The following is a 71,515-nucleotide window of genomic DNA, read 5'->3' as shown; positions in this document are numbered from 1 at the left end:
AAAATCCCACGACGAGGTTGGTGCTCTCCTCGTCCACAATTGCTTGAAAGAAGTCAGGTCAAGGGACACCCCCGACGACCGCACCCGAACGGTGCTGGCACGCCCGTGCAGAAAAGAGACTGTTGACCAGCTGCAGCAAAATTGGAGCCAAACACCTACAGTTGAACCATGTAGGACTGCCACATGGTATGCCGCCTCAATCAAAACTCCCCACGTGGATTTTTATACAACTCATATCATGGTAAATTATCCCTGCATTTAACCAACAGTAAACAAAAAAGATGTGAAAAAAAAAAAAAATCGTTGTGTTCGTTAGCTACTGCCGTTATCCAGTTTTATGTTCTTCTCATTTATCAGATCACCAAAGAAACCCTAGTTAAGGAATAAAATTCCAATACTATCGTTTCTCTCATCACCCAAAGTGTTCACTGCTAATTCATCTTCTCATTCGTCTACAAAGATTGCAGTTTCTCTCTCCAACAATGAATGGAGATGGAGCCAAAAATCATAATCAAGATAAACAAAGCCTTCAATTAAGTTATTTTAAGTCTGATATGATTACATCGATCATGTGCGTACTTATCATTAGAATTCCAGAATAACCTCATTACTGTATATTATGAGTGAGGAAGTTAGGTGCTTCTGGGAAATTGAAGAACGAGATTATTAAGGGTGGTTTTGACCAAAGTTGTGAAACGAGGGAAGCAATTGGATTGTAGCGACATAGTGGTGGTGGGTCACAAGAGAGGTTTAGTGGGTGTGATTTGGACCGGGGAAGGCTGAGTAGTTTACTGTTGGTTAAATGCAGGGCTAATTTACCATGATATGAGTTGTAAAAAAATCTACGTGGGGAGTTTTGATTTGGGCGGCATACCATGTGGCAGTCCTACATGGTTCTACCGTAGGATAGAATAATTCCTCCTATAAACTCTACCAACTTTTTATACACGACGTCAATGACAGGGTCAGTGCGTATACCATTATCTATATAATCAAGGGTAGAATAGAGTTTTTACCTAGAAAAAATAAACCCAACCCCACCCAGAAAACTCTCGCCCATAAAATATGAAATCAAGGATTAGATGCTTCCGAAGCATCCGAAGCAATGTAAAACTGAAATTCCTACAGGTTTGTAGTACAAAGAAGCCAATAGCACATGACAGTGCTATCTCCCAAAAACTCTGCCAAAAATTTCAGGACCTGAGAAATGTGGTCTATACCCGTTACTAAAGGAAGGCAAAAGAATACCATATTTCCTGAGCAAAGCTTCTACAATTTACAAATGCGAAGTTGCTAAACACAGCTTCGGTATACAATAAACAACACCCTAAGAAAAAGCTCAGCCTTTCAGGATGCCACGAGACACCAGTCTGTAGTTGCGACTGAACTCAATCACGTACATCCTCCCAGCAGTCAAACTCCCATCATCATAAACCAAATTATATTGACATAGGAACTCCAGTTTACAACCCTTAATTTTCCCGAATCAGATGCCTGAATTCCCAACATCAATTTTCTTACCTAATATCCCAAGTTGAATGCTCAGATTCTAGCTAAAAACCCCCAATTTTTTAAGCCCTAGAATTTCCAATTCGATCCTCAAGTTTTGGGCTTTTCTCCAAGGATCAATGATTTCTAATTCGAGTCTGATCTAATACTCCTGCATTGCCCAGAAGATCGGTGAGATTGCGAAAAAGCCCGGAATCGAAGCCTTAACATTGAGAAATCCCTACCGCACCATTCCTTGTACACCCAAACCGTCAGAAAGCGAGCCTACGTCTTCTCAATCGCTGATCCTTTTGTGATCTTCAGCATTTTCGATCACGATCTCGATCAATCTGAGGGGTTTTGTTGTTGAATAGATTGAGATGCGATTTCTAGAGGGTTAATGGAACTGGCTCGTCCTTCAGTGCAGGTGAGAAAGAGATATGGGTGCCCAGAGTGAGAGAGAGAGAGAGAGAGGGGTAGGTGCCTCTAGTAAAAATGTAAAGAGACCAAATTACCTCTCAAATTATGCTAGGTGGCACATTAATTAGGGGCATTAGTCACGGCATGTATAAATAGTTGGTTGGGGTTAGAAGTTCGTGTACTAGTTCAGGACTTGTAACTTTATGTATAAAAATTCATAGTGGCTCTATTTTTATGTACTGTTTGTAAAAATTTTCCAAAAAAAATTGGTAGGTACTAAAAGATATCTTTCTGCATCCCTTCCACAATGCCCTGGAAATAGGTTTTTATGACTTTATTGAGAAAACTAACGGAACTACTATATTAAATAATTGTGCAATTCTTGAAATACACTATTTGGGGTTAAAAAAAAAAATTAAGTACCAAAAAGTACATTTCACAATGTGTACATTTTTTACTTCCACTTAATTACTTATTGTGAAGTTAATTACTGTTTGGTACCAAAAATGTACCTATTATGAAATTAATTACCATTGCACTTATGTAATCAATGGATCCGTGGTCTCGGACTTGAACATAGCTCGTGGGGATTTATATGACATAGGCTAATTAGAAAGCAAGCTCCTATGTCGTGAGCTGACCGAGTACGCCGGCCCTGATCGCTCGAAATATAATAGCTGCAATGTACTAGTCGACAAGGTTGTCCTCACCGTCGTTGGCACCAAACCAGATATATTCTGCCTTATACCATGATAACAGAGTAAAAGCTCATCCCCTAGACCAAGTATGAAACATCCTGGGGTGAAATTCCGATGGTCTTCCTAGCCACATTACCATTACTACGAACATAGAAAGCCGCCAAAAATACAACAAACGACCAACAGGCTGAGAACCCTAGCTTCTAGCTAGGACTATATATCCTGATCCATATTTCCAATCATGTCAAGAACCAAAAAATCAAAATAAAATAAAATAAATTAAAATCTCCAATCACAACATTTTGTTTATTAACTAACGAATCCAACTGTTGCTATTATATTAACATGCACTAGCACCACAACTATTTCACCAGATCTTGACCCAAATCACTAAAATTGACCAAAATTATCTCACTTATCTCAACAACAAATTTTTATTCCCACTAACCTAATTTAAAGTAAAATAGCAATTTTACCCTCAACCTAATTAATAAACTACAACCTCTCTCTGTCTCTCTCTCTCTCTCTGTGTCTGTGTCTGTGTCTGTGTCTGTCTGTCTGTCTGTCTGTCTGTCTGTCTCTCTCTCTCTCTCTCTCTCTCTCTCTCTCTCTCTCTCTCTCTCTCTCTCTCTCTCTCTCTCTCTCTCTCTCTCTCTCTCTCTCTCTCTCTCTCTCTCTCTCTCTCTCTCTCTCACCCTCCGGTCCCTGGTCTAGATGGCCGACATTGAGATGAGGTCGACGTCTCGACGATGACGTCGACGGAGGTGATACGTCGGTGAAGGTGCAGATCCAATCGAGGCGGCGCCATCGATCGTGCAAGAGTAGGCCGGCGGCAATTGTGAGGTTCACGATTGAGCTTAGTGAGAAGCCCAATCTCTGGCGCAACCATCCCGAACAGAAGGAGGTTGTAACCCCAGTAAATAGACAGGGCGCCGAAGAAAACCACGAGGTCGTTATCCAATCATGAAAGCCTGAACCTTTGGGACAAATCAAAGAGCCAAAGCCACTTGGTTTTTTTGCACCCCAAGATAGTCTGGCTTTTTATCGCTGTACCCATCAATCAACATATATTAGTTTATTCAGTCCAAATTGAAGATGGATGGTTAAGAAGAGTTGAAATTAATGTTACCTGAAACGCGGAACATTTCGATACGGGTACGCGGTACGTTGGTCTTTACGGTATGCGGTACACTAGGATATATTAGCTAATTTTAATTAAAATAAATTACTTATGATAAATAAATTATAAAAAATTATCATAAAATTATAAAAAATAATAAAGAGATAACCATACCATAAATAAAAATCTCAAGAAAAATTATAAAATAAAAATAAATTGTCACTACTGCTTAAAAATTAATTGAGCTTTTCAATCCAACAAAGAAAAATAATGCTTAAAAGTAATTTTTTTTTTCGATGGCTGGAACCCAGTGAGAGGCTTGGCCATCACGCCTGTCTAAATTCTTATTTCAAAGTGCCGCTTGAGTGTCTTGCTCTTGCAAATCTGGATATATGAGTTTGATGTGTTCTTGGCCGAATCGGTTGTGCATTGAGAATGAGTGGAACAGGTCTGCTTGAAGTATTCTGTAATAACCCATTTCTTTTAATCAAAGCAAAACAACATTGCTTTTACTTTCATGATTTCGATGCTTTACCTTTAATGATTATGCTTAATTAGTAGGGTTACTGATTGAGTTGATTGTGATCGACGCTCTCTCTCTCACTCACACTCTCACTCTCTCTATCGGCCGAACCCAGCAACAAACAGAGCACGGTTTCTCCAATCTCTCTCTAGCACCACAGACCACCAAACGACACCGGACCACGTCCTACGCCTTCACCTCTTCCTTGCGCAGCTGCCGGTGGTATCCTTTGGCCGTCTCGTGAGCCGTACACGGCGGTGGAGCACGAGGCCGGTTTAACCCGATTTGGTCCCGAGCTTGATAACTCGAGCTACAAGCCACCAATCCTTGCCAAACTCCATCCTCAGGTTCGTCTCAACCTTCTGAAACTCCCAGAAGCACCCTTGCACGGCGGCGCGGCTCGTAGCAGCGGCTGAAGTCAACCCCGAGTTAGATCGAACGGAACTTTCGATCCAGATATCTCAAGCTGTAGAGCTTCGTTTCGAGTAATTCTTGAACTGGGGAGATCACCTTGAGTTTCTGAACAAATATCCAGAAGGAATCGAAGCGATTTGTGGAATTTTTTACGTGGATCGGAGCACCTGCCGGATTCTGGAATTTTTCCGACCACCGAAGCTTTCGATCGATATATCTCGAGCTACAGACCATATTTTTCTGTGATTATTGAACCAGTGAGTTCACCTTGAGTTTCTTAACAACTCTCCAGAAGGGATCGAAGCCTGAAATTGAAGTTTTGACGTCGAAATCGAACCTCGCCGGATTCTGCAAATTTTCGCCGGATTCTGGAAATTTTCCGGCCACCTCGACTGTTCTAGGTAATTTCCGACCACTTCCTTTCGTTTTCAGACTTCATGCTAGTTATGAAAGTGGATCAACTCGTCATTTTGAACAAGTTTGTAGTTGACGACTTTTGCATCGGAGGTGGTTGACCGTCGTTGACCGACGCGTTGACCGCCCACTGACCGCCGCTTGTGGCGGCGTATTCGACCATATTTCGAGTTTTTATTATCTAGGTGATGATCTACGCATCCTTACGAGCGTTTTGATATATTACAAGGTCATTTTAGAAAACGTTGATAAATAGTGGATTTACGTTTTGACGTTACTATTTAACGTTTTGACGTTTTATCTTCGGTTTACGATCCGCTAAGATCCGACCGTCAGATTTACTTCAAATTTGAATATGTTGATCGTATGACTGTCCCGATGACTTTGTGTGGTCACGGGCGAAGATCCGACCGTTGGATCTTCGTATAATTGTGAAATAATGATTCGGAAGGCGATTCGTGAGAATCTGACCGTCGGATTTTCGTATAATTTTGAGGAGATGTTTGTTAGAGTGATTCAAGAAGATCTGACTGTTGGATCTTCGTGATAATTTTGGAGGATGATCCTAAGGGCGATCCGTGAGGATCTGACCGTTGGATCATCATATAAATTCGATCTGACCGTTGGATCATCATTAAATTAGAATCCGACCGTTGGATCTTCGTGATAATTTTGGAGGATGATCCTAAGGGCGATCCGTGAGGATCCGACCGTTGGATCATCATATAAATTCGATCTGACCGTTGGATCATCATTAAATTAGAATCCGACCGTTGGATTTCCGTATATGTATGGTTTATGAATGATTGCTAAGTTAAGATCTTGTTGGATTAGGTGATCGATGGATTTATTTGGCGGACGATTCAGATTGATATTTGGCTTTTAGAAGACGCAGCGGGAATTGGAGGTGAGTAAACCTCACGTGGTTCATATTACGAACCCAATACATTTAATTACGTTATTTTATTGCAATCATATGAACTATAGTTGGTATTAATAGGCATTCCTGTGTGAATGTCTGTATATATATTATTTACGTGAAATAATATGTATTGTTGGAGTTGTGTTGAGTTATTGTTGAGAAACAATATATTGTGAGAGGTATTGAGTTTATTGTTGAGAAACAATATATTGTGAGAGGTATTGAGTTTATTGTTGAGAAACAATATATTGTGAGAGGTGTTGAGTTTTATTGTTGAGGAACAATAAATTGTTGTGATCTGTGGAGATCACTAGGTCACAAGGTGACCATGGCATCTATTAGTGAATCACGCTCTTGTACTGGGCTGGTGGTTATTAATAGTATTAAATCGTAATCACGTCTGTGGCCGGACGAGTGGTTACGTTCAGTTAGAGCTCTAGTCTGTCTGCCAAATGTGGAGTGACCTTATGAGTGAAATTGAGAGTAACTCATAAGTGTCTATATATATGTGGTAACCTTATGAGGGAAATTGAGAGTAACTCATAAGGGTCTATATATATATATGAGTCTGTCTGCCAAATGTTGAGTGACATTATGAGGGAAATTGAGAGTAACTCATAATTGTCTTATATATATATATGAGAGTGAGTGACCTTATGAGGGAAATTGAGAGTAACTCATAAGTGTCTATATATATATATATATGAGAGTGAGAAAGTAACATGGGTTTGTGGTGGTCTTGTAATTTAATAAATCACAGTTCTTTCTTGTTTACTCATACTAGCTGTCAAAAGCTTACCGGGTTTGGTGTTGTTGCAATCCCGGTACACTATTCAAATTGTGTAGCGGGTACTACTACAGGTCAAGAGAATCAGGATGGAGATCGAGCTGCGTAGAGTAGCTGCAATTGTGTCGATCTAAATTACTTTGTGAGGTGTATTATGCTCATTTAGAGCTTTACAATATTGCTTGTGAGAGTGAATTGTAATAATGAACTCGAGGTTTCGAGATTTGGACTTTGTGTACCGTGTGGTGAGGTTATATTGAGAAAAAAATTCAGAACGTTTATTTGATTAAGTGGTTTAATTCATGTTTCGGATTTGAATTTATTATTCAAAATTCGGGGCGTGACATATTCTTGGTACGCGATGATTCTTCCTCATCAACATTGTCTCCGTCTAACATTCTCCATCGCAAGTCCTCCAATCTCATTGGCGAATCATCTACTTCCGTTGATTCTGGATTAATGTCCCATCTCTTATAAGTTCTATTATTGTAGCCTTCGGAGAAACGTGAAAGCAGACGAATATTGGAATGAATAAAAACCAATTTATCAGCTCTTTCAGCATTCAGCCTATATCTCTTGACATTGTGAATGTATGAATACGTACTCCAATTCCTTTCAGCAGATGAACTTGATATTGGTTGAGCTAGTACTTGTTTATTTGTGATATCGTGTGAAACAAAACATACATATATCAAGTTAGTAAACTAATTAATATACTTGGCAAAAAAAAAGACGGCAAGTTACAAGATATTGCTATATAAAAAAAGGGTAATGATGGAAAATGTCACTTTAGAGAGTGAAATGATAATAAGGTCACCTAGTTTCCCCTTGATAAAAAGGTCCATTGTGAATTGTTATTAATATTAGTTTAGTCCTTATGAATAATGAGGTCATGTTAAAAAAGGTCAGTTTTTAATTTTTATCATTCCGATTCTGCCCCTAAGGTAATAAACCTTTATAACCTTCCATTTCAAAATCTGGGAGCTCAAATTTTCTCTCTGCTTTGATCAGAAAGCTTCCGATTCGATTTGATCGGAGATCTCTTTCCGAGATTCTTTCTTCGCCGCCCTCTCCGTCGGAAGCTTCCGATTTCTCTTTGTGCTTCTGCGACGATCTGAAAGTGGTTTTGGAGCTTCCTTAGCTCTTTTCTCTTTTTCTGGATCTCTGGCTTCGTCGGTGTTCGTCTTGATCACGTTATTGTGTTCTTCTTCTTCGTCGACTCAGTGCTTAGTTACAGTCTCTCTATTTCTTCCTCTCTCTGGTTTTCTCTGATTTGATTGGTAAGCCTTCTCTCTGTGAATTTGTTCGTTTTGGATTTTGCAGTGTATTTTTGTTGTTTGTGTTAAATTGTTGAATTGTTCGTTTTGGATTACTGTGTTCTTCTCCTTCGTCGACTCAGTGCTATGTTGAATTGTTGATGATGTTTTGTGCTATTGCGGTACTATATTTGTTCTATACTGTGATTTTTTTATCAGTGACATGGCCAGTTACATTTTTAATACTGCTGTTTTGTTCAGGAATTATCATTTATTTTGCGAGTATGATGTTGTTCTTCTGTTCAGGCATTAATAGTCACTTTGGCAGTGATAATTCTGTTGATTCCTTAGTAGTGACATGGTCAGTTACATTTATAATATTGTTCTTCTGTTCAGGCTTTAACAGTTACTTTGGCAGTGACTTGTTTGTGTTGATTCTGTTGATTTCCTTAGTAGTGACATGTATAGTGATTTGTTTTATTCTTGTGCAGTTGTTATGGATACTAGCTATGTTGTCAAGTTTATTTATTCTGGTGAAGCAGCGACAGTTCCATTGTTGCATAATTGGTCGTTTGTTGACCTATGCAATTCCATACGCTCTCGTTTTCCGGATTTGATTCAAGGCAATTTCATGTTGAGGTACATTATTCCTCCGGATTCTACTTCATGTTTTCTAGAGAGTGAAGTTGATATGAGAATGATTTTTAGGAATTTGGTTCGTTACAATTCTGATTTTGTTGAAGTGTTTGTTACTGATTTGCCTTCTATTAGTGAAAGTGTGGTGAGTAATACAGTGTGTGAGGATTCTAGTACCATGCTTGAGGAGAATGATTATTTGGGGTGTTATAGGGCAGAGGCACCGAAGAGTTATATGACGAAAGGTTGGGAGAGTTATATTCATTCTGAAGGCCAAAAGTTTGAGGGTGGGGTTGTTGAGTTTAGGGATAAGCTGCGTAAGTATGCCATAGAAATTGGCTTTTCATATGAGTTTGTTAGAAATGACAAGGTTCGTGTTAGTGCTTAGTGTTCTAAGAAACATTCTCAAGGCTGCAATTGGCTTGTGAAGGCTCATTTATGCAGGGCTAATGGTTTCTTTATGATTAAAAGGTTGGTTAATGTTCACACTTGTCATGGTGTGATTCGTTTGCAGAAGAGTAAGATGATGGGATCCAAGGTTGTCAAGTCTATTGTGCTTGATAAGATTCGTGCCAATCCAAACAAAAAGCCAATTGATATAGCTGATGAGATCAAGAGTGATTATGGTTTGGATGTTGCTTATCGTACAGTTTGGTATGGTACGGAGTTGGCAAAAACAGCCCTACATGGTGATGAAGCTGAGTCTTATGCTCAGCTACTTTGGTTCAGTGAGTCTGTTATGAAGTCAAACCCCGACTCTAGGATAGTGGTTGAGTTTCATCGAGAAACACACAGGTTTCAGCGTATGTTTGTGACCTATGGTGCATGGATGAAGGGTTTTCAATCTTGTAGACCTATTCTTTTCATTGATGCTACATTCATTACCAACAAGTACAAGGGGCAGATTATTGCTGCATCGGCAAAGGATGCCAATCAAGGTTGAATCTCCTTCATTATTTGTAGTTTTTTATTTTTCTTGTTTTCTATTTCCTGCCATGTCACTATGCCAAAAACTGCATCACACTACACTTTTTAGACAACGAAAAAAAATTTTCCGTTGTGTGATCACTGAAACTGCTTCACACAACAGGTTTAATGAGATTGGCGTTGTATAAGGAGGTCGTACACCAATTTTTTTGGGTCCAAGATTATTGTACAACAGTTTTAAGGATTTGTCTGTTGTCTGAATGTAAAAAAAATTTCCCCCTCACCTTGCTCAAATTTGGGTCGAAATTTTGACTCACCTTGCACAACCGTATTGTTGTATATGTTGTATGAGAGTAAGTTGTAAAATAACATACAACGCATTTTTTTGTTTCCGTTGTGCAAGTTTGGAAGAAAATCACATGTACCCCAAAATGTGAGTGAGTAGCCCCAAAAAGGCCAATATTTGAGTGAAATGCTGGTACACGATTGTAAGCTCCTACAACGGAATAACTTATTTTTGTTGTGTGAATGTGCGATGGTAATCCTAGGCGGGAAAAATGAGCTTGTCCCTTTGCACTAGGCGGGAGATTTGCTAGTAGGATCTCTAAGCTGAAATTTCATTGTATATTATCAAACAACCGAAATTATTTTGTGTGTTGTCTGAATTGGTTATACAAATCAAAAACTAAACTTAAGGCCCCTTTTCCTTCATCCCACTTAGCTGTTTCCAACATTTAGCCAGCTAGTCTTCGAGAGAAACAACAAAACCCATCTTCTTCTTCTCAAAGCAGAACCCCTCTTCTTCTCTTAAAGAATCAAACCCATCTTCTTCTTGAAACCCATCTTCTCCTCAAAACCCATCTTCTAAATACACTCGATTAGGGTTCGATATACTCAATTAGGGTTTTCAATTTGGAGATTTGAAGGACGAGGAAAAGAGGGGGGGGGGGGGGGGTTTCTCGGGCTTCTTCAATCATTGAAACCCTATCTCGCTGTCTCAAACTCATTCGCGACCCCCTCATAAACCACCGCACTACCCACCTCTCCGACCTCATCTTCGACTCCGTTCACTTCGATTCAGTGAGTGAGCTTTAAGAGATCGATTCATCAGACTCTCCACTATCTCTATTACTGAAGCCGAAAGTACTACAATCTTTGCAATCTCACTAATTAATCGAATTCGATTTTTTTCTGTTTTTCCAGTTTTCAATTCTTGTTCTTCGAGCAGCGAAGAGAAACTACTTCTTGGGCTATGGAGTCTTACGTTGAGGGACGATTCCGATTTGGCTGGAAGAACAGCAGTGGATCCAAGCTGGCATGAATTGGTTTGCTTCTTGCTGCCTTTTATTCAAGTATAATCAATGGGTCTTGTAAGTTTTACTTGTTTCATCATTACCTTTGGTGAAATTGCGTTTCTTTTTAAGAATCAAAGGTTGCTCTGCTTGAGTATTGAGGTAAATTTGACTCCTTTTGTGAACACCCATCTCGACTGATTGAAATTGGATTCATTTTGATCTGTCTTCTTTTCGATTTGTACTGATAATTGTGGTGCAATTTCTCTTTCCAATGATTGTAAATATCTGAATATTTGAATGTACTATATTTTGTACAGTTGTGTTTAAATTTGGGTACTCTGTGCGTGCCTGTATGATGGTTTGGATTTCTAGATGATGGAATTTGGATTAATGGGTGTGTTGAATGTTGGTTTTCTTTGGGCTTTTGCTTCAGATATACAAAGAGAATAGAAAAGCAATTGAAGATGTTGCCAAGAGAAATGACATGGGTTCTGCTAGGTGTTCTCTTTTTCCCCCAGAACTTTTTGTTCTGAGCTTAGGTTTTCTACTTACAATTTTCCAATTTTATGCTTTGTTTTCCCTTATTGGTTTCGAATGAGACTGCATTATAATGTTCATATTATACTTCATAGTAATGTATTTTTTGGTTAAATTTAACCAAATTGAAATAGGTAGTAAATGTCGAGCTATCATGATATTGTAAATTTCATAGGAGATAGGAAGTTACCTAAATAAAGGCAATTTATTTTCCTATACTTCATGAAAGTTTAGTATCATTATCTACTTAGAACATATTTTAATCATGGGCGGTCATAACAAAAGGATGTGGTTGGGCACCAAGGTTCTGGATACACTTGAAGCCATTAAATGTTTAAGATAGTGAGCTAAAGGGGGCTCTCCAGCTTGATTTTGATCCTTGCCATGTGGTTTTGTTTGGTACTGTATTTTATTTAACAGAATACTCTTATTTTATTTATGTCTTTTGTGTAAATTATTTCAATCACTTGATCTAGAAATTGTGAGATCACGAAAGACAATGAATCTCTTTCGAACATGTCATCTCTGACTATGGTACTATTTTTCAAGTTGTTTAATTTCCAATTTGAGGGAGTCTTCCTGAGTTGTTGAAGCTAAATTGTTATGTCTATGCAAAAGGGTCTAGATTTTTCATTTTTAAATTTTTTGATTCACTTGCTGATGATTGTATTCTGGAACTAGGTAATCTGTCTTCCTTACTATATCAAAACCCTTCTTGATGTTAATTCTTCCCTCTACAGAACACAAAAAGGTAGACACAGCTTAATATAATATAATGTTTCCTTTCTATATTTGTTATTGTGACACCAATTGAAATTGCCCGAACACAACACGCTTCAATTAAGCATATTTAACAGCATCACCAACTCCATTGTATGCTTTATGTTTCTTTTCCAATGATCTGGACATTGGCTCTTGTCATTTTGCCATTTAATTCCCATTTCAAAATGAAGCTGCAGCATGCTATAGTTTATAGAGTAGGGCTTAATTATATATGAAGTTTTGTCTTCATGTGTCTTGATCACTTTCCACCGCCAAAACTTGTCAACAAAAGACATGACCACAAGGAGATGACTTTGTTGCTGCAAGTTTGGAACACCACCACTTGGTCTGCTTGCTTTATTCCACCGCTTGTCCTTTTTTTTTTTTTTAAAAGCTTATCCACCATGGAAGTAGTAAGACAACTGAGTTATATAATAAGTACTACATCAGTTCTCTTACATAACATGGAAGTGGTTGGATTGTTGATGGTATGCTGCAGTTTCTACCTCACTTGCATCTATAAATATGTATTTGCTTGAGACTTTGAGGGGAGATTTTTGATAACATGCCTTGATAGGGATCATGGCTTCTTCTACTAGGTGGTTGATGCATGCAGATGCAAGAGATTGCAAGAGAACGTGGAAATTACCTTCATGGCTGAGGCCGTACATCTCTTTCTTTCCACTACTAGAATTTTTGCCTTTTACATCGGCCAAAAATCGATGTTAAAAAAAAAACCATCCGATGTCTTAGTGGGTGATGTTAAAGATCACGAACAAAAAGACATCGGTCAAAAACCGATGTCCAGATCAACAATAGACATCGAATAAGCTTATGGAACCGATGTAAAACAGTTATTATGATAACATATTAGTGTGTTTAGATATTGTTAAACCTTCATATTTTGGCATTTAATGCTTAATGAAGTATAGGTCCAATAGCATAAATATTCATTTTAACATCGTTACTCATATTAGAAACGATGTTTATTATGGTATCAGACATCAGATTATTTTCATTTTGCCTGCCGTTTGTGAGGTTCACACATATTTTCCATATATCCTACTATTTAAGATTCAATCTACATTCCTTAGTATATAATAAACGATGTGCATTATTATAATAAACATCGTTTCCTTTTATGGAGCGATGTCCATTTTACTATTAGACATCGTTTCCCAAATTGTAAATCGATGTCAACATTGATTCCAGACATCGTTTCCGAAATTGTAAATCGATGTCTACATTGATTCCAGACATCGTTTCCTAAATTGTAAATCGATGTCCACATTGATTCCAGACATCGTTCCCTGTAGTTTACATCGACGTCGATTAGTTTTTTAAACATCGCTTCTTACTCAATACGTCGTTATCCATGAAAAATGAGACATCGATTTTAGTTTCGAAACTGATGTATTATCTCTTTCTGGACATCGTTTTGTAGTTTAACACTGATTTGAAACAGGTGTATATACATCATATCTTTTATATGAGATGATGTCCAAGAAATTAATTATAGCTGCTAAAATGCTTGTAATCCACATTCAACATGACATTCTGAATTAATTGAATATGGGGCAATGCATTAATTTCTGTCGAACAGCAGAATTGTTAATAGTTTCAAAAATAGGCAAAAACACCCCAACCTACATCAAAGCTAGCCCAAAATAGACCATTGCAATAACTATATGCAGTTTAGTTCACCTGCAACTGTACAACGTTCTACTTCAAAATGATTCTACAAAATCTAGCTAGCCTTACTCAAAATCACTTTGGTAGAGTCAACATCTATAGCAAAGTCTTCACTAAGTAGGAACTAAAGTCTGATCTCTCGCAATTATATGTAGCAGCAGGATCAATAAAGGCAAAAGTTTCCAACTCGTCTCGTTCAGTAATAAGTTCATGTAGTTGCCTATGTAAAAAAATCTGGGATTAAATTGTTGAAATGTGAGACATAAAAAATCAGAAATCAGGTCCAAGTAAGAAATGCAAAATAACAACCACCAAATACTGGGAGAGAAAATGTAGTTATGTTCTTATGGCCTCCTCAAGTTGGAGTTGATATCTATGCTTCTCATTTGCTTCAATTTCCTGCAGAAGATGATGATGGTAATGAGATCAAAAGTCAACAAATGTTGTAATGTCTATGAGTCTTGGTACGAACAGAGATACAACTCAGTTGGGTAATAAGTATAGTACTTACCCCTATCGGAGCACCTTGCTGTCTCTATTCATCGCAGCAGGCCTTTAATCTTCTACCTTGCTCCAGTTTTGTTCTCCAACTAGATATACAGAAGACAATCACAGTGTTCAGCTGCAAACAACTACTCAACTTTGTAGTGCTGAAATCAAAGTAAGATGTGGGTTAGGTCCTTGCTTAGAAGGGTTAATGTAACCACCAGGGAATGAAGGTAACAAATATTGCTTTTCAATTCTCAGTACAGGTCTTCTATACAAATGTACTGGTATATTCATTAAGTTTTTGCTCTATGAATCTCATCGACCTATGTAAACATATAAATCAAGATATTACATCTGGTCTTGATTAATCATCAAGTTTACATTGCCCAGAGTTTATGCTATGGATCTCTTTGACAAATGCTTCAAAAGAAAGCATGCTTGTGATGACATCTAGGATGGGACCTTCAACTTCGTTAGAAAAGAGATCAAGAGTGTGCAAATACAATCTGATTTGTATATCTCCTAGACTATAGTACATAGTACAAAAGGTTTTGTATGGACAATGTAATATGCATATCTATGAGCACATGAGGTACGTTATGTACTTTATACAATACTCTGTGTTAGCGACATTAACTCTTTGCCTCAATCAAGCCTAATATCTTCCCTAGATCAAGCTCATTCACACTGATATATTCTAAGAATGTCTGTTATCAATATAGCATTGATAATAGGATAACAGTTACTAGTATAGCATTAGTTACTAGTATAGCATTGACAATAGGCTAATCTTGTGGATCTTGATTCATATGTAGTAATTGTGCAGTAGGGAATACTCAGCTATATATATGTAAACTTGTAAATCATTCATTAATGAAAATCATCTTTTACATGGTATCAGCCTAGGTTTAGGGTCCTTACCTGTTCTGTCTTCTTTCTCTCCCTTCTGCGTTTTTCCCTTCCTCCTTCAATCATCTTCCTCCCATGGCTGCACCAATCAGCATCACTCTTTAAATTTCATTAGCAATGTCATTTAAACATCCGTACCTGATGTACCTTTATCAAACTGTCCAACTTCATTGAAAAAACAATTATGAAATTTAAACTTCATATGTCCAACATATAATCAAATGGCCATTTACAAACCATCAAGTATTATTTAATTGATAGCATATCGAGTACCTGTCAACAAATAATCAAATCGTATGTATGTGTTAAGAAAGGAAGATATCATTCTTTATGTAATTCATATGTCGAATCAGCAAAGAAACCCATATGTAATTTTGGACACATGCACTGACCTATGTAATTTGTACCAATTCCTCTCTAACTTCAACAAAAATGTTATTGTTTTATATTGTTAGTATCAGGTTTTGCCTGTTTACTCCCTCCTTGTTTACAGAGTATGTACAGTTTGTAGAGTATGTACATACATACGTACTCAAGCTTTTCGTAGAGCTTCCCAACATAGTCAGCAGATATAGAAGAAAGCACAAACTAAATATTCCTCATAGGATTATCAGTCAACATCACAAAGTGAGATGCAATTGCATAGCATAGGTAAAAAGCTCAGTCTAACAACATTAAATTATGTGCAGTAAAGGTTGTCAGCTGTACCTGATTTGCAGCACTGTCTCCATAAAGAGCGAATATCACTGTTTCATCCTTAGAGCACCTCTGTCCAAAAGTCAAGCCACATCCAAGTTGAATTCAAAATTGTGCAAAAGTCATTCTTCTATTTCTTATTTTAACAACAGACATCACCATTACATATTGCTATTTAGACTCTTTGGTGAAAGAGATCGAACACATATATTGATATATATGATTTCAGAAAGAAGAACATCACACGCATCCGCAAAAGGCAGCAAATTCAAGAGGTATATAAAACATTCAAACCTGCCGATTAGAAATTTGGGGCTGGATCGTTCATGACACGCATCACACGCATCCACTCTCTCTCTCTCTTCGTGCGAAGCAAAGAAACAAACGCCAGGTCTCTGGATCGTTCATGAACTCTCTCAAGATTGCTCTCTCTCTTCGTGGAGCAATGAAAAAGAACCACATCTAGTCCTCGTCGGGGTAGTCAGGTAAAAGCCAGCGAGAATCAGGTCCAAGTATAGAACACTTGATGAGTACATGAACGATCTTGAGAGAGTTCATGAACGTTGGTACTTTCATATTGTAATCTGCTAGTAACCTTCGTTAAACACAAAAGTAGACTATAATAGACCCTACTAGAAACTGGACATACTGATCTGCTTTAGAAAATATGAACAGATTTCTTATGTTTGTTTCAAACAGTGGTGCAACTATCAAATAAATCTCACTTCAATTTTACAATAAAGTAAGTAAGATTTAATTAGCTCCAGTAGACCCCAACTGTTTTCTTTCCTGTTTGAGTTCCAAGATTAATATTTTTTCTTTTCAGTTTCTTGTATTTATGTGCTTTTAATTCATCTACTATACCATAATCTCAAGCTCCATCACCAGTTCACGTATTTGGAAACAGACCATTGAAATTAGTTAGATGGGTTGGTGAGTTAGCACCCAAAATGTCAAAATCAGAATACAAAAAGAATAATCCTAAGCTGGTGATTAAGAGGAATAGTTTTCCCAATCCTACACTTACCAAACATGCATATATCTTCCTCTTCTCAAGCCTCTAATCCACCAATCAAAATGCCACTTCCAACCGCCAGTAGATAGAAAAGCAAAGCATAAACATCCCCGCGTTTTTCTGAAGACACAGATTCAATCATAACAATTTCAAATTTAATATATAACATCAAAAGGAACATGCTTTACAGTCACTACCACAGTTTATCATATATAAAACAACACATACAAGCTGCCATACAAAAACAACCCATACAAAGCCATACAACCAAAAGAAATAATCGAACCCTCACCCTTTAATAGTTGTTTTTAATCCCTCTCTGTAACCTGCAAACAAAAAGGAACAAAAGAGTCAGAAGGCAGAGCAAAAAGCAAAAAGCAAAAGAAAGAAGATGCTCCATCTCTGAATCACAACTAAGCCCAAGCAACTGGCAATTAGAAAAGAAATATACATAATCCAGGACCAGTAGGACAACCCCAGTTCTGAGCTACCTCAAATAAACCCAAAAAACACAACAGATACTATTCTAAAACAACTTTCCTAAAAGACCAAGTTTAAGCCAGATTTCAAGAATCAATAGGTAAAGAACAAAATCAGAACCAATCCAGAAACTGATTAATCAAAACAATCGATACCCATATCAGTACTCATCTCAAAGCTTCAAACTTTACCATCAAAGCCATCACTGAAGCACAAACACAAAAGCATGCACCTTCCTTGAAGCAAATCACATCAATAATGTGAAGCTTTTTAGTTGATAAACAAGCAAAATTTGACATTGGCAGACCACTCAAGGACATGTATGCTACGTTTGGTGAAATGGGTCCAACAAAGTTTGGAAATTTAAGCTTATGGTTTAGTTTGAGACCCAAAATTTGCAAAAACCGAAACCTAAAACTCAACAAAATCCCCAAAATTTCCCAAATCAGTGACAAACAATGACATGAATTGAGAAAAAACGAACCAGAGATAAAGAATGCCTAGAAAGCTCCAGTTACATGGTCATGCAAGCTTCGAACTTTGCCCAGCTGAATGAAGAATAACTCTGTAGATGAAACACAATTCCTTGGAAGCAAAATAAGAAACAAAAGCTCAGATCGGTGATTCAGAACTCACAAATCCTTCAAAGACTTGTATTCCACAGATTAGTGAATTACCTATGACTCAAAAGCTCAAAGTTTCTCCGAAACGGCGGCCTTGAGGAACCGATCCTGTTCACTGTCTTCGAGCACGTACAAGAGCTGGCCTGACTCGAAAAAGATGGAGGACGAGGCGTCGAGTTCTGCTTGGATTCGAAGAACCAAGAGGATGAAGAGGAGGAATAGAGCGAAGAGGAGGCGTAAAGCGAAGAGGAGGAACAAGAGCTGGCCTGACTCGAAAAAGATGGAGGACGATTTGTCGAGTTCTGCTTGGATTCGAAGAACCAAGAGGATGAAGAGGAGGAATAGAGCGAAGAGGAGGCGTAGAGCGAAGAGGAGGAACAAGAGCTGGCCTGACTCGAAAAAGATGGAGCACGATTTGTCGAGTTCTACTTGGATTCGAAGAACCAAGAGGATGAAGAGGAGGAATAGAGCGAAGAGGAGGCGTAGAACGAAGAGTATAGAGGCTGTCGAATAGAGGCTGTCGAATAGTTAGGGCAAGTCAATTTTAGTCCAAATATGTCTAAGTGTGGGAAACAACTTTTCATCCCCGCGTTTTCTTTAAAAAAATTTTAACTTAGCCGCTCTGCGTTTTCGCAAAAATTTAAATCAAACCTTAGACATCAGTCAACAGTAAATACCGATGTCAGTAATATACATAGAAATCGGTATTTCAGAAATCGATGTTAATGACATTTTTTTACATCGCGTGAATTCCTCACCGATGTAATTGTCGTGATGTCTAAGGCCAAAATTCTAGTAGTGTTCTCTCTGCAATTTGTGAGTTACTATTGAAGCTGTTTTACTTTGTGAGTTACTATCTTTGTATGCATTAAAAGTAGGTTTTCATTAACTTAAACCTTCATTCTTTTAGTTTGTAAAACCATGAAATGATTGGTTTTGACTTTGTTTTTTGCCTTATTTTCTATCATATAGGAACTGCATCCATTTTAATACGTGTGTGTGTGTGTGTACCTTGCATAGAATCTTTTTACTGACCTAAACATGCTAGTCTTGTTATGCTTTCAATGATTTGTGTAATTTCGGTGGATGATAAATATGCAGAGTTTGTGCTGCATATTTGCTGGCCTTTTACTATCATATAGGAACTGCATCCATTAGTACGTGTGTGTGTACCTTGCATAGAATCTTGTTACTGACCTAAACATGCTAGTCTTGTTATGCTTTCAATGATTTGTGTACTAGTTTGGTAATTTCGATTGTTTGACAATAAAGGATTTCAAGCTATTGGTCAGTCACTAAAGTGTTTCATGTTAGGAGACTTGTGCTGATTAATTAGCCAACCTGCCACTCAATTCTCTTTTATTAGCACGATATTTGTTTGGTTGCCTATATTTGGGTTGTAGGGCATCTTGAATGTCCTGCTAATTAACTTTTCTTTGGCTTGACACAGATCTTGTTAAGGTTCTGAGTGTGTGTATCATTTCGTTCATGAAAGTACTAGCATACTTGTGCTCTTATCTGCCTCTTACATTCAATGTTGACTGTTTTCGCTGTTTGTTTTTGTTTATGATTGGCTGTTTGTTTTTGTTTTTGGTTTTGGTAGAATGTTGTGGCATATATCTTCCGGCCTAATGGTACATTTTTCATACCTCTGTTTTTGAATTCTCCAATTGTAACACCACTTCTCAAAAAGCTTAAAGCACATATACTTATGTTTGTATGAATGTACAGCTGCACCACAAGTCCGTTATATGATGCAAGAGATCATGTTCTATATACGGTAATCTATGAATGTAATAATTTTCATTATAGACTAATGTATTTATATGTTCTTTCTAGTATTTGTTCATTGCTCTCTTTTGTTTGTCATTTTCGTGTTCCTATGTTCTTAAGTCATGATAGATATTTAGACATTGTTTAACTTTCTCACCTTTGTTTGGTCAGGTCACCAACACGTTTGACCACGTACGGGTACACATATGGTGTTTCTCAAGTAAGCTTATATGATGATTGTTCCTTCAGTTTCCTTACACGTATGAGCTAGGTTGTAATTTTAGCTCTGGGGTTGAATGTCTTCTTATAACACTTTAAATAACAAAGCTAGGTTGTGTGTGTTTTAAAAGATATAACACAGACGGTTTTGGTTATGTCTCTTTAATTAGGATCATTACCATGCCTTAAGAGTATAAGCCCTGTCAATCTGATAGTTTTTTTTCTTTCTTATTTGCAGGTATTATATGGGCGAGTCTTTGACCACTGGAACTTGCATTGCCGTGTACCAGAGGTAGAAAATATATATTCAGTTCTTTATATATATGTGCTCTCCCCCCAATGCTTCGATAAGAAGTATAGTTGCTGAAACCCAATGACTTGCTGTAAATTTTTGTTATTAGGTACCTCTATGATCAGTTGAAGGCATATAAAATGGTGGACATGGTTGCATTTGTTGACCCTTCACTTATTGGTGTTGTGGGCTGTGGGAATGGAACTGTCAAAAGATAGGCTTGTTGCTGGTCCTTTTTTGTGCTTCTCTGTTGGTACATTGTCATGCACCATGTGTTGCATGTTTTGGAACGATAGATATATATATATATATATGTGTGTGTGTTAAGTGGATGGGCATGCACTAGAATGCTTTTCTTGTTTAAAATGTTGGGTTCAATGATTAGTGGTTTGCAATGTTTATATTTGATGGTTTGCAATGTTTATATTTGGTATGTAAATGGATCAAATGCACAATTTAATTCAGGAATGGGATATTCAAATAATCAGACAACAAAATAGATATAATGATAACTGCCCGCAGTCTGAATGGCCAAAAATGGGGACAAATCACACTGCAATCATTCATATATCACATCGGTTTTTAACAAATCACTGTCTTCTAATCTGCACTCACACAATAGAAGCAATTAAACTCTGTTGTTGCAATTTTAATCAGACAACAGAAGAAATTGAATTCTGTTGTCCCAATGTTAATCAGACAACAGATATATTCCAAGAACTGAAGTTTGAATATCAGTCAGACAACACACAAAATAAAAGTCTGTTGTTTGAGAAGCTCAACATAAAACAACTTCAAAACTAGCACTGTTGTTTGAAGGCAGCGCCGCAACTGCCGCGCAGCTGCACCTGGCATCTGCCGAGCCACCTGCTGAGCTATCTGTCGAGTATCACACAACACGTTTAACACATATACGTTGTCTATATGTTTCTCAGACAACTGTGTTCCACCGTTGTCTGAATTTTCATCAGACAGCGGCTCGGTCTACAACGGTGGCTCTCCATATCCCACAACGGTTTCCATCTGTCGTCTGATAATGTTTTTGGCATAGTACATCTGTTTTTTTTTTTGTAATGTAAGTGACATGGTTAGTTACATAGCTACTGACATGGTCAGTTACATGTTCATTGACAGTTACATGTCCAATGACCTAAATGTTCTGTGATTTGAATGACATGTCGCTGGCCATGTCACTGTCAAGTAATTTGCAGTTATGTCAGCGACATGGTCAGTGACATTAACAGTTACATGACAGTGACATTATTTTGTTTTTCTGTTCAGGCTTGTATCCAGTTGCTTATGCTATTGTGGATTCTGAAAATGAGAGTAATTGGAGATTTTTTCTTGAGGTTTTGGCTGAAGAGTTTGCAAAACACCCTATGAGGAGGGTGACGTTCATTTCTGATCGTCATGTTGGGCTTGTTAGTGCTTTCCCTAGAGTGTTTCCCAATAATCCACATGGGTTTTGTTTTAGACACCTGATGGCTAACCTTTCTGACAAATTTGCAGCTGGTTCTTACCGTAAGGATCGTATTCCTTACTTGTTTATGTGTTGTGCTTATTCTCGAACACAGGAGATGTATGAGTTCAACATGGAAATCTTGAGGAGTGAAGGCGGCGACATAGTTGCTCAATTTCTGGAGGATCTTCCCAACGAGAACTGGTGTATGGCTTACTTTAACGGCGAAAGATTTGGTGAAATGACAAATAACTTGGCTGAGTCTTTCAATAATTGGGTGTTGCCTTTGAAGAGTCTTCCTATTCTTGATATTAATGATGGCATTAGAGTGAAGTCCATGGCTTCAATTGCTGCTCGGAAGCAGGATGCTGAGGAATGGTTCTCTGAGTTGTGCCCGGTGATTGAAAAGAAGCTGAAGGAGAATTTGGAAGTAGGAAGGCATTGGAGAGTGAGCAGGTCTGATACCTATGTGTATGAAGTTCACTGCCAGAAGTACAATAGCATGGTAAATTTGGAAACTCGCTTTTGTTCGTGTGGAGAATGGCAGCTGTATGGCTTCCCATGTTCCCATGCCCTTGTAGTGATCCAACAACATGGTTCTTCCCCGTATTTGTATGTCAATGAGCTGTACAAGGTGGAGAAATATCGAGAAACTTATTCTTTCCCAATTAATCCTCTTCCCTCTATTTCGAAGCAAGTGCATGATTTTGGTAGAGATGCGGTGATATTGCAGCCGCCTTTGACTAGAAGACCACCGGGAAGGCCTAGAAAGAAGAGGTTCAGAAAAAGGAGTGAGAAAACCAGGGTGATCAAGTGTGGTAGGTGTGGAAAATGTGATGGTCACAACAGAAAGAGTTGTACAGCTCCGATATAGGTTCAATTCTGCCTACATGCCTTTAACAGTGACATGGCATGTGACATAGCAAGTGACTCCAATACAGTTTGAAATTTTGTTTTGATTTTTCATTTTTTTCAATAAATGATAAGAAGTGCTTGTAAGGTGCTTACTCATTGGAATTTTTTTTTGACTATGAGACAGTGTATCTGCTTTCTTCTTTTATAAATCCTTCAGTATTCTTTGTGTCTACAGGTTTTTAATAGTTACATGTACAGTGACATAACCATTTTGGCATTAGTTTACATTGACTTGTCCATTTACATTAGTTTTTAGTTATCTTGGCAGTGACTTGTTCAATGACTTGTAGTTGGATCACTGCATATAGATTTGGTAATTGGCAGCGGAACGCTGCCTTTGCGGTGCAGCGCACTACTAGAATTTTGTTCATAGACATCGGTTCTGGACCGATGTTAAACTAATTTTCGACCGATGTCTTAGTGGGTGTAGAGAAAAGTATAGACATCAGTATAAGCGCGTTTTCAACCGATGTCCCAGACAACAACCAACATCGATTCTAAAAAACAAATCGATGTATAATCGTTATAATCATCATATTTTTGTATGTTAGGTATGTCTAATTCTTCATATTTTCACATTTTATGCTTAAAAAAGTATATGTCGAACAATACCTACTTGAACATTTGCATCGATTTCTATTCCAGAAGCGATGTCCGGTACACTTGTAGACATCAGTTCCCATGAGTATTGTTTGTTCGTAAAACTGATGTTCACCTTTTGACCACACATCGGTTTGCTCCATGGTAGGTGATTTGTATGTTCATAATAGATTACGGTTTGGTGATTAGAAATCGATGTGCAGTAGTTTTGATTACATCGGTTTTGAGTTACAATTCGATATATTGATAATCATAGGACATCGATTTCATTTTTGATATTGATTTCTAATCTCTCAACTGACTTCGTTTTCCTTGGCATTACTGTTTTATTATGCTTTAATATACTTCACTTCATTTTGACAAGCATGATGTGAAAAGTTTGCATTTAGCTATTGCAGGGAAAAAAATTGCATTTCTCATCATCCAAAATTAGGGGCTTTCCATTAATTTTCTTTCCAAATTCATGATTCAACATAATTCATAAAATAAACCCCTAAACTTACAAAAGCTAGCTTGGAAACATATGAGCAACAATGTACAAAAGTTCCACACCAAGATTTGCTTCAAAGCCAAAACTAGCTAGCCTTACTCAAAAAACATCTTGGCAGTCACAGTCCTACATCAAACTCTGCATATAATCAGCCACTTCAATGCGCACCTCGTCAATTTGATTTTGGCTATATGATTTCCACGTCTTTACCGCCCACTAGAAATATATAAACAACACACAAGGCACAGTGATTGGGTAAACAAGCTAATGAAGATAATTAGTGTGGAAACCCATGGACTATCTATAGAGGCCAACACTAGCAATATAAAGACTTGGAAGTAACTGGAACGTAAAACAGAAACAGAAACAAAATAATACCTTTTTTTAAATGCTTCTATAACATCAGAGACAGATTGGAGATTCTCCAAGGGTTCCCATGTATTGGCTATCCCTGGCCAGCCACGCCCGCATAAGCACAACACCAACAGGTTGATTCTTCGGATATTACTCTGGCTCCTTTGTTAACTAATGTTGCTTCCACCTGATCAGCAAACTGACAGCTAGTTGACTCTAACGTTCTGCATACAAATTGCAGAAACAAGGTCATGTGTCACTTATCTGCAGCATACATCAAAATCCTACAAATGTAGATATTATTGATGAGCATCTGAACACAATCTAGACTGAAATCTGTCCAACAACACTTGATAAAATAAGTACTCAAATAATCTGAAAATCATGTAGAATTTCCAATAAAAGGATCACATATAAACCTGGATAACAGGTGTTCAGCTTCCAACTCTGTCATAAATGCACTAATAAGTGCAAAGTTTGAAACTTTGATCTGTCAAGTTCAAGCAAAATAAACATTTACAAACCCTCAGACAAATATCAAGCAAAACCAAAAAAGAAAAAAGAGGCATTGAAAGCATAGCATAGCAGCACTGAGAACCATTGCTAAAGGCAAAAGCCTTATCCAGCATATTGGACCGTTTCATATTTAAATCGCATTGTACTCCAAGAGCAAGATAATTTGATGTGCAGGAAAACCAACCTGTCCAGCAATATCAGGAGCAGAACCATGTATAGGTAAAAAAAGTCCAGCATCCTGAGCCAATGGGAATTATAATGTATTCAGATCAAAGAGATAAGAATTCCCACCATAGCGTACAAAATTCCAAAAGTAAATAAATAACTCAAAGTTAAATAAAAAATCCAAGTATAAATTACGATTGGCACTATGACATTTCTGGAGTAGCCAAGTTATTGACAGTTACTTGTATTGAACATATATGATGGTCTAAAGTATCTAAAACTAAAAAACCTGATATACAGAAAAATACAAGCAGTTCAAATAACGAATCTTGATTAGTTGAGTGCAGAAACAAACCATGTCAGGCTTGAACATCGCCTCACAAGCACCATATACGCACGCTGATGCAGTGCCAGCAACAACGAAATCCTTTGCTAGTTCCCTGAATATACATATGCACAAATGGCATCACTATAGGAAGCTACTTAACATCTGTAAGCATATACACTCAAAGTAGGAGAAAAGCATGCATCTTTATCCTATTTGAAAATTTGAAAAGTAGGAATAGCTGCTTTGAAAGCTCTTCTAATGATTGCACCTCTGCTTCCATGTTTTTGATATATATATATATATATATATATATATATATATATATATATATATATATAGAGAGAGAGAGAGAGAGAGAGAGTATCAGGGAGATAAACTGAATAAAACAACAATGGAAATTCATTATACAATTTGAACTGATTCTTGATATAACAATGAAACATCACATACTAGCCAATTATACAAACCCTCAGAGAAGCTATCACATAGAAAAGAAACGGAAAAGAGAGAGAAAAAAACTATCACAACAACTCCAAGAAGCAGCTATGATACCTTTCTTGGTTGCCTGCAACAGTGATCGAAACCTGGACATTTCTCTTTCCTCAAAGTTCCTACAGTAACAAAAATAGCTTCAATGTTGTTAAAAATCCAGAAATTCATACGTAATATAAAAGCAATTCTGAAGTGTGAGAAAGTGATTACGAAAGATTAAAAACCCATAAGGAACACTAGCTCCAAACCCAGCAGAGCAAAACCCATCTGCCCCAACCCAGAATCAAGACAAGAAAGAGAAAAACAAAATGATAATCACAAGGGCTTTATGAAATCTGAATACGGAGTTAGAGTTCAAACAGATTGAGGATAGAGAGACGCTTACCAAGCTGGTTGGAGTCGAGCACCCACCGAGTTGAATCAAACTCTTTCACTCTCACTGCTTACTAGTAAGCACCGCAAATACTGTGTATCGATTAGTATGACTTTGTTTTTCTCTTCGTTTTTCTATCTAGAACAAATGCCCAATCCTTCTATATGCAAGAACATTTCAGCCAAGACAAGGTGAACATACAGAGACTAGAATAAAGCAATTAAAACCAAAATTGCATAGCTCACAAATTCAAGTGGTACAAAGATTGGAAGAAAGCAAGAGAGAACATACCAAGCTGGAATTGACTTTCTCCACAAACCCACTGTTCTTAAAGCCACCCAGAAACTTGCGCTTCTCAAACTCTACAAAAACAATCATACTTCAACAGATCCATACAATAATTTTCGCCCAAATGAAAACATTGAAGATAAGTGAAGCAAACCAAATCAACCCCATACTTTTTGCTGTTAATGGTCTTCAAGCACCTGTTAAATACAAATAAAAGAGTAAACCTTAAACCCTAAATCCTAAATCCTAAACAAGTCTACATTTTTCAAATCAACAAGAAAAGGGCTTATACCTTACGCTGCAGTGGAGACATCATACAAGCAAATAGACTCATCATCACTAGCAGTCACTACATAACTCGAAGCCTTGAGAAAATCCAACGAACTGATTCTACCATTCTGTAAAAAAAACAATTACTTTTTCACTTTCAAATTCACCAAGTTAAAAAGATTAGGGTTTTGATTCAATTGAGCTAAAAGCAATCAGAAACAGAGAGAGACAGAGCCATTACGTAGTCCCTGAAAGCCAGCCCAACTTCCATGCTTTGGAGAATCTCCTCCGTCAGGTTCAAAGAGACCTTATCTTCTCTTTCCAGTCCACCATTTCGCGGCCAGAATTGAAAAATCAAATGCCTAATTCTCTACTGATTGAGATCAAATCCGAAGACGAAAGCTTTGAAATTTCGGTTACTTGCAATTTGGGGAATGCTTGGCATTGCTTATTGCTCCATGTCTCCAAAGCAAAGAGACCTGAGTAAACCCAGTCAATTCAAATCAAACAAAGAACAATATCAGTGTCACTAACAATCACAAACAAGTGAATTCTTAGATCTTGAACAAAATTTTTAAGAGACTCTAAAAAGAAATAAAAATCAAAAGAGACGGAGAGAGAGAGCAGGAAGTACGCGGAATCTGCAAACCCAGAAACAAAGAACATAGTGTGGAGGCCGGTTGGACCAATTGGGGTTCCATTAATTAGATCCAATTCCTAACGAGTAATCACATAGTTCTTTTAGCATTAAAAAAAAAAAAAAAGTTCCCAAAGAAAAAACCCCAATCTAAAGAGGCATTCCATTTCCAGATGGAGCCTTAATCACACAAACACAATAACCTAACTATTCAGTAAATTTCAGTGCTATGCGCCATAAGAATTGTAAAAATTTATGACCAAATTACTTTCGATTCTCAATTTCAAAGCAAACCAGCAAAGCTTACGTAAAATACCAGTAAATTTGAAGGCCAAGTCGGAAATGCAAGCCACCACGGGTTCCGATATCTCCATGCCGCTTCTCTTCGCTGCTTGGAGAACTAGAATTGAAAACTGAGAAAAAGAAAAACCAGAAACGAAATCAAAAGCCGTCGAATTAGTGAGTGTGAAGATTTTAGTACCTTCGGCATCGGCGATAGAGATGGTGGAGAGTCTGAATCGATCTCTGAGAACCTCGCTCACTGAATCGTCTTCTTCTCTCTCCATTTTCCTCTCTTTTTTCTGATTCTCTTCTTCTCGGAGCTCAACCCGGTTTCGCCGTCGGATCCGGATTCCCGTCGCTTCCTGCCTCCGGCGCATTTCCTCTCCCGCCACTCCGCCTTCTGTTTCTTCCTCACGTCCTCGCCCTCCAGAAGCCGGTACACGATCTCCGGCAGGTCCTTCAAGTAACCGATCTCGGAGAAGGACGCGAGGTTGCAGGCGAGTTTTGGGGTGGTGCTTGTGGAGCCAAAACGCCGCCATATGGAAGCCTTCCTTGTCGGACTTTCCAGTTCCAGGCCTTGGGGTTTGGATTCGGGTTCGGGTGGCGGCGGAGCGGTGGTGGTGGGTGAGGGTTTGTGGAGCTCGGGAGGACCGAGAAGACTGGGAGGAGCCATGGCTCGATTTGTGTGAGTTAGCTAGCTGTGAAACTAGAGAGGGAGAGAGGACGTAGATGAAGGAAGCAATGGCGGCGAGTTCGAGTGAGCTTAGGGTCCAGAATGGAGGTCGAGTTTGGGAGGAGCTCCAGTTTGGGGTGAGTTCAGAATGAAGGAGTCGAGCGAGACTATGATTAGGGTTTTCTGTTTCAGTTTTGGGATCGGGCTTTAATTTTTCTAAGTGTGAAAGTTTTAAGTTTTAGTCCCCGCTCCTTCATTTCACTTAAAAGACTTAGCGCTTTTTGCAAAAGTAGGTTCCCGCAATTTTCAAACAAAACTTTTAACACCGGTCATTTTAAGACCCGATGTTAATGATATACATTTAAATCGGTATTTTCGTAAAACGATGTTAGATTACTTTTTTACATCGTGTGCAAGTCTGACCGATTTAAAACATGCGATGTCTATGAACAGATTTCTAGTAGTGGCGGCACGCTGCAAACTGAAATAGAAATATCATTTTGGCTGTGACTTCTCTAGTGACTTATAGTTTTAATGTTTTTTGTCCAGTTACATAATCAGCTACATGATTAGTTACATGGTCAGTTACATACATTGTAAGTTACATGGTCATTTACATGGTCAGCTACATTATCAGTGACTTAGTCAGTTACTTGAGTTTTACAGTAACTTGCCTAGTGACTTGGCCAATGACATTCAGTTTTCTTTTTACTTGGCCAGTGACTTAAGCAGTTACATAATGGTCAGTGACTTGAGTAGTAAATTTAACAATGACACTTTCAATTATATGCGGCCTTCATATTTACATAGTCAGTGACTTGCCCTATGAATTCAGAAGATGCATTAATCTTGAATAAAAAGATCCATACAAGTCATAGTCTGAACTAAACAACAAATTTCTGAAATTTTGAACTAAACAAACAAATTTCTAAAATTCTTAATTTGCTGAGTTCCAGCTCTGCTTATGTTCTGCAAATTTTTTGAATATTTGAGCTTTGAACTTCATCATCTGAGCTTTGGTGACTTTGTTTGGTATCTTCTCCTCTTTTGCCATTCTGTCCATGTAATACATTACAAAAGGTCCGCAATCTAATCTGTTGTCAATTAAAAATTTCAAGTTAATGATTTTGACCAACTTAGTAACAGTAAAGTTATCATTTTAAATTTTTGAATATAGACTTACGATCCTTCGTCTTGTTGGGGGCAGATTCTGGTATGGTTCAAAGGAATCCTTCCACCGTCATAATTTTCCTTTATCCACCTTATTGTTCTTATCTCGTCATCGCTCAAAATACTTTCAACCATCTTTAATTTCGTGTGAGTGCTTTGACTCTTGTCAAATTTCATTCGGCAGCCTTGCTGCAGCATATCGTCTGCTTGATCTTTCACTGCTCTCATCCACAGCTCGACCATTTCAACCTGTATTCTTTCACAGATTAGTGAGTGATAGTTACATGGTCAGTTACATGGTCAGTAAGAAGTTTCTTACCAATTTTTTTTATACTTTTAAAGCACTCCCCTGTTCCTGCTCTTCTTGGTTTCATTGAATCAAAATGCAGCCATTGCGGTATGTCCTTGTCAAAGACCAAGAGCGTGTGGTGAAATTCTTCATTATGGGTAATTGGGAAGAAAAGCATGCTGCATTTTCCCATGTTTTGGAACAGCGGCTCACACAAGTATTGATGGAGGTTTCTCACAGTTAAATGTATTGTCGAATACTATTTAAAAAAAGAAAGAAAGAAATACATAGAACGAGTTATAAATAAACAAAGAATGAGAGATAAGGATTCAATGTTTATAGAAAGTGCTCGTCATACTTACCCAACACGAGTTATAAATCCAGTTGTTTGCTATTGATTGATCGCTTATGAACATTTTGACATCTGCCCTTGTGATTTCACTTCCAGCCTCTTTTCCCTCCCAGAATAATACGCTGCATAACATAAAACGTTGTTAGTCCTGTGACTTAGCCAGTTACTTTTCACTTGCCAATGATCTGGACAGTGACTTGGCCAGCTACATGGCAATTGCCATGATCTGGACAGTGACTTGACCAGTGACTAGGCCAGCTACATGGCATTTGAAAATGATCTGGACAGTGACTAGGCCAGCTACATGGCAATTGCCATGATCTGGACAGTGACTTGGCCAGTGACTAGGACAGCTACATGGCAAGTTAAGTCACTATCTTGTGAGCTGTAACATGAAACATTACCTTTGTTCTGCCTTGTTCCAGTACTTCTCTAATTTTCTTTTAGTTGGGCTGTCAAGTAGCTTGTACAGTTGTCGGTTTTGCCAATCTATCACTTCAATTTCGTTTTTTTCTGTTTGTTCCTCGTCATCCACATTAATCGTCAAATCATGTATCACTTCCTCCTGTGGCTGCTGTTCAGCTGTCTGTCCTTTTTTCTTTTCTAGTGCTGTGAATTTGGTCATTTTCGCCCTCTGCCTTTGCTCTTTCACCTCGTCCCACCAGAAAATATGATGTGTTTTTTGTACTCTCTCCTTTCTCTTCGTCCTAACCACATAACAATAGAGGCCAATAGATTCTGAGTCCTGCCCTGATATCTCCTCTAAAATTGGCTTGATGAACTCAGCTCTTGTCATCTGTTGTGTAGGAGAAATGTAATTGACTGGTTCGACGTCAAAAACAGGCTGAACCTCTGGTGATATAATGATCTGATACTTGTTTGGCTCTGCTTGCATATCTTCCAAACTGACTTTTCTTGGAGGTGGAGTTTGAAACACGCCCGGAGGTGGAAACACAAACAATGCATTAACCCAAGCAGTATTCGGTGTGCAAGCATCTTCCGTCATTCTCAATTTAACCTCAGGAGAGGTTGGTGAATGAACTTGTGCAGCTACTTGGGCAAGGCATTGAAGTGGTGACTGATGTCCTCGGTCGGTAGAGTGAGGTTCCGCAGATATCATCTCAGATGCTCTTGCTGTGGAGTAGGCAGGTTGTGATTGAGTTCCCTGAATTCCACCTTGAGATTTTGTGTTTTTGGAGTGCTTGGTGTCAGTTGGCTTGTCCTGTGCGGCCTTTGATTTTGGTGGAGGGAAACTAGGTGGTGGGGGAGGAGGAGTTGACTTGTTGTCATCACCTGGCCGTGCTATTGGCGACTCATACTTCTCAGTTAGTGCCATCACTATGCCCTCCAATTGCTTCACTCTTTTAATCAGTGAGGCTTTCTCAATTTCAGCACCTCATTTTCCAATAACACATCCTCATTCTCTTCGTTTATTCTGCCAATTTCCTTTTCTTTCTCCTCAACTTCTTTTTTAAAAGCACTTAGCTCTTCTTCCTTTTCCTCCAGCTTTCTCTGTAATTTGTTCTTCTCTTCATTGGTCTTCCCTATCTCTGTCTCCATCTTCTCATTGTTAATGTTTCCACTGGTTCTATTTTCAACATTATCTTCTTGCTCATCATTCTTTTTTTCTTTACTTTCTGTGTCTGTATTAGACTCAGAATCTTCTTCCTCTGCATCTTCTTTAACTTTATCAAAGATTTTCTGAAACAAAATTACAAAAGTTGTCAGTGACATAAGCAGTGACAGAAATAAAACAACAACACAATCATAGACATGGAAAGATACATGCACTGTGACATGAAAATATAACAATAACATGAGCAGTGACATAGTCAATGACTTGCTCAGTGACCTGACCAGTTGGAACCCTACGACATTAACAAGACCAGTGACAAGACCAGTGACCTAGTTTATCTACATCAAATTAACATACCTTCAACTTCCCCATGGTGTTGAAATCCCCTTTTTTTTTTTTTCTATCAGGGTCTTTAATTGCCACTTTCTTATTCCGTGTTTTTCGGTTTCTCTTCCAGAGATTGGCGGCACTACTCCCGTCTTGTGGCAAAACCAATACTGTTTGGAAAATAAAAAATAAAAATAGAAAACTAGTTAGTTAGTGACATAAACTTGACAGTAACATTGTCATATGCAAATACATAACTGCTTAGCCATATGAATATCACAAACATAACCAATGACATATGCAAATACATAAACAGTGACATTGTCAGTGACCTTTAACTTGACAGTAACATTAACAGTGACCTGGCTAGTTACCTGTCCAGTGACCTGACCAATGACATGACACTGATCTAGTTTTTGTACTTACAACAGCATACGTAGTTAATTATGGGACAGCAAAATGATGCATAAACAAATTTTTAACAAGGTACGGGAATTTACCATCACCAATATCACGCAACCTGCCATGTTTTGGGATTCTTTTGCCTTTCGTTTAATTGATTTTTTAAGGAAGTCGCCAACTTCCTTTGCCCAGCTATATTTTCCCAGACTTTCCACCTCTTCACAGACTCTTATATAGTCCCAAGATATTGTTCCTCCAGAGTTTGGGAACAGGAGTTTGATGAAAAGGTTCAAGAGTACTAATACGGCAACATTTCTGTCCCGTTTCGTTTTTTCATCCCCTGTTTCTGGAGTTTCTGCCAATGCCTTCTTCAAAGCTTCCTCTGCAGCCGCCTTGTTGATCCTCTGCTTTTTGTCAAAGTATTTAGTCACGAACTCAGATCTGTATGCCCCTTCTTTGGTCTTTGGTACTGATAACCCGGATCCCGGCACTCCTAAAATCATAGATATATCACTTGTTGACATTCTGAATTTCCTGTTCCCAAACACAAAAAGGTCTGTGTCGCTGTTGTATGCTTGTAGCAGAAGTGTGATTAAATCATCCAATTTCTTTGCATCCTTTTCTTTAATTGAACCTCCATGGAATGCATCTATCAGCGTTGCAAAGGGTGTTTTCTGCAGCAGCTCTAAAGTCCCTTCAGTCAGGTTATTTTTGTTTTCTGCCATTGTTTTCAGAAAAGCAAGCATTGTGCAGCGATACTGCACATAACCCTCTTTTACATATCTTTTCCTTTTCCCTGGGACTTTTTCCTCTTCATCATCCTTTGTATCTTCTTCCTCGTCAGTTTCTTCCTTCTTCTTTGTACTCTCTTTTTTTGTCTTCCTTTTATCCATTTTCTTCTTCTTCTTGGCACGAAGTTCTTCTTCATCTTCATTTTCTTCCCTGTGTTTTCTTTTCTCCTTTTTAGTTTTCTCCTTTTAAATCTTATTCTTCTTCCTACTGCGGACTTGTTCTTCATTAGATTCTTCTTCATCTTCAGTTCCTTCCAGTTTTCTTCTTTTCTACTTTCCAGTTTTCTTCTTTTTATCCTTCTTCGTCTTCTTACCCCGGACTTGTTCTTCATCAGATTCTTCTTCATCTCCAGTTGTTCCTTCCTCATCTTGACTTGATTCTTCTTCATCTTCAGTTTTCTGCTTTCGCTTTTTTCTCTCTTTCATTTTCTTCCATTTTATCTCTTTCAACTTTTCCCCAATTGTTTCTTCTGGACTTTGTTCTTTAGATTGTTCTTCTCCGGATTCCTCACTTTGTTTTCTTTTTAGTTGGTCCATTCCTCGAACTTTTAAAAAAAAATCCTGTAAACAGTTAAGAAAATTAGAATTCAATAGTTATTTTGATAGTTACATAACCAGTGACATATTTATGCACATGTTTATGATAGTGACATGAACAGTTACATGACCAGTTACATGATCATAGCCAGTGACAGTGACCACATGTAATTCAAACAGAAATCATCATTTTCTCATTAGATTCCGCATGTAATTTAAACAAGTCTCACCATTTTCTCATCAGATTCCACATGTAAGTCAAACAAATGTCGCATGCAAATTCATTCTCTGATGAGACTCCACATGTAATTGAAATATCTTTTCTAATTCAAACAAAACGCAAGCTATTCAAATTGAAATTATATGAAAGAAGGAGGAGGAAGTTACCGGCGGCTGTCTGACGAGCACAGATTTTCAAATATTTTCGGTAAATTTGAAGTACCGTAGAATTTGGGGCTTAGTCGGTGAATCACTCTTGCTTACCCACCGTTCACGGTGGAGGAAATCAGTCGTTGTCCTCTGTTTTAGCCGGAGAGAAAATCTTTGAGCAGTTTCTCTGAGTTTAGGGCAAAAATCGTATAAAGTTTCTCTGAGTTTTGAAATTGTGAAAAGATATTGTAAAATGAACCAAGAGAAATAGTCGCTCTCGGGTTAGATAACTGCCACTGGCAGTTTACTTGTAGTTGAATGGTTAGATAGGTAATTTCAAACATAGAAAGCGACATAAGCAGTGACTTCAATTTTTACAGTTACTTGTTCTATTTATTGGCTCATGACATTAGTTTTTAAAGTTACTTGTCCAGTGACTTGGCCAGTTACTTTAAAGGGTACATAAGGACATGAATTTTTTTTACAGTTACTTGCTTTATGTTTTGGCTCATGACATTACCTTTTACAGATTTTTAATTGAAACTTAAACTTTGTTTGTTGTCGTGCAGCGAAACGCTGCAGTCGCGGTGCAGCGGCATGCTGCATTTAAAAATAAAAAGATTACCAAACATGTCTTGTCTTTTGCTAGTGAGTGACTTTGTCAGTTACTTTGCCAGTGACTTGGCCAGTTACTTTATAGTGTACATAAGGACATGAATTTTTTTACAGTTACTTTGCCAGTGACTTGGCCAGTTACTTTATAGGGTTCATAAGGACATGAATTTTTTTTACAGTGACTTGACCAGTGACTTGGTCTATGACATTCAGGTTTCCATATCCAGTGACATTCAGTTTCAGAAGATCATATCAAACAAACTTTTACATACTGAAGCAATATCAAACAAACTTTTCAGAAGATCATATCAAACAAACTTTTATATACTGAAGCAATATCTGCAAGAAAATATTAAAAAATGGAAATTCCGATTGAACAAATGAATGGATATATATGATGAATCAATTCGAAAAAACTATATAACCTATCCTATTTCCTAAACAAATTTCTACACTTCATTATGTTTTGAGTTCCAGCTGTGCCTACTTTCTGCAAATGACTTTACAATATGAGCTCTAAACTTCAAAATATCATCCTTTGTGAGCTTCTTTAGAACTCTCCCTTTTTTCGAAATTATCTCCATTGTGTACATTACAAAAAGTCCGCAATCCAATCTGTTCATCATATAAAACTTGAAGTAAATGAATTTGAACTTTATAATGATTATATTGACATTTTTAAAGAGCTATGTACTTACGAATCTTTTCCTTGCTGAGGGTTGTCTTTGAGTTCTGTCACTGCCATTTTTTGTTTATAGTTATCCTTGATCCACTTTATGCTTTCTCTCTCGGTTTCAGTCAATGGAACTTCTATCATTTTCAGTTCTTCTTCTGAACTGTTCTTTTCATCAAATTTCATTCTGCATCCCTGTTCCAGCATGTCATCTGCTTGTTGTTTTACTGCTGTCATCCAAAGTTCGACCATGTCAACCTGCATTTCCAACATCGCAACATAATCAATAATTTGCTTTCTGCTTAAATTAAATATATGAAATTAGTATGACGAAAGTGTTCCATACCATTTTTTGGACATTTTGAAAGGATTTTCCAGTTGATGATTTTTTCGGTCTTTTTGAATCACAGTGGTACCATTCATTTAATTCCTTGTCAAAAATGAGCAGTGTATGATGAAATCCTGATTCATGTGAGATTGGGAAGAATATATAGTTGGATCTTGCCAGATTCTGGAACAGTGGTTCGCAGAGGTACAGATGTACATAATACATCGTCAAATTTTCTGCAGAATTCTGTTTGTAAGAAAAAAAGAAGACAAGTTATTATCAATTAAGAATTATTTGCTTTGATTGTAGATTGATAATCGTTCCACTACTTACCCAGCATAAGGGATTCATAAAAGTTGGGACATCCAAGTCTTGTGATTCTTTCTCCAACAGCTGATCAGTCAAGAGAATTCCATAACATTCAATGCAATTGCTTGCTATCGGTTCGTCCATAATCATGTCTTTTAAATCCTGTCTTGAAACCTGTGCTCCATACTGTCTTCCATCCCAGAAGTATACTCTGCAAAGAATGAATAGTGTAAGTAACATAGATTGTGATGTTGGTTATTTAACAATCACATGGCCAATGACTTGGCCAGTGACTTCACTTGCCCAACTCGTTGGCCAGTGACTTCCGCAGTTACATGGACAGTGACTTGGCCAGCGACTTTACTTGTCCAGTTACTTTGTCAGTTACATGGACAGTGACTTGGCCAGTGACTTCACATGGCCAGTGACTTCGCCATATACATGAACGATGGCCTGGCCAGTTACTTTGATAGTTACATAAACAGTTACTTGGCCAGTGACAATAAGTTTAAAATAGAATTTTCGTCTTGGCCAGTTACTTTGATAGTTACATAAACAGTTACTTGGCCAGTTACAATAAGTTTAAAATAGAATTTTAACTTAATTAAAGTATTACCCTGATGGTGCATTTTGCCAGTATTTCTGGACTCTCCTCTTGGTGTCCTGGTCCATAAAATTGTATACTTTGCTCTCCTCCCAGTGTACGACCTCAGGAGGTAGCTGTTTCTCTTCTTGCTCTGTATTGATTTGTGCATTTTCTGCAGCGTCCATCTGTCTTATTGCTTCCAGAACATCCTCTGGTACATCGTCCAACTTCTGTTGTGCTACCATCTGTTCTAGCCTTTTACGTTCAGCATCTGGCAGTGAGGCCTTCATCTCATTTTCTTTTTTTTCTTTTTCTTTCTTTTCAGCATCTTTCAATCTCTCTTCAATCTCCTTTGCTTTCTTCTGTCGTTTTGCTTTCACATCCCCCCACCAGTAAATGTTGTCCTTTTTCTGTGTTCTTCTCCTATTCTTTAATCTCACAACGTAAGAGTAGAGACCCATTGATGATACTGTTTCACCAGAATGTTGCTGTGTAAGGTGCATTGTTAACTCGCCCTTTTTGCTCTGCTCTGGTGTCTTCTTCTCTTTCTCTATGCTCAACGTACGAAGTTGAGATGCTTCTTCAACTATAGGACTTTTCACTATCTGAAACATGTCAGCTTGTTGTTCCATTTCCGCCACTGTGAGCATGTCGACTGTGGGGCTCTGGAACTGTGAGTCCTTGTAAGATGGAGGTGTCGATTGAGTTTCTTCTGCCACTGTGCAGTGAGGTGGAGATTGAGCTGCTGCTGCTGCAGATTCTTCGACTGTGCAGATCCCATGGGCCGGACCTTCCTCAACAGTCAATTGATCTTTCTTTTCCTTGTGTGATGGAGGTGTCGATTGAGTTTCTTCTGCCACTGTGCAGTGAGGTGGGGATTGAGCTGCTGCTGCTGCAGATTCTTCGACTGTGCAGATCCCTTGGGAATGACCTTCCTCAACAGTCGATTGATCTTTCTTTTCTGTGTTTTCTTCTGCTGAGTTAGGTGGTGGGGAGCTATGCTGCTGTTGAGGTGTGAGTCTTTGGGCTCAACATTTGCTCGAATTCCTTCAATTTTATCTCTAACTCCTTCACCGATGATGCAAGGCAGAAATTCTCAGTCACAAGTGTAGCATTTCGTTCCTCCAGATTCACCATGTCCTCCGTTATTTTCCTTAGTTCCTGTTCCTTTTCGTTCAGTTTTTTCTTCAAATTATCTTTCTCCAAAGTCATATATCTTATCTCCTCCTCCTTTTTCTGAAGCTCTTTCTCCCACTTGTTTTTTTTTTCTGAAGTTGTTTCCTGTTCAGCCACCTCAACTTGTAGGTTATCTTCTTCGTTTTCACAATTCTGATCATCAGCTCCTTTTTCCTCTCCTTCCGGAACTGTCTTTGCTTCATCTGATCTATTCTCCTCTTCCTCGGATTCTGATTCCTCTCTATCCTCCTTCAGGTTTTCAAAGATTTTCTGAAAGAAACATATTCAATATGTCAGTGACATGCTATGTGACATGAGCAATGACATGTTTACAATAGTTATGAAGGCCAGTGACATGAAGTGTGACTTGGCCATTGAACATGCAGTGTGACAGTGACTTAATCAGTGACTTTTAACCAAGATAGTTACTTGGCCAGCGACGTGTGTAGTGACAACTACTTTGACAGAGAAGAAAATACCTCTAGTTTTTTCAAGCTGTTAAAACTTGTCCAATTCTGTATCAGCTTCTGGATTTCCCATTTTCTCATCCCATAATCTTCGTTCTCCCTTCCAGATATTGGCTTGATTTTTCCAGTCTTTTGACAGAACCAATACTGCTTGCACAAAAAACAAAAAAAAATTAGTCATAGTGACTTGACGAATGACATGCAGTTTGTCTTGATCAGTGACTTGACCAGTTACATTTCAGTCTGACAGTAACTTACCAGTATTATCAGAACGCAGCCTCCCGTATTACCATATGGTCTGGTTGACTCCTTTTTCTTTTTCAAAGTCTTTATAGACTTTTTTAAGAAGCTTCCAACTTCCCTTGCCCAGTCATAAGATCCGATCTTATCCAAATTTTCGCAGGCTTTGACGTAGTCCCATGAAATTGTTCCTCCTGCGTTTGGGAACAGAAACTTGATGGACAAGTCCAGCAAGATTAATCTTGCCACATTTTTGTCCTTCTTCTCAATCCCTTCCTCTGTTGTTGGATTGTCCTTGAGCGCATCTTGCAGAGCTTTCTCCACCGCTCTCTTGTTAATTCTCGCTGTGTTTGAAAAAAACTGCTGGACAAAGTCGGACTGATATGCACCCTCAGAAGTCTTTGGGACCAACTGACCTTTTTCTGGCATTCCTAGGATCTTTGAAATATCTCTTGTTGAGATCCTGAATTTCTTCTTTCCAAAGAAGAAGAGGTCATTTTCATGGTCGTAGGCCTGCAGGAGGAGTGTAATGAAATCATCAGATTTCTTGGCTGACTTCTCCTCTATGTAGCCACCATGGAATGCATCGACAATATTTCCAAATGGTGACTGCCTGAGCAAATCTAATGTTCTTACACTGAGATTCTTCTTGTTATCTTTAATTGTGTTCAAGAAACTTATTAATGTGCACCTGTACTACACATGTCCTGGTTTCACATTTCTCTTCCTCTTTGGTGCTGCTTCAGTTTTTTGAAACAGCACCAAAGAGGAACCCTTCTTTGGTGATTGTTCTACTTCTTCTTCTTCTTCTGTTTCTTCCTGTCTTTTTTTTTTTTTTATTTCAAGCTCTTCTTGGGCCTTCTTCGGTGATGGTTCTTCTTTTTCTTCTTCTCCTTCTTCTTCTGTTTCTTCCTGTCTCCTTTTTTTTTATTTCTTCAAGCTCTTCTTCGAATTCTTCTTTTTGTGTATCGTTCGATCGTGTTCTTGATCTTCTGATTCCACCTCTTGGTAGTCTTCGTCATCATCGCTTGGTTCCCTTTCTTTTCTTTTTGTTCTTGCCATTTCTGATGTTTAAATTCTGTTGAAAAAATAAGAAGGTTAGCATTGAGTTTGCAGTTACATAATCAGTTACATAGTCAGTTACTTGGCCAGATACATATATTGTAAGTTATATGATCAGTTACATGGTCAGTTACAGCTCATGTCAATGACAACGTCAGTTACATGATCAGTTACTTGGCCAGTTACATATGTTGTAAGTTACAACGTTAGTTACATGATCAGTTACATGTTCAGTTACATACATTGTAAGTTACATGATCAGTTACATTATCAGTTACATGTTCAGTTACATACATTGTAAGTTACATGGCCAGTTACATGGACAGTTACATGATCAGTTACATGATCACTAACAGGAGGTTAACACACGTTGCCAATGAGTTGGTCTTTTCCAGTGACTTATCTGGCCTTTGAATTGTCTAGCGACCTGGCCAGTGACCTCACTGGCCAGTTTCATTATCTGAGCCTATAAAATATGTATTTGCACTAGCAGAATTTCCATTCAAGTAAAGCCTAATGCCTAAACAGCATGACACACGAGCCCCTCCAAAATCAAATGATACCCAGTCAGTAGCCTATGTCACTGGCTATGTTACAGCATCAAACTAAAATTTGAAGACAGTCATTGATCATCTCCACTCAAAAAAGCTTTAAATATTCACTCAAACCAAAACTTGGAATCGAATTGTTTTGTTTCAGAATCAAATGCAGAAATAATTATATCATATTCGACTTATAATTCCAAAACTAAATACTATATCAATGACTCGAAATTAAGTAAGAGAAGTTTCTGAGAATCGAGGCTGAAAGATTACCCGGTCGAGGTAGACGATTCGAGTTCTGCAATTCTTGGAATCCCTAAAATTTGGGGCTTTTTCTGTGAAGTACTTTTGCGTCGGCGCTGCTTCACCGTTGAGCAAAACAGTCGTCGGAGAATGTATGTGTCTCAGAATGTGGCCGCCGGAGATGAAGATGAGACGGAGTAGGTTTGAGCGGTTTTGGAACTTTGAAATTTCGAATTATAATTTGGAGAAGATAAACAGTTGGGAAATTTGCAGTTAACTGGCAATGAAACTGATGGTGGCAGTTTTTGTAATTAAGTTGAACTCTAGTGGTAGGTTGTGAACAGGTGACCTTAATTATCATGGAGACATTTGTGGTGTTTAAATTATAATAAGGCACTTCAAAATGACCTTTTTTATCATTATCCCTATAAAAAATACATTGATAACTCAGTGAATAAATATGCTAGAGAATATGGATAAAGGTTTTAATAAGCTGTCTAACAAACATGGATGCAATTAAGGCATTAAGTGCAGAGGATGAAATATATGTTAATTATAACACAATTATTATGACAATTCATTGGAGTTCAATCATTCAACCTACGGCAAAGTTTAACAAAAAAAAAAAAAATCCTATAGCAATAATCAATCATTCAACATACGGAAAAGTTTAACAAAAAAAAAATCCTATAGCAATACATTCAACCTACAGCAACGTTTGACAAAAAAAAAAAAAATATATATATATATATATAACAATAATAAAGTATATTATAAATGAACAAAGATTAAAAGGGATTCAAATTTGCTCACCATTTTTATTTTATGGTGATATCACCACCCAATTAAAATTTGCCACGTCATGTAGAATTAATTTAATACTTGAAATTTATTTGTTTAATAAAACATCATGATTAACTATAATTATATTTTATAACACATGGCAGTTTTATATTGAGTGGTGGTGAGCAAATTTAAATCCGATTAAAAGATTAATAATAACAAAAAATTACATTTTGTGCAACTTCTGCTAATTCTGGAACTTGTGAACCATATGTTGACCACCAATCAATGACATCCATAGTTACAGCATCTGTCTGGACAACTTGTGTAGCAAAAATACCTTTTTGCTGATGAAAAATGGCATATTGTTGACGTAATAACTCTGCTTCTTCTCCATCTTCTGATATCTTATCAAATGCTTCCATGAGGCTTGTAATCACTTCTATATCTTGATTAGGGCTCTTTCGAGTGAATCCTCCTGGTGCTTTTTTACTGAGATATTCTCTATCATAAAATCTTGGCGTCAGGGCATATCCAACACAATGGATAGGGTAATTCATTTTTTGCCACCTTTAGAGCACAATCTTTTCGATTTGTGGAAAATAATTAGAGTGCGGCCCAGAACTCATAACTTCTCTTATTTCTCCAAGCATATTGTCCATCCTTTCATAAATTTCACCCATCTTTTGACGATCACCATCACAATATTTAATTAAAAAATATATTGGCTTTGTGATATTCACTATAGCCAACACATACATCATCCCAAAAGTTGTCTGCCAACACAGCTTGTGTTATATTCTCCCCAAGTTTTCTTTTCTCGGCGTCGAAAGTCTTCACCCAATCTTTCCATTTGTGAAGAATTACAGTACTTGCTAGTGCTTCTTTGCAATCAATAAGTCGCTTCAACAAGATATAATGCGATGCAAATCTAGTTTTTGCAACTTTCAATAACTCCAATTTTGATTGACTTCTGAACATGGCCAAAGCATGTGAACCATAACCATTCTCCAATTTCTTGAGATTCTTGAGCTTGTTCATGGCTGTTTCTACTCGATGATTGGTCTATATTACACTCTTGAGTTTCTTCAACAGAATTATTGTCTTCATACTCACCGGCATGATCTTCATAATTTTCTTCTAAAATTGGTTCTTGATGTGATGGTTTTCTTTTTCCAAACACCATTGTTGAACTGAGCTAAAATAATAGAGCTTTGTTTTATGCTTTGTAGTTGTGCGTATTGTTATGACTTATGAATTGCAGCTTATATAGAGTTAATCAATCAACAAAATCTTTGAAAATTAGGATTCCTATTCCAAACCCAAAGGACTTTTATTTTACCTAAATACCCCTTATTAATATACTATGACAACCACACTACTTATGGAGGATAAACAAGTAAATTAACAAATAACAGAAAAATAAATAATAAAGAAAGCTGCCTTTGTAAAAGTAAATTGAGAATTGGAATTGGTCTACTAATTTTATTTCATAGTCCCTTTATATAGGGAGAGAATTACAACGGAAATATCAATTACAATGATGACATTAAATGCTGATTGATCCGTAATCCTTGCTGATTGATGGTAATCGCTAATTCCTTGATTCCCTCTTTGTTAGTCACTTTGACGAAGGCACATAATGTGCTTTTCCTTTAACAGCCTTTAATTTTTAATTTTTTTTTTTGTAGATAATCATCATCAGCTTAATCATCTATGCTTTTGACTAAAAAAAAAAAAAAAATCTCAATTCACGTCGTGAACGGCTCAGGTCCACAACGCATTATTAGAGAAGATGCTAAGAAAGCCGTCGCCAAAATCCTAGATCATTAGAGATTTTGTAATCTTCCCAGCAAATCGAAAAGAAAACATAATCATCTATTGATTCTCTTCATCTCTTCAGAGTTTCACATACTAGAATCTAGAATTCTCGAATCTCGATCGCAAATATGGAGGAAAAATCAAGAATCCTAGAGGCGCCGACTCAGTCTTCACCCTTCAAGAACATCCACCTTCTTCTTGTCGCTGCCACCATTGTTGGTATTGTGGGAAGTGGAAAAAGTAGAAGGAACCGCCGCCGCCGCCAAGAAGAAGTGGTCGCCGGATCGCTGAATCTCTTCGTTCTTCAAGTGGGATCGCTATGTTTGGCGTTGATTGAACGCAGGCGGCATATATGGGATCGCTATGTTTGCCGATCAGGATCGTGAACGCCCCGTGATTGGGTTCGTACGATCTGGAACGCGGGTCGTCAGCAGGTGCAGCGTTTCCGATGACTCTGGTGTGCAGCGGTGCATTATAATTAATACAAAAGAGGTAGCCATGGTAACAATTTTAATCAAATACATATCAAATACTTGTTCACTTCGAGTCATCCAGTGACAAAGACCTTGCCATATATTATTTTCCTCCTTCCTTGTCCATTCAATACACCACGAACAGACTTAATTTGGTATGAGTTGTAGAGATTACATGACTATCCTTTGGGTCAAATATTCCAGGTTTGATTAATATCATATCCATATTTGGGGGAAATTAAAGGTCTATTGGGGGATAATAGACGTCTATTGGGAGGCAATATGTTTTGAATTGATGTAATCTCCTCGTTTTTTCATTATTCAAAGTTTTATTTGTCTAATTTTATGGAGATTAGTTTCCATTCCAGCGATCGAAATGTCTATTGGGGGGCAATACATGTTTATTGGCGGGGGCAATAAACCTCTCCAGCCCCATATGAGATATCTGACAACCTCTTTGGGATTTTCGGCGAGGTTTCATAAACCTCTATTGCCCCTCTACTGGGAGGCAATAGACGTCTATTGGGAGACAATAAACCTTTTTTGGGATCTCCGGCGAGGTTTTCAGAGAAGTTTAGTGGGTGGCGGCCGATGACCGGATTCCGGCGATCATTGGCCAGAATCAGACGGCCGGTGACCAAACTCCGGCGAATTCTACTATGACTTCTCTCTCTCTCTCTCTCTCTATTTACAAGGCAGTAAACCTAATTCCCTAATTAGGTATTAGGGAAGACCTTATTAGAGTCTTCATGGGTAAATGAGAATTAAAAAAACTTAATGGGGTAAGTGAGAAAAAAATCCCTAAAATTAGGATAAATGGACAAAAACCCTATATATTTTTTTTACCAAATTTGGAGGTGAATTCAGATGCTCTAGATCATGGTAGATGTAATAGCTAGATCCACCTAGTTTTGAGGAAAGGCAATGCCATCTGGGGCCTTCAAATTAATCTCCAGGGCCTACAAATATGTATCATATCTGCTTAATTATATTAATTAGCGACCTAGAATTTGCCACAGCAAGCAACAATGAACCACTTCTGCTGTAACATGCACGTACGCTTAATTAACCTGGCCATGCATGCATTATATATAATTTAACCATGCACCCACTGAGCAGTGATCGATCATTATATACTATAACTTCACAACGTACGGCTTTATTAATTGCCGGCCAACTCCACCTGCTTCCCCATCGCTCCCATAATTAATTGGCGTATGTATCTTAACGCTTAATCTATTTTCACATCCAAATCCAACAGGTAGCTGCAGTGGTGGGACTTAATTAGTATTGCATCCATTTGTTGAGGAAATTAGCAAGGAGCATATAGCTGGACTGATCCATCAGCTTTTTGTTTGCCGACTTCCATTAGAAACCATAAGAAATTCTTGTCTAAACCATTGAGAAACGCAGCTAAGAATCACATCCATCGTCTCTGTCATGGCCTCACCCTTTTGTTTTCTTCGATCATTTCCATCTCCTAATTAATAATTCATGTCCGCCGCCGCCCACCCCCACCCCAAAACCCAAATGAGAAGTATTATATGTTTACTAAGATATTGTCACTATCATCTTGGCCAAAACTGAAGTAATTGATCAAGGATCATTCATACGAATATATGATAATCTGTATTGTCATGTTAGCTAGCTTGTCACACATTAACATAAAATAAATTGATAATTAGCTTAATGTCAAATCCAGTTTAATATGGACACAAACTCCAAATCAATACTAGTAGCTTAATGAAACAGTGTATCAATTCATTAAGGTTAGTAATCCAATTCTTAGTCTGCAAAAAAGACTACAATGAAGTGTACGTTACATTAAGAGTCTAATTACTAGGAGACCTAGTTCCTCAAGAATTGCTTTGATGGAAGGGTTTTGAGGTCTAGCAATCCTGTATAAATAGATGAGTTTGGTCCCTGTTGCTGCCACGCTAATTTGCATAAGTTCTGTCCATTGAGAAGCAAGGTTGGTAAGTAACAGAAGGCCATATTCAAGTGATCGTGTTTGCAGTGCTGCAGAGATGGAATCCATGCCAGTGATAATTGAAGGTAAGCCTTGTTTGAATATTGTTGTGAGCTAGAATTTGGTTTTTACAAAATAGACAAAATTCACAGGTAGCATCGATCACAGTATATAGATACATTATATGTATATCATCAATGACAAGGAGTACTACGCAATCTCGTTCAACCTCTATACTCGAATATCTTTTTGTGCAAAGTTGGTTATAGTTAACTATGATTAAACACGATGATTGTGATAATCTCACTAGGCCGATTTTTGTATGATCTATCGGTACGGGCATCATCATATCTGTATAAATTAACCACGTACAGCTTAATTGCCGGCCAATTCCACCTGATCGATACAGCCTTGCCTCCTATAATTAATCGACGTACGTACCCTAATGTCTCTATATTTTCACATGCATCCAAATCCAACAGGACCCAGGGTATAGTCGTGGACTAGCATAGTACTGCATCCATTAATTTGTTGACAAATTAGCTAGGAACAAATATAGACGATCTGATCGATTGACCATTGAAAAACGCGTCAAGCAGGCGCAACCGATCATCGTCTCGATCTGTCATGGCCTCAATGTTTTTACTTTCTTCAAACGATTAGTAGAGAAATTATATCATTTATATGTGTTTTTTTTGGTCTGATCACTCTAATGAGGTGTTTTTAAAATACCTCTCATTTCTTATGTTAACGGGCCTGGGCATGGGTCGAGTCCGGTATGGATTTTACAGGGCCCGGGACCAAGCCCGAATATCTCGGGCCGGGCTCAAATGTGGTTTTTCGTTTTCAAGGACCGCTACGACCCGGACCGTTCTTAAACGGGCCGGTCCTATGGGTTTTTCGGGCCCAACAACATAAATGAAAATTTTCCAAATCTTTGCATTTCAAGAACAGAAAAGCTAATTCAGTGGTTACAAAAATGGTCGAAGAGAGTGGAAACCGGAAATCATTGTTGGGTTTATAATTGGGGTTTCGGAATGGTCAAAGAGAGAGGAAAACTGGAAATCGCTGTTGGGTTTCGAGTTAGTGAAGAAGGGGATTGTTGTTGGGTTTTGAAATCTGGATCTGGAAATTAGGGGATTAAGGGCTTGTTCGAAATCTAGGTTTATTTCTACTTGTTTGAAATCTAGAAATAGCTATTCGTGAAGGGAATTGATGGCTTCGAAGGGAATCTGGGTTCCTCCCAATCGCTTCTAGAGTTCGAGCTTTGGGAAATTTAGAATCTGGAATCGGGTGTGCTTTGGAAGGGAAAAACTAGAAAAAGGAGAAAGTAGTGAGAAAGGGTCGAGCACTTGGGTCTGATTCTTGGTGAATGTTGACTAATGACTACTAATCTGGAAAGAGCCCCACTCTTTCTTCTAATCAATCCCCATCAACCCAGAAAAAAAAGAAGAAAATGGAAATCATAATTCATGATTGGTTGTTGTTACCAGTACTCCAGTAGTATTATTAAAAGCTAGATTCAGAGTCTCTGCATCAAACAAAGAGAATCTCCAACCATTTCACCAAAAGAAACAAAGGGATACCCATATGAATTAACGACTACTAATATGAGATTTATTGAAAGTAGGGCTGTCAATGGGTCATGCCGGGTTGGGTTCGTGTCGGGTCAAGGTATTTGTCGTGTCACAAAAGACAAACCCAAACCCAAACCCAACCCATTTAATAATCGTGTCGAAAATTTAAACCCAAACCCAACCTATTTATTAAACGGGTTACCCATTTCTAACCCGCTTAACCCATTTAATAAATAGGTCGTGTCATGTTGGACAAAATAACCCATTTAAGGGTTAACACTGCGACCCATTTAACTAAAAAATTACATAAATTAATTAAATTCACTAAAAACTCCATAAGATGAAGATTATAAATAATTATATATAATTCATAAATAATTAAATCCAATAATGATGAAGCAAAATATTTCAAATTGTCCAATCCTAGGATCAAATACTCCCAATGTCCAAAATTTCAAGAAGTATAGCATAATCGGGTTATACGGGTTCACTTCGTGTTGGTAGGTTGACCCGCCGTCGACCCGTCTATTAAATGGTCATGATGGGTTGACCCGCGGCCGACCTGCTTTTTAATCGTGCGGGTTCAACCCAATTTATTTCGTGCGGGTTTCGAGTCGTGTTATCGGGTTATGTTGGAATTGACAGCCCTAATTGAAAGAGATAATATGGAATCGGGCCATTCGGGCTTTTGGGCTTATGGATATCAGGGCCCGGGACCGGCCAGTTAAAATTCAAACGGTCCGGACCTTATTTTTTAAAGTTTTTTTTTTCTCAAAGCCCGGCCCGGACCTGACGGTCCGGATCGGTCCAATCCGGGTTTTCGGGCTTTCAGGCTAAAATGCCCAGGCCTATGTTAACCAATATCCTGTCTTTAACTTGATATAGGGTAAAAACGTAATTAGCAGAACCAAACAAAAAAAAAATAATACAAAGTCAAAAAAAAAAAAAAACCCACTTGTCAACCGTCGGCTTCTTATTTATGTATTATTATCTTTTCACTTTAAATTTCGTCTCACATTTCCTATGACACCATGATCCCCTTTAAGATTTTAGTATCGGATTCTAACTTGCACTCGTCCTCATTCTGTATGTTGATCGAGCTAGTAACCCACATTCTTCAGCAGATTGGAGGTATCGGGCGGAAGCATCGCCATATGTTGGAGACAGCTCGCTTTCTCTTTCACTTGGTTTGCTATCATTTTCTAGCTCTGTATATGAAAAAGTTTAAATTGTTAGTTAATTTATATATTGACCCTCAATAAAAAACTACATTCATTATTGACTCTCAATAGCACAACCAAATTCATTATTGATTCTCAATAAATCCGTTATAGACTTTCAATAAAACCATTAGTGATTAGTGAAACAACAAATCCATTATTGACGAAGTCTAAGGTATGTTGATGTTTGTCATACATCAACTTTTTAATAAATATATATTAAATTAAAATAGTTGGTGAAACCTGTTGTACAGGTCAACAGGTTATCCACTTATAATTTGACATGTGTACTTAAAAAAAAAAATTACCATACTAAGTACTCATTGTCTCATTTATTGTTTTATACGTAATCGTTCAAAAACATGTAATGAATATCATAAATATAGTAATTACTTTGAGTACAACTATAATTATCACTAAATAGGTCCAATGTGGTCATTTGTTGTAAAATGTCTCATAGATGATATAATTTACAAAAGAAAGGACTCTAGTTACAAAAAGAACAACTGGATTACAAGAATAAGGACTTGAAAAGTTTTAGGTCTAATATGATTATTTACCATATAAACAAAACATTTGTTGTAGCATTGGTAAAGTGATCCTTTTTTTTGTAAATGAAATCATTTTTGAAGTAATTATCATAAAAACAACCATAATTACCACTTTATACCTAAATTGTTGTAATTTATAAGTAATTATCTCATGGATGAAGAGATTTTACACAAGAAAAGTATTAATTACAAAATAGAGAACTTTAATACACAATTAAGGACTCGCGCCTCACTTACAATATTACATAAAGTTTTATCACTTTGATAGCAATTCGTTGTCACATTAGTAAAATGGTTCTCAGACTTGTAATATAAAAAATTACCACAAATAAGAGCTTGACTACTATTTCTACAACAATTCGTCGTCTCATCGGTCAAATGGTTCTCAAACTTGTAATATTGAAGAATTACCACAAATACAACCTTGGTTATTACTTTGGACCTCAATTGCTGTAAAATCTAGAAAAAAAACATTGTCAATTAAATAAGTAAATAACACTTATAGGACAGTAGTTACAAAATACACAACCTTATTACACCATAAAGGACTCACCGCAAATTTACTTAAATATATGAAGTTTTACCATTATAGCAACACATTCGCTATTTTATTAGTAAAGTAGTTCTAAAAACTTGTAATAGTGAAGTATTAACACTTATTACAACTAAATTACTAGAATTCATTGTTTTATTGGTAAAACGGTTCTCAAACTTGTTATATTGAAATATTAACACTAATTATAACTTGACTACCACTTTTTACAATAATTCGTTATGTCATCAATTTTATGACTTAGGCTTGGGACATCGAAGCATTATCAAAATTACAACCTTAATTACTACTATTGACCTCTATTATCGTAAAATCAAAAGAGAATATAATAATATATATTTTTTTTTAAACTGAGGACGGGTCTTCTCTATCTGCCTTTCTTTTCCTCTCTGTTTCTTCCTTCTTCCTTGGTCCTTCTTCCTTCTTGGTCCATTGTTGAAATTCTAGCGTATCAGAGTCATGGCGGCCTGACCATCGCTCCGCTATCACTTCTCCGTTGTAATTCTCTCCATCCTTAGTTTCTCTTGTGTTTGAATTTATAGAAATCTAATCGAAGAAGCCCCAAAACCCCCAAATCAAAATTTCCAAACCCTAAAATTTTCAATCTCTCTTAGTCATCCTCGGAGCCAGAAGACGACTAATCCGAACTCCAATTCCAGTGATGTCCAATCTGTTAGGGTTTCGTCACCGCCGCTTGAGCCCCAGGTCGCCGTCAATTCAACCAAACAGGCCTTGATCACTACTAGAATAAAGCCATCAGAAATCGGCTAAAAATCGATGAGAAACAAAATCACGACCGATGTCTTAGTGCGTGATGAGAAAGGTCCGGAAAATCCAAACATCGGTTTTTAGCCGATGTCCAAAATAATTATACACATCGGTTTCTTATCAAATTTCGATGTATAAAATGAGTCTGGACATCAGTTGATTTTTAAAAAACTGATTTAATTTCTTATTAAGACATCATTTCCGTCAAGTTTTCGATTTCTTTATCCATATTTGACATATGCGTTTTTTGTAGAACCGATGTCTCTATCTTTCTGTAACATCAGTTTTGTTTTTTCAAGTGGTTTGTTTATCATTCTTTTACGTCAGTTTTGAGTCTAAAAGTGATTTGTTTCTATATACACAGACATCAGTTCATTCATAGATAAGTTGTAGAAATCATCAAAATGAGAATACAAATAGTAAGCTCCATAAGAAAATTACTATTGATAAAAAGAGAGTACGTACAAATTGTAGAGAGAAGGGGACATAAGGCCTAAACTTCTCCAAATACAACAAAAGAAAAGAGCAATGAGAAATACAACGTCCTTATAAAACTATGATAACAACAGTAAAGTAAATTACCGAAAATGAAGCGGTCAAGACTCGATCTTATTGGCTAAGTATTCATAGCCCAGAAGGCTTTCAGGTTTTGAGCAACTTCAACCCAACAATCTAACCAAATTTTGTGTTCCACAGTGCTTATAATGTTGATTTCATTATAGAAATTTTCTGCTGTATGCCTATTGTTAAAGAAAAACCTCTTCACTACAATCTCTCTCCCATCAGGCAAAAGTCCCTGCAAAGATGAAATTAACCAATTAGTTTCTGCAATCATAATAACACGTTCAGTTCCAGTTCAAAGCATGTGGAGAAAAGCTAACCTTATAAACTGTTCCGAAACCTCATTGTCCAAGCTAATTGTCATTACCAAAAGATTATGTGGCCTTTTCAATTGTAGAATACTTAAAGTTTAAGCTACCGTCATTGAGGGTTTTTGCCATCTTTTCTGCATCATTGAAACCTAAGAAAAGAACCCATGAAAAAATACATTATGAAAACATTGGAGAATTACTGCTAGTTGCTCATGAGGGGATGGGGTTGGGTATTAACCTTATTCATATTGAACCGTAGGAGAAAAGAATTTTACCTTTTCTTTTCTGTTGTATATATCTGTGCTTCCAGATATAAAATCCAATAACTCTTCCAACTACCAAAATAACTCTTCCAACTACCAAAATAACTCTTCCAGATATCAAGTAGAATATGCAAAAGAAAGGGAATTAAAAAACAAAACAACTAAAATCAGAACTGCCCAACCAAACTCGGGCTTTGATTTTAATATCTCAATTCTCAACACTAAGTATATGGTTGGTCATGTATCACGATAAAGACCCCTGCATAATTATATCTTTGGCTGAGCTAATACCTATTGTACATGCATCAATAATTGTTGTACGTCGTAAAACAAGGTTTTCCTATATGCCAAATATCAAAGACCATGATTAATCATTCACCACTTCACGTCCAGCTCTTCTACCTACCTAGTTCCAGCAACTAATACTTAACCAGATTGATAGTATTGCCAAGATGCAGTCTTTAAAATTACTTTCAACCCTGGCATGCACCCAGCCAACTAATGTCGCTCTAACTTCTAAATATAAAATTGATTTAATAGTTCTACTTTTCTTGCCACACCGTTCACCATATCTACACTAATTCTATGGACATGAAAGAAACAATAAAAGGTAATTGCATTTGACAGAATCAAGATTCAAGAAAAGCAAGAATCTTACTTCAAAAGTATGTGATGACACCCGAAAAGAAAAGTCCTTTAGAAGTAATCAAGAGTCCAAGATGGTCCAACCTGCAAGAACTCATTGTAAGAATCATAATCAAGAAATCATGACCTCGAAATAAAGCGAGGGGGTCTTCGTCAGAGCTCTAATATATGGCATGGTTGAAGAGAGAGAGATTTGGGTTCGGGAAAGAGGTGAAGACATGGTGGGTGTAGCGAGGGGAAGAGGAGAGAGAGAGAGGAGAGATAGAGAGGCGCAGAGAGAGATGACAGTGGAGGCTAAGGAGGCGTTGTGGTGGAGATTGGACCGGAGAATGTGGCAGTAGAATTACAACTAATCATGCTGCAGGAAGTAAAAACAAATATGGTACCAGAAAACTTACGAGTATTGGGAGACCTATCCTTCCTCAACGCACTTCTTCATTCCTCCGGTCTTCTCCTTTTCAACTTAATTAGGGTTTTATCAGAGCAAAAGGAAAATTTGTACCCGAAAAAATTGAACGACTTCTTACCTGCCCTTTCAATTTAGGGTTTTCTGAGAAAGTCTCAAATTTTATGGTTGATTTGTGATTTAGAATTTTGCAAAAAAAAAAAAAAAAAAAATTATACAGGCTAACGGATAAGCAGGTTACCATTATTGAATATTCTGAACCGTTAGATATATTCTCAATTTAATTATATCTGACGGTCTATAGTATTCAAAAAAGTTAAGAGCTCCCTTTGCGATATAATTGACTGCAGAATTAGGATCTTTCCTTTTGGGAAATACATATGGTGAAGGCCTTAACTAACCTTCATACTCCATGTTTTAGAGTCATGGGACCTAGCGCTCTGCTAGGGTTGGGAGAGCGCCGTTCTTGGCCTCTCTGTACCTTACTCTATCAACGATGGAGCAAAATTCCGGCATCGTTCTCGGCGCTGAGACCTTGGCGCACGGATTATTCCATGTCGTCTGATAGATCGTGGCTCGCAATCTTGCCGGCGACGACCTCTTTTTCTCAGATGCTCTCTGATCTTGGCTGTTCTTTTCTGAGGAGGGAAGTCGAGGCGGGGTATACCTGGACTGGGATGGCACCGAGAGTTCGTCGTCTTCGTCCAATCCGGGCTCGACTGAAATCGGAGGACAATGGGTCAGATCTGGCAGCGCTGACGCCGTGGCAGCAGATGGTGGGTCGCTTGTGGCCTGGGGTACTCTCTTCCCTTCGGATCCATTCTGATCGTGCCTCTGTTCAATGGGGAGAAGCAATGGCGACGTTGCTTTTGCGGATCAGGATGGCCATGAGAGTCGGGCGCTTTCGGCCGCCTCGGGCACAGTTCCAGTCGACGGTGAGGGGCCGGATTCCGATCCAGTTTTCCAGCGTGTTGGAGCGGCGATCAGGGTGGAGCAGCGCTTGGACTTTGGGCTGGACCTGCGCTACTTCTGGTGGAGGCTGGTGGAGTCACGTTGGTGGGAGCGGGGTGTGCCTGCTCCGACGACGGACGGTGGAGCAGCGGTCAGAGCCGCGTTCAAGGTGGGTGCCCAGAGAGGCTTTGGGTGCCCAAAGTAGATCCTGGTGGGCCTGGGCTTTTATTCTGCTGGGTTGCCCAACTAGGGCTTTGGGCTGGGTCTGCCTTATTGGGGCTTGGCAGGTGGTGAATGAGCCCGAAGCTGTTAGGGTTCGCATTTGGGATCCGGGAATTACTTCTTCGGTTACTTAGGTAGAAGATTGCTCTCTATTAAGCGCATTATTTTGCGTGGAGTAAGCAAGGTCGGTCACACTGCCGGCGGTTCTCTTGATAGAAGGTTACCCTTTATTCGACGTATATCTCTGCGTGGAAGTATGGTTGGCCATACTATTGATCCCGTTTTATATAGCCCGGACTCTGTCCGGTGCTTCATCAAATGCTTAATTGCATCCCTTCGTACCCTTGTTAGGTTTTATTTCCGATGCTTTGTTGCATCTAGTATTTCTTTTGTTATTTTATATTTTGATATAGTTTCTACATCTATCAGTTGTAATTTTTATTCTGTTTATTATTAATAAAATTGAGTTGACAGTTTCTCAAAAAAAAAAAAAAAAACCTTCATACTCCGAAAACCTTACTTAACATTACCAACCCTTAATAACACCATTACTGATCCTCAATAAAAAACAACAAATGTTGATTTATTGAACCACTTTAATTACAAACTCTATGCAGATTTTATTGAATCACATCGATCAGCACCAAAAAAGCTCAGACCTCCCTCACATGTTCTCTTTGCAGATGATGTTCTGGTATTTATGCAGGGCAGTAGTAAAAGTATTCAGAATTTGATGAGCTTCCTGGAGGAATATGCTATAGTAACTCAGGGCAAGTAATTAACAAGGCAAAGTCATCTGTTTACATTGAAAAATTTGCACATCATAGAAGAGTGTTCATTCAGCACAGATTGGGTATGAGGGCTGGCCATATCCCTTTTGTTTATTTGGGAATCCCAATATTCCAAGGACGTCCGAAAACTGTATATTTCTGTAGTATTGCTGATAAAATTGGCTCCAAACTTTCTTCTTGGAAAGGTAAACAATTATCACAGGTTGCGAGATTGCAACTTATTTCCTCAGTAATTCAGAGTTTCTTAATCTACAGTTTTCAGATTTATGAATGGCCTCGCCATCTCCTACACAAAGTTCAAGGCTGGATGCGTAACTTCTTTTGGTCAGGGGATCCGTTGGTGAAGGGTTCGACCATGGTCTCTTTGTTGTCTTCCTAAATGCGAAGGGGGTTTAGGGCTCAAGAATATTTTTTCTCTCAATCAGTCTTTGCTTCTGAAACGTTGTTGGGAAGTCATTGAAAACACATCTTTATCAGCATCCTTCATAAGAAGCAGATTTCTTTCTGAGTCTTTACTTCCTGTTGCATATTATAAGAGGTCGTCAATTTGGATTGGTCTGAAAAATCAATGGCCTCAGATCACTAGTAACTTGAGATGGTTGATTGGTAATGGTCTAAGTGTAAATTTCTAGAAAGACAATTGGCTTGGCAGTCCGTTAACCCAACTGTGCAATATAGATAATTCTCTTCTTCCTTTTCTTAATTTGAAAGTAAAGGATTTTTTGTTCCAGAATCAGTGGGCATTGCCTTAATTTTGTTCTCAATGGTTCCCAGATGTAGCCAATCAGTTTGATAGTGTGATTCTCCCAATTGACGATGTTGATGACCAAGCGATTTGGCAAGGTACGCCATCTGGTAATCTCACAGCTTTTGATGCCTATGATTTATTGCGTAGCAATCACCCGGTTTTAGATTGGGGAAAGGTGATCTGGCACAGGGCCATTCAACCTAGAAAAAGTTTGAGTTTCTGGAAAGTTCTACTTGGAAGCACTACTAGAAATCTGTTCATTTACATCACCACTATTAAATCGGTCGGAATTGCCCGCGATGTAAAAAAAACATATAAACATCGGCTTATGAAATATCGATTTCTATTGTGGTTATAAACATCGGTCGTTAAATTAACCGATGTGTAAACTTTCGTTCAAAAATTTTGAAAAAAACACGGAGGGACTAAGTTAAAAAGTTTGAGAAACGCGGGGTCCAAAATTTTAATTCCTCCAACACTTAGTCATTTTGTCTGAAACTTTCGAACCCTAATTGATAAACTCTCACTGCCTCCTTCTTCGCGTTCCCGACCTCAGCTCCTTCTCCAATTAACCTGACCCGCGCCCCCGACCACAGCTCCTTCTCCGACCTGACCCGGGGCCCCGACCTCAGCTCAGAGCCTGGAGCTCGTTCTTCGTCCTGACCTCGAGCTCATTCTCCGACCTAAGCCACCTCAAGCCTTTTCTCCGACCACCACCAGCGTATGTTCTCTCTCTTCTCTCCACCACCATTACTGATTTTGTCTCTCTTCTAATATGACACTGCTCCGGTGAGCCCGCTGTTAAACAGGTCCGGTTTCGAATTTGATTTCTTCTAGTTGAGGGATTCAAGTTGATTTTGCTTCCGCCCGAAACCCTATTCAACTCTTCCCGTGATTTGGTAATTTCTTTCCGATTGGCAAATCTCTCTTTTCTAACTTTGTTTCCGACTTTCCAGGTTGCCCAAGCGAAGAAGCCCATCATTGCTCCTCCTCCCAAAAGCCAGTGTGAGTCAATTTGCCTCATTCCTATTTGAATTTTGAATTTGGATTTGTTTTATATTTATTGTTGCTTCAATCCAGTTTTCTACTTTTCATATCCCTCAGATCCAATTCCTCTTCTTTTCGATTTTGACCTAACTTTTTTGGTTTTCTGAAATTTTTATTTTTTAGGGATTTTGATTTATGATGCGATTGCTTTTAAAATTGTTGCAATATGGGGACCAAGAGGGATTTCAGCACTGCGATTCTCGAACAGAAGAAGGCAGTAAATCTCCTTGTCGTCGATGAAGCCATCAACGATGACAACTCCGTCGTCACTGTCCACCCTGAGACCATGGAGAAGCTCTAGCTAGCTCTTTAGGGGCGACACAATCCTCATCAAGGTGCGATTTTGATGTGTTTTTGTTGGTTTATTTGGAATATTGTTGAAGAAAATTGATGGAATTTTGCTTAATTAGGTTTTGGGTAGTGAGTGAAGGATGGATTTATAGTTGGGTTGATGGGTTTTAGGTGTTTTGTTTGAGATCTGGTGACTGGGTGTATTTGGGTGTCCGGAAGTTGGGATTTTCTGCTGGCTCTGAACCCCTGTACTATTTTTTAATTGTCTTAATCACCTTGTTTAAGTTGCACTCTTGTGATTCCTAATTCTGACATTGCATTGGATGATAGAAAGATAGGGTGGACGGTCATTAATGCTAAAATGTGAATTATGCAGGATGTCTCAAAGAGTGTGACAAAACTTGCCGTGAGAGAATCCCGAGCTCAGGATTTGAGGAATGAAATTCTCACCTCTAAAAAGTGACAAGGTTCTGAGCAAGAAGCCCCCTACTCCTCACCTGCGAGTTGTGGCTGATTATCTGTTGGATGCAACAACTAAAGAAGCCAACAAGAGAGTTAAGCTTGCGAGAGCTGCAATGGGTAACAACAACCCTGGTTGCCGTGGATTCAAGAAAGATAAGGACCGCCTTAAGTCTCTCAGTGCTCAGGTATACTTTAGCTTCCTTTTTGTACTTATTTCTTCATGATTATACTTCATGTTGGTAGGCAGAGACCAGAAGTTGCTAATTGATTTGTTATAATCTAATGCTAGGGACCCAAGAAAGGAAGATGGGAAAGAAAAGATGGCAGTGACAACCATAAGCAAAAAAGGCAAAAGACTTAATTTATCTATTTATCTCATCCATGTGTTGTATAGACAGAGGGTTTATTAGCCACCTCCCAATTTGTTTCAATCCTTAGTGTTGGTATTTGGCTTTAAAGTAGCTCATGTATCATTCATTGATTAACTACAGAAACAAAGGTGAGATACAAAACAATGAGACAGAAATGATCATATAATCATCCTCATGTGGACGGACTACTTGCGTCAAATGGTGGCGGCAAGCAGAGAAGATTGGTATGTTAGTTGTATGATACTCATTTTTAGCTATTCAGTTTCTGTTCTTGTATTTTACAAATCATGGTAATGAATTTATAGAAAGAATTTTTAGATACTCCGATCGTTTTTTTTTTTCTGGCATTCACTTCTGGTCAGGATTTGTATTCAGGCACCACGAATCATAGACTAATTGGACTGTTTGTTTATGACTGGATGTTTTATCCTCTGGTTCAACAGTTCTAGTACTTGTGTCCCTTGGTTCAATTTCTACTAGTATATGCTATAACTTTCTAGTCACTAGCATTGTTTATAAACCCCAAGTCCTGGTTTTGCCTCATTAAATTTATATGTTGCAGAAATTAAAGGCTAGAATTTTCTTTAAAAGAATTATTGGCACTGTTGTGCGATCTATGCAAGCGGATCAAAAGGAGCAAGGTTGGTATCTTTATGTTTTTCCTTAGAATAGAATACGTACTGCATATCTTTCTTGTAGAATTTGATCGTTTCTAATTTTTATACTTTTATAGCCAAGTTACTTGCATGCATCTAAAACAATCAAAATATGTTGTCGTATTATTAAGTTTTCAGAGGATCATCATTATTTCTTTTCTATATAATGAATTTCCATAGTTGTTTTATTCAGTTTATCTCCCTGATACTCTCTCTCTCTCTCTCTCTCTCTATATATATATATATATATATATATATATATATATATATATATATATATATATATATATATATACTCTGTCTTCAACTGTTTCTTTGAGCTGATGGATAGTAAAGATAATACTAGAGTGCAGAACAAGATAGAAACTAATTAAAATGCCCTTTACAATATCATTTTGTGTTGCTAATATATATCACTAGTCACTGCACCATCAAACTGTTCAATCTGAGAAAGGGGTTAATGGAGACTTTAATTTTAGGAGTGGGCAGACTAGTATAACAAGACTTAATTAAGTGATGACATCATTTTTCTGCCCTTACGTATCTAGATTTTCACTGTATTATGAAAGTTGGATTTATTTTACAGTTTGCCGTGTCTACTATGCCTAAGATGTATGCGGGACACATGTATACCTGATAAGAAGATGCTTAAAGATCCAAGGAGGCTGTATGCACCTGGCCGTCTCTATCATATTGTTGAGAGAAAGCCTTGCAGGTGTTGTTCCTTTGAAATAAACGTTGGCAAATATCTGCTTGATTAAATCCAGAAACTTAGATTTCAATTCATAAGAACAAGATTCCATTGCTGTTCTCGCACCTGTCATTATATAGTGTCTGTATATTCAGTTGTAACCTAACATATAGTATTATAAATGCATTTCTATTAGGGATGTTATACAATGCCACTCGTGTCAGTGGGATAGATTTAAAGTATATGATAATAAGGCTTTTGCCTTTAGCAATGGTTCTCAGTGCTGCTATGCTATGCTTTGAATGCCTCTTTTTTCTTTTTTGGTTTTGCTTGATATTTGTCTGAGGGTTTGTAAATGTTTATTTTGCTTGAACTTGACAGATCAAAGTTTCAAACTTTGCACTTATTAGTGCATTTATGACGGAGTTGGAAGCTGAACACCTGTTATCCAGGTTTATATGTGATCCTTTTATTGGAAATTCTACATGATTTTCAGATTATTTGAGTACTTATTTTATCAAGTGTTGCTGGACAGATTTCAGTCTAGATTGTGTTCAGATGCTCATCAATAATATCTACATTTGTAGGATTTTGATGTATGCTGCAGATAAGTGACACATGACCTTGTTTCTGCAATTTGTATGCAGAACGTTAGAGTCAACTAGCTGTCAGTCTGCTGATCAGGTGGAAGCAACATTAGTTAACAAAGGAGTCAGAGTAATATCCGAAGAATCAACCTGTTGGTGTTGTGCTTGTGCGGGCGTGGCTGGCCAGAGATAGCTAATACATGGGAACCCTTGGAGAATCTCCAATCTGTCTCTGATGTTATAGAAGCATTTGAAAAAAGGTATTATTTTGTTTCTGTTTCTGTTTTACGTTCCAGTTACTTCCAAGTCTTTATATTGCCAGTGTTGGCCTCTATAGATAGTCCATAGGGTTTCCACACTAATTATCTTCATTAGCTTGTTTACCCAATCACTGTGCCTTATGTGTTGCATGTTTATATATTTCTAGTGGGCGGTAAAGACGCGGAAATCATATAGCCAAAATCAAATTGACGAGGTGTGCATTGAAGTGGCTGATTATATACAGAGTTTGATGTAGGACTGTGACTGCCAAGATGTTTTTTGAGTAAGGCTAGCTAGTTTTGGCTTTGAAGCAAACCTTGGTGTGGAACTTTTGTACATTGTTGCTCATATGTTTCCAAGCTAGCTTTTGTAAGTTTAGGGGTTTATTTTCTGAATTATGTTGAATCATGAATTTGGAAAGAAAATTAATGGAAAGCCCCTAATTTTGGATGATGAGAAATGCACTTTTTTTCCCAGCAATAGCTAAATGCAAACTTTTCACATCATGCTTGTCAAAATGAAGTGAAGTATATTAAAGCATAATAAAACAGTAATGCCAAGGAAAACGAAGTCAGTTGAGAGATTAGAAATCAGTATCAAAAATGAAATCGATGTCCTATGATTATCAATATATCGAATTGTAACTCAAAACCGATGTAATCAAAACTACTGCACATCGATTTCTAATCACCAAACCGTAATCTATTATGAACATACAAATCACCTACAATGGAGCAAACCGATGTGTGGTCAAAAGGTGAACATCGGTTTTACGAACAAACAATACTCATGGGAACTGATGTCTACAAGTGTACTGGACATCACTTCTGGAATAGAAATCGATGCAAATGTTCAAGTAGGTATTGTTCGACATATACTTTTTTAAGCATAAAATGTGAAAATATGAAGAATTAGACATACCTAACATACAAAAATATGATGATTATAACGATTATACATCGATTTGTTTTTTAGAATCGATGTTGGTTGTTGTCTGGGACATCGGTTGAAAACGCGCTTATACTGATGTCTATACTTTTCTCTACACCCACTAAGACATCGGTCGAAAATTAGTTTAACATCGGTCCAGAACCGATGTCTATGAACAAAATTCTAGTAGTGAAGGATTCTAGTTGACTAAAGGCTTCAACGAAGTGGTTTTTCTCTATGTTCTAGGTGTGAGTTTTGTCGTTCAATTGTGGAAACAGTCCTTCACTTATTTTTAGATTGCCCTGTGATATTTAGGATGTGGAACTGGATTCTAGGCCTCTTCAACTTGCATTTTCCTTTACATGGGACTTACATGACTTAGTTTTTTTTTATAAGGACCTACATGACTTAGTTGCTGCTCCATTTTGGTCCTGGCTTCATTCTTCAGGTGCGTTACTGTGGAAGCTTGCTTTTTGTAACATGGTTTGGTGCATTTGGGTGGACAGGAATAAGCTTAGGTTTGATAGTGCTTTATTTAGCATTATGCGATTTAAGCAATTTTTCCTTCACTCTCTTAAAGATTTGGCATTTCTTTGCTTCAAATCTTGTACTACTCCTTCCTCTTCCCTTCCTATTTTTAATCTATTGGGGTTGTCTTCTCTAAATTTTCGTGCCCCAAAGTTCACTCCGGTCAACTGGATTTGTCCCAATCCCCCTTGGATAAAAGTGAATACAGATGGGTCATTTCTTGATGATCAAAATGCAGGATTCAGTGGTGTCTTTAGAGACTCTAATGGCTTATTTCTGGGAGCTTTCGCATCTAGGGTAGTGGTCCCTAGAGCGGTGGATGTTGTCATTAAGGCCTTAGATATTGCTCATGTTCGTCATTGGACGCATATTTGGCTTGAGATTGATTCAAGTCTAGTAGTTCACTATTTTAACAATCATACTCTGATTCCTTGGCGGCTTCGGGTTCCTTGGATGAATTGCCTGCATATTACTCGTCAGTTAAACGTTACAGTTTCTCATGTCTATCGAGAGGGAAATACGGTGGCAGATTGTCTTGCAAGATTTGGTGCAGCAAATGATGGCTCCTATTGGTGGGACGAGGTTCCTGATTTCATCTCTAGGCCATTTGGCAGAGACATCATTTCTACAATTTATTATTGGTATTCCTAGTTTGGTTACTAAGACTTGAGTTCGTTTGTTTTGCATGTGCTAATTTTTATGTTCTCTCTAGACAAGGTTTTGGTCTAGCCCCCCTTGCTTTGTTCTTCCTTTTGGTTTTTTATATTTAAAAAAAAAAAAAAAAAAAAAAAAAAAAAAAAAAAAAACTTCTATGTGATTTACAAAACTCAGTCTCTTCTTCGATCAGTATAAAGCTTTACTAACCATCGATAACATGCACATGCAATACACTAGTGACCCTGAGTAACACAAGAATATGCAGATTTTATTGACAACAAGAACTAACAACTAACAATTAACCAAACAACAATCTACAATATTTCTACCGACCCATAGGAATTGTCCACAACTAACACTTTTATTGACGAAGAATCGAAGATCATCAAGATAAAGTATGCATGTTTAATATATATCAATCGGGCGAAAAAAGAAGAAGGATGAAATTTATTAAAAATTTTCAAAACCCTAAATTTCAGCGTCTTATAGTAACTGGTTGCTACAAAGTTGGGCCTAGGCCAATCAAGCTCCGTCCAACTATCAGCCCTCGCAAGATGTCGACCGTCAAAAGACTATCCGCATCTCTCCGACTCGAAGTCAATATCGACCAGCAAAACTTCAAACCAACAATCCTTATTCGTAGATCCACCGACGACGCGGAGGAATGGAATTTTTATACCCAAAACAATCTCGACCTAGCCACCACCACAAAAGGGAGACCCAGGACCCCACACCACCACGTCATTCAATCTCCCACAAAAATCCCTGGACTTGGTGGGATCAGTCTAATCCAGAGGGACTCGAAGAGTTTCCAGAGCTAGGATTTAATATAGATTTCTTTAGGAACAACAGAAATACTCGTACCAGGTCTGGACAAAAAACGTTTACCAGAGTGTGTGTTTGACAAGGAAGGATGAGGAAACTGTGGTTTCACGACGTATTCATGACTGGACTATAGTTAATAGACTGCAAAAACCTGTTGAAAATATAGGTTCCCGGACGCAGCGGTAATAGTTTAATTACGAGAGTAACTCTGGTTAACTATTGAACATCTCTAAAAAAAGTTGAATATATGTGGTGAATGTTGTGGACTTAGCCTCGCTGAAGAGGATGGTTTTTAGATGAAGATAGTCCGGCCACCTCATGTTGGAGAGCAACAAATCTCAAGAATAGGTTGTCTTAAGAATCGGGCTCGTACTATCAAGGAATATCAAGGTGTAACGTATAATTAAGAGCTCCATGTCAATTAATCATTTTCGTCATGGCTCCTGGACTCTACCTAAACCCTAGCCTGCCGCCATGGGGGCCGACATCGGTCTCCCTTCTAAATCATCTGCTGATGACACTCAACCGCCGATCTTGTGCGGCTACCACCCAATTTAGCCCGAGGTTACCCATCACCTCTTCTTGCCGGAGTGAAATAGTTGATGAGAGTGGTATGGATTGGTGGTCGGGTTCGACCAGGCTCAAAGCTGAATGGGCGGAAGAATGGCCTTGCCGGATTAGGCCGAGGCGAGGCCGGCTCAAGTCTGGGCTGTACGCAGTCAGGGATGATCGGAGCATGATGCTTCGAAGCCAAGTGACGTGCAACCTCTGGACCCAGATCCGATTGATGGTGGTGCAAGTCTTTGCGCTCCAATCTGTGGGAGTGGCAGAGATTGTCGTTGTGCATCGTTCTGCAGGTACATTGATGGAAGCAAGCCATGCCTTGGAGAATGTAGAGCAAGCAGGTGAGGCGACCGGAGGCGAGAAGATGGCGGCGACTAAGTTGCTCCAACCTGAGGAGGAGACTCTTCGCTTGAAGCTTCAAAGACGTGGTGGCTGGCATCTCGTATGTGAAGCGGCGGTTTTGGCGGTGAAAGTGACCAGAGCAGCAACGGGAGGTCCGATTGTAGGTTGGGTGCCCAAATCACTTTTGGGGCCAAACTCATCTTATGGGCCCAGGTCAATTTGGGTTCTGCAGTCAACTAGGCTTTGTTTGCCCAAAACGGATGCTTATTGGACTTGGGACCTTTTATGGACCAAACTGATGCACTCGGTTTCTACCGGGTTTCGTATTTGGGATCCAGGAGGAATGACTAGGTCAGCCGGCGTTATGATGTTTAACCAAAATACGGTTTTCTGCCTGCAGATTATGATGTTTCTTTTACATCTTGATAATGAGAGTTTCTGGCGCACCGCAATTGAGCGCATTGGCAAAAGAAGTTTTCACACAAAATTATCTCTTTGTAGGATATGTTATAGTTTGCTAGGCTCCTTAATTCAGAGAGTTTCAATGTCTTAAGTGAATGGTGCATGATTCTCGTCTTTCTGAGAAATTTGTATGTGCCGTTCTGGCCTGCGATTATCAATGAATTCTTCATTTACTCAAAAAAAGAGCTCCATGTCAATAAGGATGATTATAAATTTATAATGGGCTTCTAGTACGGCATACAGTTTATGGTTGTTAGCTACTATCCCGCCTTACAAATATCAAGGAATTATCTGTTCCCGCTCCAATGGAGAAACCGATGTATGGAGATTGATATTTCTGCAACCTTTCAGTTAATATTGTTGGTCGTCTTTTCTACACTATATAGTATATGCATGTACAATTTAGGTTTTCGATACACAGCCCTAGTTCGTTTTTTTCATATTGTGATGGGAACATGCCTTATTAATTTAGGAAAATTCTAGTGTATGTTAATGTATGTCATACATTAACTTTTTTGAATATTTTAGACCGTCAGATATAATTAAACTGAAAATATATCTAACGGTTCAGAATATTCAATAATGGTAACCTGCTTACCCGTTAGCGTGTATAAATTATTTTTTTTTTTTTTTTTTTTTTGCAAAATTCTAAATCACATATCAACCATAAAATTTGAGACTTTCTCAGAAAACCCTAAATTGAAAGGGCAGGTAAGAAGTCGTTCAATTTCTTCGGGTACAAATTTTCCTTTTGCTCTGATAAAACCCTAAGTTGAAAAGGAGAAGACCGGAGGAATGAAGAAGTGCGTTGAGGAAGGATAGGTCTCCCAATACTCGTAAGTTTTCTGGTACCATATTTGTTTTTACTTCCTGCAGCATGATTAGTTGTAATTCTACTACCACATTCTCCGGTCCAATCTCCACCACAACGCCTCCTTAGCCTCCACTATCATCTCTCTCTGCGCCTCTCTCTCTCTCTCCTCTTCCCCTCGCTACACCCACCATGTCTTCACCTCTTTCCCGAACCCAAATCTCTCTCTCTTCAACCATGCCATATATTAGAGCTCTGACGAAGACCCCCTCGCTTTATTTCGAGGTCATGATTTCTTGCATGATTATGATTCTTACAATGAGTTCTTGCAGGTTGGACCATCTTGGACTCTTGATTACTTCCAAAGGACTTTTCTTTTCGGGTGTCATCACATACTTTTGAAGTAAGATTCTTGCTTTTCTTGAATCTTGATTCTGTCAAATGCAATTACCTTTTATTGTTTCTTTCATGTCCATAGAATTAGTGTAGATATGGTGAACGGTGTGGCAAGAAAAGTAGAACTATTAAATCAATTTTATATTTAGAAGTTAGAGCGACATTAGTTGGCTGGGTGCATGCCAGGGTTGAAAGTAATTTTAAAGACTGCATCTTGGCAATACTATCAATCTGGTTAAGTATTAGTTGCTGGAACTAGGTAGGTAGAAGAGCTGGACGTGAAGTGGTGAATGATTAATCATGGTCTTTGATATTTGGCATATAGGAAAACCTTGTTTTACGACGTACAACAATTATTGATGCATGTACAATAGGTATTAGCTCAGCCAAAGATATAATTATGCAGGGGTCTTTATCGTGATACATGACCAACCATATACTTAGTGTTGAGAATTGAGATATTAAAATCAAAGCCCGAGTTTGGTTGGGCAGTTCTGATTTTAGTTGTTTTGTTTTTTAATTCCCTTTCTTTTGCATATTCTACTTGATATCTGGAAGAGTTATTTTGGTAGTTGGAAGAGTTATTTTGGTAGTTGGAAGAGTTATTGGATTTTATATCTGGAAGCACAGATATATACAACAGAAAAGAAAAGGTAAAATTCTTTTCTCCTACGGTTCAATATGAATAAGGTTAATACCCAACCCCATCCCCTCATGAGCAACTAGCAGTAATTCTCCAATGTTTTCATAATGTATTTTTTCATGGGTTCTTTTCTTAGGTTTCAATGATGCAGAAAAGATGGCAAAAACCCTCAATGACGGTAGCTTAAACTTTAAGTATTCTACAATTGAAAAGGCCACATAATCTTTTGGTAATGACAATTAGCTTGGACAATGAGGTTTCGGAACAGTTTATAAGGTTAGCTTTTCTCCACATGCTTTGAACTGGAACTGAACGTGTTATTATGATTGCAGAAACTAATTGGTTAATTTCATCTTTGCAGGGACTTTTGCCTGATGGGAGAGAGATTGTAGTGAAGAGGTTTTTCTTTAACAATAGGCATACAGCAGAAAATTTCTATAATGAAATCAACATTATAAGCACTGTGGAACACAAAATTTGGTTAGATTGTTGGGTTGAAGTTGCTCAAAACCTGAAAGCCTTCTGGGCTATGAATACTTAGCCAATAAGATCGAGTCTTGACCGCTTCATTTTCGGTAATTTACTTTACTGTTGTTATCATAGTTTTATAAGGACGTTGTATTTCTCATTGCTCTTTTCTTTTGTTGTATTTGGAGAAGTTTAGGCCTTATGTCCCCTTCTCTCTACAATTTGTACGTACTCTCTTTTTATCAATAGTAATTTTCTTATGGAGCTTACTATTTGTATTCTCATTTTGATGATTTCTACAACTTATCTATGAATGAACTGATGTCTGTGTATATAGAAACAAATCACATTTAGACTCAAAACTGACGTAAAAGAATGATAAACAAACCACTTGAAAAAACAAAACTGATGTTACAGAAAGATAGAGACATCAGTTCTACAAAAAACGCATATGTCAAATATGGATAAAGAAATCGAAAACTTGACGGAAATGATGTCATAATAAGAAATTAAATCAGTTTTTTAAAAATCAACTGATGTCCAGACTCATTTTATACATCGAAATTTGATAAGAAACCGATGTGTATAATTATTTTGGACATCGGCTAAAAACCGATGTTTGGATTTTCCGGACCTTTCTCATCACGCACTAAGACATCGGTCGTGATTTTGTTTCTCATCGATTTTTAGCCGATTTCTGATGGCTTTATTCTAGTAGTGATCAAGGCCTGTTTGGTTGAATTGACGGCGACCTGGGGCTCAAGCGGCGGTGACGAAACCCTAACAGATTGGACATCACTGGAATTGGAGTTCGGATTAGTCGTCTTCTGGCTCCGAGGATGACTAAGAGAGATTGAAAATTTTAGGGTTTGGAAATTTTGATTTGGGGGTTTTGGGGCTTCTTCGATTAGATTTCTATAAATTCAAACACAAGAGAAACTAAGGATGGAGAGAATTACAACGGAGAAGTGATAGCGGAGCGATGGTCAGGCCGCCATGACTCTGATACGCTAGAATTTCAACAATGGACCAAGAAGGAAGAAGGACCAAGGAAGAAGGAAGAAACAGAGAGGAAAAGAAAGGCAGATAGAGAAGACCCGTCCTCAGTTTAAAAAAAAATATATATTATTATATTCTCTTTTGATTTTACGATAATAGAGGTCAATAGTAGTAATTAAGGTTGTAATTTTGATAATGCTTCGATGTCCCAAGCCTAAGTCATAAAATTGATGACATAACGAATTATTGTAAAAAGTGGTAGTCAAGTTATAATTAGTGTTAATATTTCAATATAACAAGTTTGAGAACCGTTTTACCAATAAAACAATGAATTCTGGTAATTTAGTTGTAATAAGTGTTAATACTTCACTATTACAAGTTTTTAGAACTACTTTACTAATAAAACAGCGAATGTGTTGCTATAATGGTAAAACTTCATATATTTAAGTAAATTTGCGGTGAGTCCTTTATGGTGTAATAAGGTTGTGTATTTTGTAACTACTGTCCTATAAGTGTTATTTACTTATTTGACAATGTTTTTTTTCTAGATTTTACAGCAATTGAGGTCCAAAGTAATAACCAAGGTTGTATTTGTGGTAATTCTTCAATATTACAAGTTTGAGAACCATTTGACCGATGAGACGACGAATTGTTGTAGAAATAGTAGTCAAGCTCTTATTTGTGGTAATTTTTTATATTACAAGTCTGAGAACCATTTTACTAATGTGACAACGAATTGCTATCAAAGTGATAAAACTTTATGTAATATTGTAAGTGAGGCGCGAGTCCTTAATTGTGTATTAAAGTTCTCTATTTTGTAATTAATACTTTTCTTGTGTAAATCTCTTCATCCATGAGATAATTACTCGTTTGACAATGCATTTTACTATAAATTACAACAATTGAGGTATAAAGTGGTAATTATGGTTGTTTTTATGATAATTACTTCAAATATGATTTCATTTACAAAAAAAAAGGATCACTTTACCAATGCTACAACAAATGTTTTGTTTATATGGTAAATAATCATATTAGACCTAAAAGTTTTCAAGTCCTTATTCTTGTAATCCAGTTGTTCTTTTTGTAACAAGAGTCCTTTCTTTTGTAAATTATATCATCTATGAGACATTTTACAACAAACGACCACATTGGACCTATTTAGTGATAATTATAGTTGTAATCAAAGTAATTACTATATTTATGATCTTCATTACAAGTTTTTGAACGATTACGGATTACGTATAAAACAATAAATGAGTACTTAGTATGGTAATTTTCTTTTTTTTTAAGTACACATGTCAATTATAAGTGGATAACCTGTTGACCTGTACAACAGATTTCACCAACTAATTTAATTTAATATATATTTTTTAAAAAGTTGATGTATGACAAACATCAACATACCTTAGACTTCCCCAAATTGCTGACAATGACATTGGGAGACCAAGTGGCTTCAAGAAAAGGTTGGTAACTTCTGATTCATCTACCTATGGAAGTTAATGGATTTCTTTCCCTTTTCTCTTCCTTAATTGACTCGAGAAAAATAGATATTGAAGCAAAAGTAGCATTCGGCTTCCCATTTCTTCAAAGAAAAAAAATTGTATTTTGCAATAAAAATGCCAAATTTTGGACCTCTGTCAGGTTAGGTCGTTTGAGATGCTTGGTACTGTACCTGGACCCTTGTGTACTCTCAGACCAAGTGGATTATCTACTTAATTAGCAAGTTAATCCACTAGTCTATATAATCTCGATCTCACAAATAAGACTTTGGATTCTTGGTAGCTTGCTGAAATTGATGCATCCATACGTCGATTTGGTCAATTCTCAGCATGCCCATCTAGCTACCTCCATCTTGTTGTATCTTGCATGCATTAGTACTCTTTGCCTTTATATAAACAAGTTGTGTAGTAGTCCACTCGGCGCATGGATTATAGAATTGGTCTCTTCATGTAAGATGATGCGGATCTCTAAGGGCCAGGAAATTTGACATTTAGATGCAGGCTGATATGCTCCTATGGAGGAAGAAAACTCTGAACTTTCCCGGTTGCTTAATTTGTAAGGAGTTTTTGCTGAGGTCTTGGAATACTATCCATTGGACATCTTGGACCCAACAAGGATTATGTAAAGCTGACTCCAAGAAGCTGATCATGAAAATGTGACAAATGTACGTAGTTTTGACTTGGTGTATGAATGCCTTGATGCCTTGCCAGTTCTGTTGCAGCCAAGAAGCACCTCATAGTACCAGTTTTCAGTACTGTTATGTGAAAACTTTTGCTTTAATTATGTTAATTGGCTATTTTTGTTGTCTTAACGTTGTAACATTATTTTGACTAGGTGTGCAGAATTTGATGAAACTTTATGGTCAAGATATTGCTTAACGGTCGGTGAGATGGCATTGACACAACCTTTTGTGTATTCTCAGGAGAGATTTGTATCTCCAAACATGATTGAAGGTTGGACAACACGGATTTGAATGATGAAGCTGCTGTCTTTGAACAACATCTGACAATTGATGTACAATGTGTTTGAACCCAAAATTAACATTTTTTCCCGACAAAGGTGACTCAAAGAAAATCGGGCCAAGGTCCGTGGCCCAAGCATATATTTTCGACAAGTTCGAAATATATTGTTTAGAGGCTAAGTAAAGCCTAAGTGGAGATTAAGCAATCTCAGAGCAAATCTGAATATTTCTTGATTTACTATTAATTATCAAATATTTGATAATTAAATATGGGGATTTATTTGCTTGATTACCAAGTATTGTGCGAGAGGGAGCAGACGTGAGCCATGCGAATATTCATATATCCCCATGCAATTAAGGGGTATGGCATGGACGTGCAACACATGGAAGGAATCAACCACCTTTGATTGTGGTTAATAAGGAATATCATGTATATAATTGCTTTGGCATGGTGGGTCAATTAAGGAAAGGATAATACGTGATGCATGCAAGTGAGTTATCAAGGGGCCCCACATATATGGCAAACAAGGGATATATAATCATACATGATTGCATGAATGTGCCACTAAGCTACAAGATTCAAATTTGCTCACCACCAATACTTTAGAGGTGATACCACCACTCCATATAAAACTGCCAGAGTCATGTTCCCCTGGTCAGCAGCTGACCAGGGATTTCATGGTCAATCACCGTCCGATTGAAATCGGACGGTTGACAGCTTTCATCTTTTAAAAAGTTAGAGAGTTGTCAACCGTCCGATTTCAATCGGACGGTGATTGACCATAAAATCCCTGGTCAGCAGCTGACCAGGGGAACATCTCTGAAAACTGCCATATGTTATAAAACATAATTATAGTTAATTATAATGTTTTATTAAATAAATAAATTTTAAGTATTAAATTAATTCTACATGACGTGACAAATTTTAATTGGTTGGTGATATCACCACAAAATAAAAATGGTGAGCAAATTTGAATCCTAAGCTACAGACTGCTCACGAAGACAATTAATGCATGCCCAAAAGTTGTCTCCAAGAGGCAATTAACCTTGCCTACAAAATAGCTGCGACAGAGGAGGATAATAATTATTATTGCCTACGATCAAAACTATTAAAAGTTTTGATTTGATTCAAGGCCAATAACTGTGGCCTAAAATATAGTATTTCATTCCTATTAGGAAGGAGAATCTACGAGCAGCCTATATATAGAGGCTAAAGCGATATAACGAAAACAACTCTTCAATCAATCAATCTCAACGATTATCAAAGTCTCTCCGGAGCAAACCTACCTGCAACCTAGTTGCAACCCAGCGAAGCAAGGGTAACGCCCTCGCAACCCAGCAAAGCTAAAGATACGCTTTAGCAAACCCATGCTTTCTCCAAACTTCCCGGTGATTGCTCTGCTCAACCTACAATGTTGAGTATCGATTCAGTGACGCGAAGAGATCACACCACAAGTCCTTATCCGTAAGGCAAGAAGTCATTTTCCGAAAGGCAGAGAAAAGAACCTAGTGACGAGGTTGGTGCTCTCCTCGTCCACAGCGTTTGAGAAGAAGTCAGGTCAAGGGATTTTCCGACGACTGCACCCCACGGTGCTGGCACACCTGCGCACGCTCAAAAGAGACTATTTGCAACCAGACTGATTTTGGAGCCAAACACAATGCAATACTATTCACACCAAACACATTCAGGTCTCATCATCTTGGACTCTGTAATCAGTGGAATGAAGACTCAACTCTTGTATATAAACATCACTGGAATGACTGTCTCCAGATGGATGATTACCTGTCATACTCCATACCAAAATCTTAAATTGTTACTAATTACGTACTGTTAGTAAAAGACGATTTTATTTTGTGAGTTATGTTTTACCGTTTAGGGGTTGAAGAGTTACTTTTTGTTGACCCGATAATTTAGGAAATTTTCTTGCGGATGTTATAGAATACGCTAAACTGAGTTTGTAGACACGTCATTTGCTTAAATCGGAGTTTAGATGAAAAAGTTATGACAAAAAAACCCTAAGTAACTATTCCTAGATGTTGGGTTAAAACTGGGCTTCTAATTTTGGAAAGTGGAAAGAGGAGAGAGAAATCCCCTGGCAGAAAAATCGGGAAAACCCGATCCATTTTTCTTTCTCCTTCATTTTCGTTGCATGGACTGATTTCCCGA

At 37.8% G+C, this 71,515-nt stretch overlaps 6 long non-coding RNA genes across 13 annotated transcripts; 4 read left to right on the top strand and 2 right to left on the bottom strand.

Annotated features, from left to right (window-relative positions):
- The first annotated feature begins 10,547 nt into the window (after positions 1-10,547).
- Positions 10,548-12,881, top strand: LOC133728637 (uncharacterized). 4 transcript variants are annotated; one of them, XR_009855939.1, is made up of 4 exons: positions 10,548-10,748; positions 10,834-10,975; positions 11,334-12,188; positions 12,777-12,881. It is a non-coding gene; the product is annotated as an uncharacterized LOC133728637 (long non-coding RNA). The 4 variants fall into 4 exon arrangements; XR_009855938.1 differs by having other exon boundaries at positions 10,834-10,930; positions 11,334-12,875; XR_009855936.1 differs by having other exon boundaries at positions 10,834-10,957; positions 11,334-12,875.
- An 880-nt stretch (positions 12,882-13,761) lies between these two features.
- LOC133734563 (uncharacterized) lies at positions 13,762-18,645 on the bottom strand. 3 transcript variants are annotated; one of them, XR_009858411.1, is made up of 9 exons: positions 18,158-18,645; positions 17,965-18,065; positions 17,293-17,326; positions 16,280-17,120; positions 15,998-16,057; positions 15,302-15,368; positions 14,403-14,541; positions 14,201-14,290; positions 13,762-14,111 (listed from the first exon to the last, which is right to left on the bottom strand). It is a non-coding gene; the product is annotated as an uncharacterized LOC133734563 (long non-coding RNA). The 3 variants fall into 3 exon arrangements; XR_009858410.1 differs by having other exon boundaries at positions 13,762-14,290; XR_009858412.1 differs by lacking the exon at positions 17,293-17,326 and having other exon boundaries at positions 13,762-14,290.
- Positions 18,646-18,910: 265 nt separating this feature from the next.
- Positions 18,911-20,627, top strand: LOC133728636 (uncharacterized). The gene is made up of 5 exons (XR_009855935.1): positions 18,911-19,737; positions 19,835-19,883; positions 20,048-20,096; positions 20,334-20,387; positions 20,497-20,627. It is a non-coding gene; the product is annotated as an uncharacterized LOC133728636 (long non-coding RNA).
- A 5,881-nt stretch (positions 20,628-26,508) lies between these two features.
- On the bottom strand, positions 26,509-28,426 carry LOC133728813 (uncharacterized). Of its 2 annotated transcripts, none has more exons than XR_009856020.1 (5): positions 27,756-28,426; positions 27,591-27,687; positions 26,879-27,116; positions 26,660-26,765; positions 26,509-26,564 (listed from the first exon to the last, which is right to left on the bottom strand). It is a non-coding gene; the product is annotated as an uncharacterized LOC133728813 (long non-coding RNA). The 2 variants fall into 2 exon arrangements; XR_009856019.1 differs by having other exon boundaries at positions 27,591-27,662.
- Positions 28,427-55,235: 26,809 nt separating this feature from the next.
- LOC133733110 (uncharacterized) lies at positions 55,236-57,044 on the top strand. 2 transcript variants are annotated; one of them, XR_009857502.1, is made up of 5 exons: positions 55,236-55,617; positions 55,706-55,901; positions 56,067-56,278; positions 56,611-56,881; positions 56,986-57,044. It is a non-coding gene; the product is annotated as an uncharacterized LOC133733110 (long non-coding RNA). The 2 variants fall into 2 exon arrangements; XR_009857503.1 differs by having other exon boundaries at positions 55,239-55,617; positions 55,853-55,901.
- Positions 57,045-57,050: 6 nt separating this feature from the next.
- On the top strand, positions 57,051-59,748 carry LOC133733109 (uncharacterized). The gene is made up of 6 exons (XR_009857501.1): positions 57,051-57,291; positions 57,630-57,708; positions 58,310-58,438; positions 58,796-58,866; positions 59,062-59,261; positions 59,429-59,748. It is a non-coding gene; the product is annotated as an uncharacterized LOC133733109 (long non-coding RNA).
- The last annotated feature ends 11,767 nt before the right edge of the window (positions 59,749-71,515 follow it).

Source organism: Rosa rugosa, chromosome 2 (assembly GCF_958449725.1).
Source record: "Rosa rugosa chromosome 2, drRosRugo1.1, whole genome shotgun sequence".
NCBI lineage: Eukaryota > Viridiplantae > Streptophyta > Magnoliopsida > Rosales > Rosaceae > Rosa > Rosa rugosa.
Note: the sequence above shows the minus strand (reverse complement) of the source record. Positions and strands in the feature narration are given on the sequence as shown.